Genomic DNA, 72,089 nt, shown 5'->3' on the forward strand with positions numbered 1-72,089 from the left:
CATTTCTTTGTTTTCTACCGTGTTCTCTATCCTCAAAATTACAGAATAAGTAATATATATATATATATATATATATATATATATATATATATATATATATATATATATATTGGTGGAAGTATTATTTCTCAATAACAAGATAAAATATTCGTAGTTTTCAGTTCTTGTTGAAGTTAAAGAAATACAGGTACACCAACCCACAAAAGACAGAGTCCAGCATCCTCAAGCTTTAATAACCTGCTGGACAATTTATTGGCACTGCACTATTGATAAGTATACCAACCCCACCAAAGTCTTAAAATTTAATTTTACAAAATGTGATCTAAAAGTTATCCCTTATTTATAGGCTTAATATAAAGATATTTTTATGTGAAATTTTCAAACTAAAACAACCTGCCTAAACACGTCAACATAGTTAAAAAAAAAAAAGGAACGATTTTCAACCTTCATTATTTTCCTATTCAATTTCATTGTTCAAATTAAACAAACCATTAACCTTTCTTTCTTATAATTATGTTGTCTAGAATTTATTTATTTAATCTATTATTCTATCTGCTATAATCTAAATTTAAAGTAGAGCTCGTCATAAATTTTACAATTTTGGTATGTACTTAAGAACAACAGGGACACATAAAGCAGATGAGAAAAGATTGGTCTAAAGGTGTGGGAGCATGGCCGCAGCCCCAGCATACGAAGAAGACCTCCCTGCAGCACCGAGCTGGCTGAACAAAGGTGACAACGCGTGGCAGCTAACAGCAGCAACTCTGGTGGGTCTTCAAAGCATGCCAGGCCTAGTCATTCTCTACGCAAGCATGCCAGCTCCACCAAACAATGTGCTGCTGATGCTAACGGGTGGTGGGTTGCTGTGGATGGGATGGTCAGGGTTCAATGGTGGAGCACCTTATGCAGCCAACGTTGACGCCTCCATTGCTGTGCTCAACACTAACATTTGTGCAGCCACTAGCCTCCTTGTTTGGACCTCTCTCGATGTCATCTTTTTCTCCAAACCATCTGTCATTGGAGCTGTTCAGGGCATGATTACTGGACTCGTTTGCATCACCCCAGGAGCAGGTATATTTCTATTCATTTCTTAACATGCTTATTTTCATCCTTATAACTCATTCTCCTCCTGTTTTACCCAACAGTTAAGAAACACTTCAATATTTTCATCCATGAGATATTTGGAGTTTAACCCTTTTGAAAAAAATACCTATTTAATTTTTTCACTATATATAGAAAAACAGTCCAATAATATTATCTATAAAATTTTCTTAAGCTTCTAATAATTCTTTTACCAAAACCCTAGTAATATAGTTAAAATGAACTCATTGAAATTATTACTTCACTAGTTCTTTATAAATTATTTATTTTTGAAAAAAATTATGTTTATTTCACTTGTCAACATTTATTCTTTTCTTAAAAAAAACATTAAGAACGAATGGAAATATATTCTCTATTAAATATTATACTGTTATTTTATATTCAATTTCTTAAGAAATTAATAATTGAATATAATAATAAAATATGTATTATTAATGTAGAAGACCCAAACAAATTATAAAAGTTTATACGTGATAGTCATTCTATAAATGAAATTGGATTTTTTTTCTTACACCGAAGACATTTTTTGACATGATGACAATTTAATTTGTGCATGGAGTATATACACCAGTGCAGAAAAGACTTTAGATGTCTCTTCTTTTGGTTTTTTGATGTTCGACCTCTCTCCGACGTCTTTGTGGATGACGTCAGTCAGACGTCGGGGGTACACATCGGACGTCTATATAGACGTCCGTCGTGTCATCCTCGACGTCTATGTAGACGTCCGAGGGGGTACCCACTGACGTCTACATAGACGTCCTTTGTGGCAGCCCGACGTCTACATAGACGTCCGCTGCATCAGCCTCGACGTCACACAGACGTCCGAGGTGTATCCCCTCGACGTCCATATGCATGAACGGTTTTGTACTAGGGATTAGGGATTGGACGCCGGTTTGTGCACTGCCAGACGTTTATAGACGTCCGTTAGTGAACTAACCGACGTCTACTGGATATTTTTTTAAAAAAATTAATTTATTTTTGCAATAAAACCACACCTGAAAAAAGCAGAAAATTATCCCAGAACAATATAGTATAATATATATATATATATATATATATCCATTTCAATGTAAAAAAAGTTCTACTTAATATAAAAAATAATCCACTACCAAAACTATCAAGATATAAACTTAAACTAAAATTAAGCAATGTTTAACAACAAATAAAACTATTCCTAACTTCATCTTTGCAGAAGATAAGCTGTCAACTCCTGCCTTATCTGCCTAATTGTGTCCTCTGGTATAGGAGATGCACTCTTGAAGCGCTGCAAAATTGAAGAAAGATTCATTATGGTTTCATATATGTTTGAAGATGAATTTGATTTGTAATGTATTCAAGGTATACATCATTACCTCATTCCAGTCATCTGTAATGACAGCTCGAATGATGGTCTTAATCCAACACATGACATAGAAGCCACATTCCCATGAATCTAGCTGCTGGTTACACTAAAATGACAAACTAAATAGTTAAGAATTTAGATAATTCAATAACATAGGAAATGAATTAGAACAATAAATGACTTACAACCTTTGGATACAAAATTTGAACGAGTTGACCTCGAGATTTACCAATAACTCTGTACAGATTGAAAACACAAAGTAAAATTAATATAACTATATTTATCATAAAAGTTTAAGGTGAACATCAAATTCAAAGTCATTTTTGGAGAAACACTTACCCTTGAAGCATTGTTCTCAAGTCATTTTTCATCTTCCTATGCAACGAACGAAACCATATAATTTTACATTGTTTGGGAATGATGACCATCAGCTGCTAGTGCGACCTATCACGAAGGACAAATAATTATTTAACTAATTAAGGAAACTTTAATAATGAACTTTTACATATAACAACACCTACCCATCAATGTATGGCACAAGGTATACGTCTCCTTTTGACTCATCCATCCATGTTTGCAAATAATGTTGTATGTTTTCAAGTGTGTTACCAGAATGTTGAATGGTCTGAGGTTCAACAAATCCGTACATGGAAGACCGACCTTGGTCAATTCTGCTCTAATGATAGTTTTAATTTATTTCATTTTTTAATCTTTATTTTTGACATGTTCTTTTAATCTTTTAAAAATTACTAATGTTCACTTCGTTATTGATTTTTGTTTTTTAAAATAACCTCTATTTAATAATAATATGAATTACAAACAATAATATTTCCCGACACATGTTACTTCAAAATCGTCATGATATAATATTTCCAAATACACGTCACACCCGTTGAGAAACAAATTACGAAGTCTAAACAGTGACATAATCTTCAGGCAAAAAAGGTGACACAATCAAAGTAAACAAAAAAAAAAGTATGAATAGCTAAATATTTAATTATACATTGACTAAATCATATTAAAGTGCTTAATATTACATCACCAATGTGCATGTATCATCGTTGGCATTTGTTCGACATTAATTAATATCCAAGTGAGAATGAAAATTTGCAGGGCTTGTGCAATCTTGGGCAGCTATAGTGATGGGAATACTTTCAGGAAGCATTCCATGGATGACTATGATGATCCTCCACAAAAAGTCAAGCTTTCTGCAGAAGGTTCTGTTTCTTTTATATGTCAAAATATCACAAACACTTAGCAATAGTATTTTTTTCACCATAGAAAATAATAAACATCCCTAAAATAAAATAATGATTATAAGAAAAATGAGAAAATTGATATGTAATCAATATAGTGTTAATTAATAAACAATTTTTATTATAATATAAGCTAAAATGTATTAAAAACTAAAAAACACATAAGAGTGAAATTGAATAATAACTGAGAATCGAAACTAACAACTTATTTTTTAATATATTTCAGTCAACAGTGAAGAATATGATATTTTACTTTCTTATTTAATTTTTTCATTTGATAAATTGTGGAATAAAAAGAAGGGTTAAATATGTTTCTAGTCCCTAAACTATTGGCCGTTTCTGGTTTTCGTCCCTCTTTCAAAGTAAGGTACGATTTGGTCCTCAATCTTTAAAAAACGTTCGTTTTAGTCGAAAAAACGAACGTTTTGAGGACTAAAACGAGGACTAAAAACAAAATTTTGAGGACTAAAACGAACGTTTTTTAAAGATTGAGGACCAAATCGTACCTTACTTTGAAAGAGGGACGAAAACCAGAAACGGCCAATAGTTTAGGGACTAAAAACATATTTAACCCTAAAAAGAAAGAAAAGAAGAAGAGAAAGACAATGATAGTTTTAACGAGCATGTTAGAAGAGAAGATGAAATGATATTTGAAATAATATTTAAAAGTGTTATAAGTTGCAATATGATTTGATAAGTTCCTATGCTTTGTTTAGTTAATTCTTATCCAATAATTTTTTGTCTGGTTGGCTTTTGCTTAGGTTTTCATTAGTACTCATTCAATAAGGTTACAAAGTTTGCAAGGATAGGGAGAAATTCACATGTAATCTTTTGATTAATTATTTTCCCCTAAAAAGAAAAGGTTTAGGTTGGTTTTGAGAGAAAAACACAAATAAGATTGATGAATTAATTCTCATATCTTATGATTTCTCTTTCACACTAGTGCAGTCAGAGGTTATGACACTGATTATTTTAGCGTATAGACACCGATTCTTGACCCGAAGCATATTCAGACGAGGTAAAAGGTCTGCACTTTTATGTCTCGACTGTGAACCGAGGCAAAATAATATACGATTAGAACTCGGTTCAAAGGGAACCGAGGCAGTATGCTCTTTCTGGTTTCCCCATCAGGACGCCGCCATCGTCGTCTTTCTCACGCTGCCAAACACCACACGTCGCCAAACACTGCCATCTTTCTCACATCGGACCACCCAAAACACCACCGTAGACCACCTTCGTCCGTCATCATCTTCGTCCATTAGAGACAACGCGATGATGCAGTAAGAACCTAGGAAGACCACGCGACGATGGCGGCAATGCGGCGGCAACACTGTCTTCACCACGCGACGGCAAGGCAGCAGCGGGGAGGCAGCGGCGGTGACATTGTGGAGCGGATCTGGAGCGGCTTGGTGATGAAGATGAACAGTGGTGCGTAGATGGAGGCTGCAGGGCCAACGTCGGAGCTTCGTGAAGATCGCCATGGAAGATAGCACCAGCGCGATTCTGCTGAGGATGCGATTTTGGTGGCTCCGTTGCTCCGCAATGGACGAAGCTGGTGACGACAGGGAGCTCGACGACGAGGCAGTGGTTGACCACGCGACGGCGAGACAGCAACAGGGAGGCTGCGACGGTGAGGGAGCAGTAGCGGGGAGGCGTGACGGTGAGGCAGTGGTTGGATGGCAGCAGAGAGAAGAGAAGCACAAAGAAGAGAAGCAGAGAGAAGAGCAGGTAGACGACAGGGAGCTCGACGACGAGGCCGTGGTTGACCACGCGACGACGAGGCAACAACGGGGAGGCCGCGGTGGTGAGGGAGCAGCAACGGGGAGGCGCTGGTTGGATGGCAGCGGGAGAGAAGAATTTCTTGGATGGCAGTAGAGAGAAGAGAAGCATAGAGAAGAGAAGCCGAGAGAAGAGCAGGTAGGTAGGGTAAATTGCCTCGGTTGTTTCTTTAACCGAAGTAATTTACCTTTACTGTCTCGATTCTTTCTCCAACCGGTACCTATACGCAGATTATACGCTTCGGGCAATTTTTAACCGAATTAATATGTTTATTATGCCTCGGTTCCTGTTGAACCAATGTCTATAAATTCATTCAAATTACAATACTACCACCGCACTGATATTTGCTTCGGGTTTATTCAAACCGAGACCTATTAGCCGCGTTAGAAACCCTTTTTTTTTACTAGTGTCAGAAAGAAGAAATCTAAAACAAATGGAACTCAAGGTTCAAGTTTTGGTTGTATATAAATTTATCTTGAACAAAGAAAATCTTCAAACATCATGTCAAATCAATAGTTTTCATATTATTTGTCCGATGACATTTAGGTCTCAAAAGATATTATTAATCTAATTCAAGTTTCATAATAATCCTTGGATGTCCTTGTCATGAAATAAATTTCCTCAGCACTGTTTTAATCATAGCAACAGCATCTCTTTTCAAACGACTCAAACCAGTTGTGATATTTTGTATTATATACTTTTCTGTTTTTAATAGTATCTTATATTGTTTTCTATTTAAAAGAAAAACGAAACCAATATTTTCCTCAAAACCCATCAATATGGAAAACTGATCCACAATGATATCTTCCATATTATATTATTAAATTTATTTTAATTAATATATTTCTTTGTCACTGTTTATATAATTAATTAACATATACTAATTTCAGTTGCGTAAATTTTTCATTTTTTAGAATGGAAAGAAAAATCTTGAAAGTTTTTGAATAATACAATTATTTCTAATTAAATATCTTTATAGTATGTGAAGAAATACCATGTACATAAAATTTCTTTTTGGTCCGTTAACATTTTTTAAAATTCAGCACTAGCTCATTTGGAAAATAATTATATTTTTTCTATCTAATTTCGAATGTACCCCTTATAGTCTTCTTATAACTATCTAAATCATTGTTGTCTATACATTAATATCTAAACCATTTCGAGCATAAAGATGTATTTCAAAATTAGAAAGACAAAAAATTAGAATAAATTAAAATCAAAGTTTAAAAATGGTGTAAACGTATATCTATCTCATTTCTCATTAAATTAGTATAGGTTCTGATTTTTATGCTATATTGTAAAACAACCATGATTTTTGTGACCCAATATTTTTCCATACCATTTAATAAATATAAATATTATTATATTATTTTAATTTTTTTATATATTTATTTTATTAGTTAAATATTTCATTTTCTTATTAAAGAGTAATAATACACGTATACTTTCTACACTTATTACATTTTATTTCTTCTTTTTATCTATGTTCTTATTATATCATATATGCTATAAGCTTATCACTTTTATTCTCTCTAAGTACAATTGTGTATCAAGTGTTAGTATACATAAATACTTTTGGGTTAAAAATGTGCCTTATTTTTAAACTAAATTATAAAGTATTGAATTTCATTTCTAATAAATATATGCAGTGTGTTTTCATTATGATAATTGAAGTTTCACAAAAAAAAACTAATATAATCCAAATGTCCCGGAAAATTATTTTACACTCGCTTTCATAAAAAACTAATATAATCCAAAAAAACACAATTTTTCATATCAATTAAAAAAACATATTTAATATTTTTTTGGCTATTAAAATAGGTGGTAAAGTGAAGTTAAGAGAAAAAGATGGATGTAAAATGATAATTTTTCATTGCAAAACAAAGATCAAATTAATTTATAATGTCTCTGCATGCCCTTTGCCACTTGTGGGTTTACAACACTCAGGTAGATGATGCCCTAGGAGTATTTCACACACATGCAGTTGCGGGCTTATTGGGTGGCCTGCTCACAGGTCTCTTAGCAGAACCTGAGCTTTGTAGGCTCATATTGCCAGTGAGCAACTCAAGGGGTGCCTTCTATGGTGGCAGTGGTGGTGTCCAGTTTTTGAAGCAATTGGTGGCAGCATGTTTCATCACAGCATGGAACTTGGTCTCCACCACACTCATTCTTCTAGCCATACAGTTTTTCATACCCTTGAGGATGCCGGACGATCAGCTCGAGATCGGCGACGACGCCATCCACGGCGAAGAAGCCTATGCCCTATGGGGTGATGGTGAAAAATATGATCCAACCAGGCATGACTCCTCTAGAGTTGATAAAACTTCACCATCTCCCTATGTTAATGGAGCAAGGGGTTTGACCATAGACTTATGAGTCATGTATAGTAAAGTGTAAAATTATCTCCGTAGTTTCAGAATTACCAGCATTAGCGCACTACGATTGGTGTACTACGTCTAAGTATGTAGGATTTTATCCTTTACATTCTTTTTTTATCTTTATCTCTTTCACATAATGTGGAGATGGTTGTAATAATCAATATATTACAAATGAATATAATTTATGTGGCTATAACATAGTATAAAAATTGCTTAAATATATATATTTTTTTAATAAGAAAATTGTTACAACTATTTTTTTTTAACATTACACATTTTGTTCCCAAAACCATAATGGTGGTTGCGAATTTTTTTTCTCCTTGGCAAAAGTCGGAAGATATATATTTTCCGCTCATATATACCCTTCTTACACTTGTAAATATGTGTTCTTTTTCATATTTAGAAAGACAACACATCTCTTCTATCACTCTCACTCTATTCTATTCAATTTAATTTCGGTCTTAAGTTTATATTTACTCCTTAAAAGAATTATTTTTGCTATCAATTCTTTAATACATATTTTAGGAAATTTGTACATACACTTTGATAAATTCTTAAGGATAATAATCTCATTTTTTAGAAAATTCGAGTAAGTTGTGTTTTTATTAAATTCTCCACCACATTAGTGTATTATGTTTAAGTATCTAAGACTGTAATTTCATTTTAAGTGTGAAAGAAATAGTAATCAAACCCTAAACATAACCATTAACCTCAATCTTTGATTATCATCACGTTTCATGTGACACCCGGGCACGGAGACGAGGGCGGGGAGTGATGCCGGTGCAAGAAGCATGGTGCAGGGGGCACAGAGCGGCTCCTGGTAGCTTCGGGTGGAAGGGGTACATGGACGAATCGAGCATACACCGGAATGAGAGGGATTTGGAGACTGTATAGGTATGGGACTATACGGTTGAAGGATAGCTTAAAGGAATTGATTTGACTACTCATATCACCAAAATGCATTTGCTTTTCGGTAGCCTAGCCCATAAGAACTCCATGGTTAAGCGTGCTTAGCTTGGAGCAATTCTGGGATGGGTGACCTTCTGGGAAGTTTTCCCGGAAAGTGACAAAGCACACTGGAAAGCCTGGTGGTGATCTGTGGGGGCAGTCGATGGTTCCTGTGAGTTGCCGGGGCGTTACAGATGGTATCAGAGCCTAGAGCAAAAGCTGGTGGGCATGTGACACCCGGGCACGGAGACGAGGGCGGGGAGTGACGCCTGGACATGATTCAAACATTAAACATACATACATTAACCTTAGATCACGTGGAAGCTCATGCATACACAAACTAGGACTTTATTTATACTCCAAAAACACCACAAATCCTTCCTTGTACTAAGGTTTTATGCAACTCTTCCTCTTTTCTCCTAGAAAATGTCTTTCCTCTCCCTTATCTCTCTCAATTTCGTTTTCTATAATTAGGGAAGCAATATGCAAACCCCTTCCACTCTTATCTTTTTTATCTTCTTCTATTCTGTCTTTATCTTTTTAGTTAAAATAATATCTCTCACTTAATCTAAAAAACCACTAAGATTTCCTCTCTTAACTACTTTTAAAATATCAACAACCAATAAATCTTTTTAAATCCACAAAATCTCTCTCTTATTATTCAGGCTTTGTTCTTTTGTAGGGATTTGGGAGAGATGATTTGAATGGATTTGAGGATAATTTTTTTGTTGTTTTTTTGAGTGGATTTGTGGGTAATTGAGAGTGGATTTAAAAATAAAATTTGTGAGAATTAGTGTAGAATTTGATTGATGTGACAGATTTAAAAAATTAGTTTAATTAATAAAAATTGAAGATTATCAAAATGCCCCTAGTTATTAAAGTAATATAAAATGTTATTTATTAATGTTATATTTAATTGTAAAAATGTTTATAAAAAGACCAAAATCATAAATATTTTTTAAAATTAATTTTTTAAAATTATAAAAATTATAATGTAGTAAAATAAATTTATTTTTAAATGTAATATTTGTTTGTAATATAATTTACTAGAAAATTAATATTAATATTATTATTATTAATTTATTATTATTATTAATATTAATATTATTATTATTATTAATTATTATAATAATAATTATTATTTATTATTATTATTATTAGTTATTATTATTTATTATCATTTATTCCAATAACATACTTTTTATTCTTATTTTAAATTAAGTTACAAAAAATTTCTAAAGAAATAATAAATATATGAACACGATTTAAAATATTTCCTCCAAACTCTTTAAAACACTGGTTTATTATTAATTTATTTAAAACATAATTTACCCATTTGAATATTTTCCTATTTTCAGCTACAACAAAACTTTTCTTTCTAAATTTAACTGAAAATTTTATACGTTAAACAAAAAAAATGTTAAATGCAATGTCACAAAAGTACTCTTTATTGTTGATTTAAGAACAAATACAACCATGTACACTTGCATTCATCAAGCAATACAAAAAGAAGCCATTGTTGCAAATAAGCAGTTTCAATAACATAAATTTCTCTGTTTCAATTCAAACACTGCTCTGTTTGTAATCATGGACTTCATTTCTCTGTTCTTCCCTTTCTTCCTCGTCAAGCATGTCCTCAAATTAAGGTATGTCAATTCCCCCATCATGACGCGTCTCTTCCAAGCAACCTTCCACCATTACCACGCCTAATCTATTTCCCCTTTTCTCTCTATTTATCACTTCCTAATTTTCATAACAACCCTAACAAATTTTCTTTCTCTTTTCCAAATCTAAACACAAATCATGAAGCTTCCCTCCTTTCATCTCCACCCACAATCCCAAACCCATAAATACAACACTGCCCATTCAAATTCCCCACAAAAGTTTCAATATTGATTTCTGGGCAATCCTCCATTCAATCTTTCCCCATGCCACCTCAAATGCAGCCTTTCACGGATTACCTCCGCACCATGCCACAGGCAGACGGCGGTGAGAGGCGGACCCCACCGCTGAACCGAACCGTGAAGAAGACGTTGGTAGTAGAAGAGTCCTCCTTGGACAATCCGGATCTAGGCCCGTTTTTTCTGAAGATGGCCCGAGAAACAATAGCGTCCAACCATAACTCTAAGGTGTAATCGATTATCTTCACGTGTAACCGAATACGCCCCACTGTGCAACTCTTCTTCATCATCGAACCGGTTACGCCATTCTTTGTAACCGAATACACATCTCCTCTTCAACTCTGTCGTCATCGTCAACCACGTTCTTCCTCGTCCATTAACCACTGTCTTCTTCTTCATCACCGTGAACACCTTCAACCTGCAACAACCACACCAAAATTCAAAAATAAATATTACCTCTACCCCGTCCTCACTGCGAACACAAAACTCCAGCACGCAGACACACTTCTCAGTCGCCCTAAGCTGCATAAACGAGTATGATTTTTTATGTTAAGCATGACTGAATGGTTTGTTTGGAATTTTTAAAATAGGACGGGGCAAAACAGTCTTTTCCACCCAAATCATCGCAAATCTTCTCATATTAGCGGGATGCTCCTTGTATCCGAATCTCGCAAATCCTCGCTTTTCCCTCCGTGCAAATTAATTGTGGCAACCGAACATGACTTTCTTCGCAAATCAATCTTCGTAAATCAGCGTGAACAGGGGTATCCACGCAAAGGAACACAGTGTCAGATTTTTTTTTATTCTTTTATTCTACACCTCCTTATATTAATTTCTACACCAATTAATAAAGGCAAAAAGACCCTTACCCTAGAGCCTAAAATTCAATTAAAACAAAATTTTTCCTTGACTCTTTTTTCTTCTAGAATTTAACTCACACCTTCAATCCTAAATCATCCCTCCATCAACCAATCAACACATCACATTGGTAGTAACACCCACACACATTGAAATAACCACATATCAATAATGTATTTCACTTAATCAATAATAACATTAATTAATAAACATAGCAATTAAAATCATAAAAACCAATTACCACAATAATTCTCAAGTCTCATAACTACTTTCTTTGTTGACTACTACAATTTCCTCATATCTTACAGGGAACATGTTTATGAAAGTTTTACATTTTGAACAATTTCAGAATACAACTTAGAATAAGAACAAGTGACAAAAGGAAATGGAAAATGGATTAAGGAAAGGAATGAAATTAAAACATGTCACTACTATCAAAGGATAAGTTCAAGAAGGATTCGTCACTTTAAAAAGTCTTTTAAGATAAGAATAAAAGTAAGAAAAGAAAACTCTAAAAAATGTGTCTGAAAAAAAGAATTTTATTCAATTTTTAAAAATATTTCTACAAGAGATTTTAACTTTATTTATAGCTAACAATGTCACTCTAACAAAAAAATATTATAAGTTGGTTACAAACCATGTAAACACACGGAAAGAAATTAATGATGACACCTAGCTAATGTGACCACAAACCTATTTAAGTTAATGATTACCTTTATATTTTATTAATCTTGTGTTTAACATTTAATTAATTTCTAATTTTTTTAGCACATAAACGTTTCTTGATTTTAAGAGAGATACATGGTAATTCTTTTATTCAAAGATAAACAGATAAAAGTGGTTACATAAACGTATGAAGTAGTTATAACATTTATATGTACGTGAAATTGACATATGAAAATTAGAAAGTTTTCATTTATGTTCTAATTGTTTGAAATAAGGAAGAAGAGACGTTATGTGAAATAGTTACAACTATCACGTACATTTGAAGTAAAATGTGAAATAGTTATAATGTGATTAAAAATAATAAATAAAGTTAATTATTCTCTATACATACATTTTTATGTTAACTTTTAAATTGACATTTATCAACTGCTCTGCTCTAGATGCTGAAGCTAGAGGTATAGTTAGAATGTTAAACTTGTATTGGTCACACTTTATAACAGAAACTTGAAATAACTTTTTTGCGATTTTCATTTATTTACTCAAAATAAATAGAAGGTTTAAACGCTTACTTCGTCCCCATGTTAAGGAGTAAATTTCTGTTTAGTACCTGATTTAAAAAATGCTTCTATTTTATCTCGAAGTAGTATAAATTGTATCAATTAGATCCTTTCTGTTAAATTCATATAAACGGAGTTAACTCCAACTTACAATCCACACTTTTTCTTCTCTCTCCTCTACATCCTATTGTTCCAGCTTTTTCTATTCTTCTTCCTCACTTCCAGCTTTTTCTATTCTTCTTTCTCACTTTTTCTTCTCTCTGCATTTTTAAGAATGCATTAGAAACATATATGTACAAAATATCACATGAACAGACTACAACACAATGAAGCAAGCTGGCATCTTCAAAATCCTTCTCCAAACTCTCTCTGTTGCTTTTCTTTGCATCAGTTTCATTTTGCTATGCAACCTCTCGCTTCACTCGTCACCCTGCATTCCCACCACCATCATCCAAAGAAGAAAGACTCATAAGAAGCCTTAACCTATTCCCGAACAAACCCTTCAATAGTATTGAAGCTGACCACCTTCATAGTTTTGTCCCTAGTCAGATCGTCTAGAAGAACTTCTCATTCCTTGGTCATTCTGGCCCTTCTATTGAAGACCTTGGTCACCATGCAGGTTACTATTCACTTCCTCATTCCAAAGCTGCAAGGTAATTAATATATATAAATCTATCTCCATGCAACCTTCTGATAATAATATCATGATAACAAATCTTCCTTTTTGAGTGGCACGCAGGATGTTCTACTTTTTCTTTGAATCACGAAAGAACAAGAATGATCCTGTTGTGATATGGTTGACTGGAGGACCATGATGTGGAAGTGAATTAGCTTTGTTCTCGGCATTCAAAATCTCAGCTCGTAACATTTCTACTTCTCTTGCCATTGCTATTAGATTCTTCTCTTTTGCTTTCATGTAATCCACTAGCTCTATGTTTTTCTTCTTTTCATATTTAAAGGTGCCACTGTCACCCAACCGGATTAGAGGAATTAATAGATAAGTTACAAGATAAAGAGAAACAAACTGCAAAAATGATAATATGCAAATTTCAGAAAAATGTTTGTATTTTACATTTAATATCGATTGAACTTTAAATTAAACTGTTATTTTACGTTAATGGTTGGTTCATATTTATGTATTTTTTTCGTAAACATAAAGAAAAAGAAGCAAAGGCCATGGAAGAAGTTAGAGGAAACATATGAAGGTGAAAATTAGGAAAAAACAAATATATGAAACAACGGTGCCCATGCCACCATTTATAGATTATCAACGTGGACAATCAAATCACAACAAAACTCAGATTTATGATTCAATACTGAGAGAGATTAAAAGAAATAGAAGAAGAAAATATAAGGTTCATTCCAAAACGGGTTAAAAGGGCAACCCAATTCAATGTTGATAATAAGCACAAACATGTTGCGATTTAAGGGAGAAAAGTTTCACAGCTGAATAAAGAAGTCCTCCAATAATTTGCAAATGACATTACTACAAAATATTATTTTCACTGTATAGTTGCTACTCTTCCCCATTCAGAATGGGAGTTAAGATTAGGAGGATATTTCTTCTTTTGAAGAATTTATTTAATGCCTTTGATGGTTGTTGTGGAAAAGCGTAATAATATTGTGAAAAAAGGAAATTGTTCTGTATATACGGGGATGGAGTTCATAACCAGAGTATTTTTGAATTTCATGATAATGTTGTCTCAGTATGTTTATTTTTGTTATAATCAGAGATCATGACTTGGGAAGTCCATGGGACAGAAAATGCAGAGAGAGAAGAAAAAGTGAGGAAGAAGAACAGAAAAAGCTGGAATAGCAGAAAATGCAGAGGAGAGAGAAGAAAAAGTGTAGATTCGTAAGTTGGAGTTAACTCTGCTTATGTGAATTTAACGGAAGGGATCTAATTGATACAATTTATACTACTTTGGGATAAAATAGAAGCATTTTTAAAATCGGGTAATAAACAAAAATTCATCCCTTAACATGGGGATGAAGTAAGCATTTAAACCTAAATAGAAAAAATAAGGATAAAAAATATTATATTCTTTTTCATCAATTCATTATCTGCATACGTGATAAATGTTAAAGTAAACTTATTACAAGACCTTAATCACTTACGCAGTGTTCGTTTGAACAAATTATACTCTTCAGAGGTGAATGCAAGCGACGATTTGAAAATAAAGTTGTGTTCGGATGAGAGGAAACACAAGGAACGCTGAAGACGGATTTGCAGGATGCAATGGTATTTTATCACCCGCGAAAGTGAAGAGATTTGGAGGGATTGTTACTTAAATGTCACATGTACCCTCAACCTATTATAAAATTCCTTGTCTGTATATGAGCTTAACATACGAAATCGATTCGCAAAACTACACAACCGATTTCAATAAGTTAAAACTAAAAAGACGTGAAGAAGAACAATTGAATACACTTTTACTACTGCTATTGTAGATTCAAGAGCAAAGTTATTTGGCTTGGCGTGGTTGTAGAGATTTCCTGAGCTGAGCTTGCTCTAGACAGTCGTTACACAGGAAAGATTCCTGCACCCACAGTCACAATGTTTGAAAGCGCTTTTGACCATAAGCAACCATTAATAAGTGGTTGGTGTTGGGTACGTTGTTGTGTTTATTGCGCGATCAAAAGGAGTTAATATATTGGTGTCCTGAGTTCTCTGTGCAGGTGGTGTTGAAAGTGTAATTTGTTCGGTTTCTTCCATTGACGAGGAAGAGCAACACCGGTTTCTTCCATTGACGACGAAGAGCAACACCAGTTTCTTCCATTGACGACGAAGACCAACACATGAGGTTAGTATTGCAATATCTTGTTTGCCAATTTTCTTGTTCTTTTTTAGTTGCAGGGTTGTAGATGAGGACAAAGAAGGAGTTGATGGCATGAAGAAGAATGTGTTAAGTGGAATCTGCGTGTTTGAAGGTAAAGAAGACGATGAACAATGCTTCATCACGAAATTGAAGAAAGCGTATTCGGTTCCATAGCTGGAGTATTCAGTTCCAGAGCTTCGAACCATTCACACACGAGCTGTATCCGATTCCATAGTTGGAGTATTCGGTTCCAGATCTTCGAACCACTCACACACGAGTTGTATCCGGTTCCCGGCGTAGGAGTATTCGGTTCCCCATGATCGCAGATCTCGCACAGCCCCATATTCGGTTCCAATAGCGGCGTATTCGGTTCCCTCTTCTGGCAACACCTCCGTCTTTGGTTCCATGAAGCGTATCCGGTTCCATGTTTGTGTGCCCTCACTTGGACGCGCTGTATTCGGTTCGGTGATGTTCCTTCCAGCATGACAAGGAAGCTTGGCGTGGAGGTGGAGGCTGCCTGAGAGCTCCATTCCATGGTTGTTGAAGCAATCCAGGAACCTGGAGAAGAAGAAGCTCCATTCCACCATTGCAGGCATTGCAGGCATTGCAGAGAGCTCTATTCCATGGTTGTTGAAGGAGTCGAGGAACCTGGAGAAGGAGATAAACCTGGAAAATGCATAGAAGAGTAAATCATCTCCCATCCATGCATTGGAGTCGATGTGCGTGGGTGAAAGATGAGCACCCCTAACGTCTTTGTTTGTGATGCGGGTGTTCAGTGGTTGGAGGTATTGTTAGTGTGGTCGAGCTACGTGCGTGAAGGTGCATGAAGGTGGTGGAGATTTGGCAAGCAGATGGAGCATTTGTGTGTTGTGTAGGCTAGGCAAGGTGGTGGAGGTTCATCAATAACATTTTGTGTTATTGGTATTGTTTGTAAGTTTGTTTGTTGATAGTGAAACGAGTTTATGATGAGTTTGGCAATGTAAGAAATCCTTCTTTACAAGTTTTAATATAGTTGCATTGTTAGAAAAGAACATTTGGTCGCTGATTACTTGTGAAGGTAGAGGATTGTGGTGCAATATTGATTTAAGTGGCAAGGTGCTCCATTTTAACGTAAGATTGAAACTTTTTTTTATGCTTTATGTGCATTGTTAAATAATTTTATTACATAATAATTTCATATAATTATGTTTGCAGGTTTGGTTTAGGGTGATAGTTATGTATGAAAATTGACATTTGAAATTATCATCTACACAAGGAGAAAGTGTTTATGTAATTGGAGAACTTGTGAGTGGCATTACATTAGAATTTGGACTAAAATTTTTTGCTCATACCAGCTTCAAATCTTCATACGTCTTCAAGAGGTGAGTGTTATACATTCTTTGCTTTTAATAAATATATGAATGCGTGAATGAGTGATGGTTATTTGTATGTTCATGAGGTTGAATTCTTGAATGCAATGTATTATGTTTATTTAATATAGTTATCATGATATATGAATGTAGGTTTAATGTCTCTGTATGTCCTTATTTTGGCCCGAAATCTCAATTAAGTCCCCTTTTTTTTTACCGTCTCAATTGGGTCCTCATTTTTGTAAAATTGTAACAATTAAAGACCTACCGTCAAATTGGACAAACGGCCGTTTAATTGTTCGTTACGTGGCATGCACAGTGTTTTCAGTAATCACAAGTGGAATTAAAAAAGAGTTTTGTATTAAAAGGTATGAGGTTAAATCAGCTTTAGGGAAAGGGCATAGTGGAAAAAACTCATTATGATTCCCACTTCAATCATTCATTGTTGTTCCCCTTCTCCTTCTCATACACCAGAACAGAACACCAAAACAGAACACCAGAACATAAATGATACAGAATCTGAACCTCAAACCACTCCTTCAGCTCCACCAAGCGCTCAAAGACGGCGTCGAAAACCTCTGCTGCAAAGTCGCAATCGGGGTCAAAACGGGAATCGTTAGAGTTGGAGGAGGAGACGAATTTACAGAGGACCAGGGCAACGCCCTCGGCGGAGAGAGTCTGGAGGAAGGTTCTGGAAGGTTCCTAGGAGGAGAGGGAGTCCTTGACGCCGGTGAGTCGGAAGCCGAGGGGAATGGTTGAGGTGGTTATGTCTTTGCTGAGGAATTTGGCGATGTAGTCTTCGGAGTGACCGAGGTGCGAGGTTCGGGAGCCGAATTTGACGTCCATGACGAAGGGTTTAGTGTAGGAGGCGATGAGGTCTTGGAGGAGAAGGTGGGTGTGGGGGCCAGAGATATTATCCACCATTTTCCAATTTCCAATTTTCCACCGCTTCTCAAATCCCAATCAAGAAAAACACTAAATCACACAAAAATGGAGATATTATCACAAATGTGGTCTATGTTAGGGTTACTCACCGTGCTCCAAAACGTTCTCCCATCCCAGCTTCTCTCATTGCTCCATTCCTTATACGATTCTCTACAAGATTTGCTTTCTCCATATTCCTATTTCGAGATTCTAGAGTTCAACGGCTACTGAGGCGTCGACCTCAACGACCTCTACCGCCACATGCACCTCTACCTCAATGCCGCAAACCACGCCCCCGGCGCCGCGTGCCGCCGACTAATGCTCTCTCGCTCGCCTTCCTCGAACCGCATCTCCTTCGCCGTCACCCCGAACCACATCGTCCACGACGCCTTCCGCAGCCAACGCGTCACATGGACGCACCACGTTGAGACCACGCAAGACTCACTTGAGGAGAAGCGCAGCTTCACACTCCGCCTCCCGAAGCGCCACCGCCACTCTGGTTGTGTGTGAGAAGGAGAGGGGAAGACCAATTACTGAAGTGGGAATCATAATGAGTTTTCCCACTATGCCCTTTTCCTAAAGTTGATTTAACCTCATATTTTTTAATACAAAACTCTTTTTTAATTCCACGTGTGATTAGTGAACACACTGCCTATGCCACGTAACGCACAATTAAACGGTCGATTGTCCAATTTGACGGCAGGCCTTTAATTACTACAATTTTATAAAAATAAGGGCCCAATTAAGACGGAAAAAAGAAAGGGGACTTAATTGAGATTTTGGGTCAAAATAAGGACCTACAGAGACATTAAACCATGAATGTATGAATATATGAATGAACTATTTTAATGAATATATGAATGAATGATTTTAATTATAGGGTGTATATTTTGTTAAGTAAATATAGATGGAAGAAGAAATAGATTTATCATATTTGGATAATGAAGATATAGATGATGATGTGGTTGGTGTAAACTTCAATATAGTTGCAATGTTACGTCAACAATTACAAATAACCACTTCACTGGCTGCACTAACAATGTTATGCATTGTTGGACATGCATTGAGTATCTTGAATATGTACTCGAGTGATTCGAGTAGTGTAAGAAATTTCCTACTAGACAGAGATCGTCGTAGGCAACAATGTCATCCTTGTGCATACTAATTGGTGCCGCAACATTATTAGGATGTGTACAAAGACATTTATTAATCTTTGTGAGAGACTAAGAACAACTGGGTTAGTTAAGGATGCCATTCGATCGATAGTGGAGGAACAAGTAACTCAATTTCTTCATATAATTGGCCATAATGTTAAGAATCGAAGTGTCACATTTTTCTTTCATCGATTTGGGTCGATGGTTAGCAAACACTTTCACAATTTGTTGGATGCTATTTTAACTTTGGAATCAGAATTTTTAATTCAACCCTCAGGAAATGAGGTTCATCCATATGTCTTCAACAACAATCGATTTTACTCGTACTTTAAGGTACTCATTTGAACATTTTTCAAGATGTTATTTTATCAAAGGATGATACAAACTTTGAGTTTTATGATGACTTGTTAATTTTATGTTTAGGATTGTTTAGGGGCCATAAACGGTACTCATGTTCGTGTAAAGGTGCCAAGATTAGACGCTTCAAGATTTCGAGGAAGAAAAGATTGGCCAACTCAAAATGTTTTTGCGGCATGTGATTTTTTGATATGAAATTCACATACATTTGTTAAGATGTCGACAAGGGTACCGAATCGTATCAAGTAATAATAAATGGTAAGACTAAGTATTGTTTCCCAAAGGACTCACGACATTAAACAGTTATGTGATTACCCAACTAATTAAGACTTTTGAAGAACAATTTAGTGGTTTTGAATGCAAATGCTATAAAAATAATCATGAATGCAATTTTGACCAATTGAAAGAAAAACACAAAGGTGAATGGATGATGTTGAAAATATGAGATGAATATGTTGTTGGGGTTTAGATTTCACCAAGTTTCCTCTCATGCATGTATGAATTCATCTTCTTCATTAATGTTAATATCACTTTCTAAATTACTTAAAACCCGATGTCTCGACGAAGAAAGCCTATCCTTAATTACTAGTTTACAAGGCCTTGTCTCCCTAGCCATTAATTCTACATTACATACGCACAAAAGCTTAAGATAACCAAAACTCATATCCCTATGTCTAGGCAATACTACTTTTGGGAGCAATTCTCTAGATCTAGGTTTCTCCGTATGTGTCCCTATCACGAAAACCAATAATCATGTCATGAATGAGTTAAACATAACAAGCAGTAAGCGAAGAAGAATAACCCTAACAATTAATGAAAGAAGCATACATAAATAAGAATCAATTCAAATACATAAGAGTTCACAAGGTTACATCATTCCCCAACAACAAAGAATGTTTAGTTTCCCATCGTCATGGAGAAACTAGATGAACAATGGAATGAAAAAGATAGAAAAATCCTAAAATCTGAAGAGGAGAGCTTCCACATCCACTTCTACCTTCAGAGTTGGAGAAAATCTAAATTTGTGTCAATTCTGTCAAGAAATATCCTCTCTAGGTCGAGTTAATCCTTAAATAGGGCTGAATTGGGCCATGGGCCAATGTTTTCACCACTTAGCGCCCCTACTTAGGGTGCTCAGGCGTGCTTGCGAGAAGAATAACGCTCAGTGTCCAATGGAGGGTGCTTAAGCATCAAACGTTGCAAGAAATATGGCGCTCAGCACCCCAAAAAGGGCGCCTAAGCGTGATTGCGAGGCTCCAGCGCTGAGGGTCATGAAAAGGGCGCCCAAGCGTGAGTGCGACCTTTTGCAACCTTTTCCACTGGTGCTCTTTCTGTCCTTTATGAGTTCCAACTTCTTGACAACTTAACTCCTCTTTCAATTCATCACAATTTCCTACAAAACCAAGGGGATTTAGTGATAAAATCTTCAAGTGTAACCTCAACTCTATTATTTCCCAAAATAAACTAAAATCAAGAGAACAAACAAGTTTCTAATTCAAAAAGGGTTCATTTGATATCAAAATTTACTCTCAAATAACGGTGAAATCAACCGTTATCAACATTCTAGATGGGTGGGAAGGCCTTGCATATGATTCAAGAATTTTAAAAAATGCTCTTGATCAAGATTATCCGTTGGTTATCTCCCAAGGTGAGTGTATATATTGCAATCTTTAAGATTTTATTTAATACTCACTAAATACCTTTATGTGTACAACATTGTAGGAAAATACTACCTCAGTGGTGCTGGATTTATGTTGAAAAACACAGTTTTGACTCCATATAGAGGCGTTAGATATCACCTTAAAGAATATACACGTAGAGGACCACAAAATGCATGCGAGTTGTTTAATCATCGACATTCATCGTTGAGAAATGTTATTGAAAGAAATTTTGGTGTGTTGAAAAAATGATTCCCTATCGTTGCAAGTGGCACTGAACCACACTATGGATTGGAGACAATGACAAACATTATATTAGCTTGTTGTATCTTACACAACTTCCTTCGTGGCGTGGATAACGATGACTCATTGCTTGATGAAGTTGATAATGAGTTGAATGAAAGGGAAGACCATAATGTTTCATCATCTCAAGTTAGAGAAGAGGATCATAGGATTAGTAGTAGTATAAGGGATTCAATAGCAGATCAAATGTGGCAAGATTATCAAAACTCCTAGTTATTGTATTTTATTTAGTTGTATGACAATTTTATTTGAAAATGACAAGAACTTGCTTTTATGGTTGTTTAATCTTAACTTTTGACCATTTTGTTTATCAATTAGGTTTAAAATGAACAGAGGTAAGGGAGTGGCCATTAAGTCCTCTGGTCCTACTAAAGAGTTCATAAAGTGGATAGAAGACATGGACGCACGTCTTCTACACACCATGATTGAGGAATCACGGCTCGGTAATAAGGTTGACGGAAGTTGGACATCCCAAGCTTATAATAACATTGTTGATAATCTTCATAGCTTTGGGTATGTAGCAATTACGAAAAATAATGTCAAAAATCGACAGAAAATGTTGAAAGATAAATGGCGTGAGGTACATGACCTCTTTGCTGGCTTAAGTGGATTTGGTTGGAACGCCGTAACTATGAGATTTGAAGCTGAGGATGAAGTGTGGGATGACCTCATTCAGGTATTTGTTAAATACTAAGATTTGGTGGATTGTTAAAATACATAATATGAACCATAGGATGTGTAATGTATGTTGTTTCAATCGAGGCCAAGTGCGGCAAAGTGGAGAGTTAACAATATCAAACACTACGATTTAATGATGGAGTTATGGGTCGCGGATCGAGCTATTGGGAGTGGTGTTCGGACCGCTCGTCAAGCACGTCGACAGCGGGTTGGGCCTCGTGTACAGGTTGATCTGTATCAGAATATGAAGTACATTTCAAAGGAGCCCATCTATCTTGTGTTTACTGTCCCAATTCCACCATCACCTCCTCCATTTGTGGATGAGTATAGTCTAGGGCAGACTCAATTTGTGCCTTCTGTCCCATCCGGAGGAACTTCATCATCACACAGTTCCAAAAGGAAGGCACCTATGGTCGACGTAATTGATGCTCAATTTGATAAACTGACGACCAGCCTGGATGATTTCACAAATGTCATTGGATCTACAAATGTTCATTTTTCTATGATTTTAAATGCAGTCGTGCGTCAAGTCGATGCAATGGAAAATAGAAATGAAATACTACGTTCCCAAACCGAGATCCTACGTCGTACCCCAACATTCACATACACAGAGGGAGACATATATGAAATGTTGAGTGGTATGAATATTGTTGATGAAAACTTGCTAGAGCAATGTTATGATTTCTTATGTGGAAACCCCACATGTACAAAGAGGTTGATGGGACTTCCACCACACAAGACGTGGAATAAGCTATGTAAAATGATCTCGGGTGGTGACTGTTAAAATGCCTTAATTGATTAGTTGTATTACTATTATGACTTAATTGATTAGTTGTATTACTATTATGACTTAATTGATTAGTTGTATTACTATTATGACTTTAAGATGTCCTTGTTTTGTAATTATGACTTAATTGTTTTAGGTTGTTGTTATTATTAATATTGAATTATTTGTTATGACTTAACTTATTATTGATATTATTTATGCTTTTGTTGAAGTAATTGTGAAATGGCCTCATCATCAACCAAAAGACCTAGGAAAAGTCGTAAGGGAAAAGAAACTATACCTGAGGCAGAAGCTGTTACCTACTTCAGACCATCTATTGTAGAACAATTAGATCAACGTCGATTCTTCAGTCACAACCATCAGACGGAAAACTATGTAGCTGATTTCTACACAAGGAATATTGTTGTTCCAAAAATTATGAATTTCGAATCATTTGTCGGTTCAGGCTTATATTTTCAACACCATCTTCTACTTCAAGGAGTGGTTGAATTTCTGACATTGCAGGGACCCTTCTATCTATATTTGATTAAAGTATTTTATTCAATTCTGAAGATTTATAGAAATGGATATTTGCTTAGTGAGGTCAACAAGAGAAGAATTAGATTGAAACCTGCTGATTGGTTGAATGTTTCTAATATGAAGTATGAGAGTCAAAAATTGTGTTATTCAAAATCCCAGATGACTTCCCTTATGATCGGGAGATGGCATTAGCTACTATGGTTAGACCATAAATGCAGGGTCATCGTGTTAAAACGGTTGGTTGTTTGAATATTAATGATAAACTTCTACATTATGTTATTGTGCACATGTTGACTCCACGACCTGGAAATTTTGCAAAGTTATTGCAGGAGGATATGTTTATGTTATGGGTGCTTAAAAATAATATAGTTATTAATTGGCCTGATCACATCATGCGACATATGCTTAAATGCAAGGTCAGTGACACACCCCTACCATACGGTGTCCTTATCACCCAAATCATACAATATTGTGGAGTACATGTTGATGCCGATGTCAACACTCATATTGGGACCAAACATCATTTTTCAATTAATTCTTTGAAGAGGTTGAATATTATTAATGTCAGCGGTGTTTGGCAACACGACGTCGGTGATGATGACGACGAAGAGCAACCACACCATCATAACAACCCTGTGCAACCTCCTCCACATCTTTCAAATCCTAATATGATGACTCAAATGTGGGAGGGGGTACAAGACTTGCAACAAAGAATGCAGGGTATGGAACAAATGTAGGTGCAGGTTCAGCGTATTGAAGATAACTTGACAAACTTATCCCTCGACATGAACCGACAATTTGCTCACCTGAATCAAAATGTTAACTTAATTCTTCATCATTTAGATGATTAAGTTGCTTACTATTCCGTGAATGTATTACATGAATTTTTTGCTTAAATTGACTTATGTGTTTGATTTGTTACATTACCTATTTTTGAATGTCATTATGTTTGACATTAGTTTTCATACTTGTATTTATTGTGAACTTAATGAACTGCAGGTGGATTCTCGAATCATGGATGAATTAGAAAAAGGAAGAAATCAAAGAACAAGATTATGTGCAATTCTTGAACGACAAATTATGTTCGCATTTTTATTTTATGTCATGTAATATTATAACTTTGTTTCATTATTTGTTTCTTCAAAATTAATCAATCTCACTTCCATAACAAATTAATTCATACTACTCGGTAGAAAATTATATTACAAAAAAATACTACATTTAAAAATAAATTCATTTTACTAAATTTTAATTTTGTTACTTTTTAAAAATTAATTTTAATTAATATTTTAAATTTTTTACTCTTTATAAACATTTCTACAATTAAATATAACATTAACAAATAACATTTTATATTACTTTAATAACTAGGGGCATTTTGGTAATCTTTAATTTTTACCAATTAAAAAATTTGTCACATCAATCAAATCCTACACTAATTCTCACAAACTTTACTTCCAAATCCACTTAAACAAACAACAAAAAATTTATCCTCAAATCCCCTCAAATTCATTCAATCACTCTTCCCCAAATCATCTCCCCCAAATCCTCACATGTGAAAAAAGCATTAGAGAGAAAGGTACTCCAGGGAAAAATGTTAATTTACTTATTTTATTGTTTAAGATTTTAAAAATTGAGAGCTGAAAGGAGTAGAAAGCATCCTACTACCCATCCCTTGAACAGACCTCGATTGTAGAGAAACAAAAAAGAAAACTATACATTTTTTTCCAAATACGAGTGTTACTCCTTGTACTTCTCTATTTTTCGTCCTACACTCCCATATTCTAAAAATATTTTTCTTCAATAAATTTTAACATTCATTTAAGAAAAAAAAATTCTTCAATGAATGTCGAAATTCGTTGAAGAAAAATTTCTTTAATAAATTTCGAAATTCGTTGAAGAATTTTTTGAAAACTTCAACAAATTTCGAAATTCGTTGAAAACTTGAAAAATCTTTAAACGGATTTTGAAATTTGTTGAAAGAATTTTTCTTCAGCGAATTTCGAAATCCATTGAAAAAAAAAAAAGAAAGGTATAGGGTTTCTTTGAAATACAAGAACAATTTTGAAACTTTTAGAAAATGTAGGGATGCAAGAAAAAACGTGAGATGGTGTAGAGAGTAATACTGTCAAAATACTTACTAGCCATGACCATAATTATAGGACCGCAAATTAGAATTTTAGACTAAAATAAATAAAAATAAAAAATAAATATTTAAATAAGATTAGTTTTATAAATAAAAAAAGTTAGAGAGATGTAGGAAGCAAGACGTGGTGACGATGGAGTAATCTCCCCATAATTATAGGACCGCAAAACATGTCATTTTAGTCCAATCCGTTTTTGTTCGCCAAAAACAAAAGTGGACTGAATATGACAATCCGTCCCGTCACTAGGCGGACTAACGGAGTAACCTACCTGTATTTTAAAATTTTTCTTTTTGTAGTTTTATACATGGATCAGTTTCTGAAATTTATTTGAGCGTTTTTTTCAGTACCTCCAAGTTTCCTTTTTGCATCTTCAAGTAGATCATTATGTCATTTGATAAAAATGTAAAATAAATAATTAGGTAAATAATATGTCTTACCTAATCACCTTTACTTCCACCTGTAATTATTTTATATTATTTTACTGTACTGCCTTCAATTTCAAGTTCACTATTCTTCTTCTTTGGCTATCATTTGTGTTTCATCATTCTTCTTCATCATTCTTCTTCTTCTCTCGCTCTCGTGATCGTGCTTTTCATTGTTGTGGTGGTGAGTTTGCATTGCTTTTTAGCATGAGCCTTGCTCCGTGTTCACCTTCATCTTCTCATTTAGGTATAATCGTTTTTGTTTGAAATTTTTTGTTTGTTTCATTTTGATGTAGTTATTTTTGCCCTGCACCATATTTCGAATCATTTAGGAAACAAACCGGATTTTCTAAATACCCATAACTTCAAAATTCAATTAATAAATTTATCAAATTTCGAAACCAATTAAATTCAGAAATCAAACATATTTCAAAATCTGATTAAGATACTCGTCAAATTTTAAAGTCAAACATATTTCAAAATCCGATTAAGATACTCGTCGAATTTTGAAATACAGTAACTATCTTGATCGTTCCTTAAATATTTTTTTGCATTTCTTTTTTAATTTGTTTTAATTTTTTTAATAATTTGTTTAGATATTATTATCAATATTGTTGAAGAAGTGAAGTATTCAATAATAATAACTTTATGTTATAAGTGGTTATATTATAAAATAAAATATTATCTTTCAATTTGACAAATTTATAAGTAAATTAAATTTAAGTTTCGTATCATATTTATCTTCTTTCATTAATGAAGTGTGTGAGAGAAATTATATAAATAATTTTGTAACATATCAAAAAAAGTTTCATGACTTAATTAAATGAGTTCGATATATTGCATTTAATCTTAGGTTTGTTGTCACCATTAACAGCATAAACTATTAACAACTTCACAAACAGAAGACAAAAAACTTATCTAAGGATGCAATAATATTCAAGTATAAATACAGTTTCATATACATGTTTCGCCTAAAATCAAGTGCAAAGGATAGACTTAACACATGCCACTTTAGCTTTGAGAGAATATTTCTGCTATTAAAACTTCTGCGTACCATATCAGAAAGCAACGATCTTGCCGTTGCGCCAAGAGTTCAAGCAAACATAAAAAATGAATCTGGAACAAGGATGGGCAGGTTATACAAGAGTTATAACTTCAATGTTCCAAAACAATTTCTGAGCCTACTCAAATCGCTCCCAATCTTGAGATATTTTTGTTGAAGGTGAGTTATCTGATCGCGTACCCGAGCTTTCCATTCCAGAGTCAAAGGTTTCCCATTGGGTTGTTACCTTGACAGCGCTGCTACTGTTGATAAAAGGATTGGAGTTTCTTGCCTTTAGAGAATCTAATTTATCCACTAAGGTCTGCACACGACGCACCTATTCAATGGTGGGAAACATGTTTCAGTCCATCAATGGTAATAAGTGCAATAGTGGTGCAAAATATAGGTCTCTCGATATTGCATCTCCAAAATAAAAGTGCTTGTAATTTTAAAGCAATAAATGAAGAAATGATGCAATTTATGATTACCAAAATGGAAAGGGAAAAACATACAACACAGGAAATGAGAAAGTGGTTAGAAAGTAGTTGACTAGCAATTTAACACACAAATAACATATTTCCCAGTTCAATTTTCAAGGCATAACTCATTTACTAAAATGTTGCTATTCATTCTCCAATGTTGGATTTAAGTCAGATCGAACTTAGGAAGAGAAAGACTAGTAGAGACTAGTGTGACATCAATAAAAAGCAATCACAAACATACACTTGAAATGGACAGAAATAAATAAACTAAATTTTAAAATACAAAGGTGGGATTTGTTAGATGGACAAATCAATACCACAATATTCTACGTGAATCATATTTGAAGACAATACATTGACATCTAATTCCATAATGGTTTTGCCAGTAGTTTCTCTTACTGTCCTACTCTTTTTCCCGAGACTGTCAGAATTTCTGTTTTTCTGCCACTCATTGATCATCATACCGTCTATAAGTATTACAAACATTTTTACAGCCTTCAATAGCATTAATGGCATAATTATTAGTTCCTACTATAATTAGGTAATCCAATAAATACACCGATTTCTAATTTAAAATAGGAAGATCATAACCAACATTTCATAGGAAACATTAAACACATGATCCTGATCGACAAAGACTTCAGCTTTTCTCCTGAATCACCAAGGTAACCCCCACCATTCTTTCTAACGCATTCATTCCCAATCCTATATTTTCTACTGTGTCCATACATGAAGTAATTCGTATGTTAACATGTTACTGCTCATCACTTGGTTCCACACAACTTAACAAAGTAATATATTTGTGAAAACGTTTTGCCACACAACTTTGAGATATTCCACCATTTTACACACAAGGGATTTTGTAGAGCACTCAAATTTCCACGTAGTAATAAATAGTTAGACACGTGTGGTAATAGCTAGTTTGGAATCATTTCAATTAAAATCAAACTAATCCGAACCATAATAACAATAAAATTGAGTAGTTTCAACGGGTGTAGTTGTATCGGTAAGAGTATTACCCAATCTAACTAGGTTATGGTCTTGATTTGAATATTTGGTAACCAATTGACCTCAGCTCAACCCAATCTCCTTATTTTTTATTTTCATATTTCTTAAATTTTATTCTTATTTTTAAGATGATAGGTTTGGGGTGTTGTAGCCAGTTGGGGTCGTTGATAGGGCAGAAAGGTGCGCCCAACACCGGCGATCACAACGCCGAAAGTCGCTCCGTGAGAGGAGCTGCCACGCGCCGTCACAGTCGCCGGCGCGTGTAGCCCACGCGCCCACCTTCGGCGAGACCCACTCGCTGCCACTACCACAGACAGGGTCGCCGGAGCCTCCTGAGTATGTTCCTGGGTCAGTGACAACTTATTTGGCCTATATTTGAGCAGATATGAGTTTGAAGGTTTTGCTCCTCTTCTCGATGTGACCCACACGCCGTCGTCGTCTTGGAAAAGGTCACCGGAGACTCCTAGTTCCGTTCTACAGGATGTCTGAAGTAAAAAGGGTTCCTTTGGGAGTACCTAATGACCTACCAAATATAGGAGGTACCAATCGGTTGGATGGTCAAAATTACTTACAATGGAGCCAATTTATTCGAAGGGTTCTCAAGGGTTGTTCAAAACTTGATCACATAGATGGAGGAGGACCAGAACCAGATGACACTTATTTCTCAATTTGGGACAATGAAGATTCATTAATTATGACTTGGATGTGGCAATCCATGATTCCTGAGATAAGGAGAAATTATATGTTCCATTCTTCTGCAAAAGAAATATGGGATGACTTACAGAGCACTTTTTCTTTAAAAAAGGATCTTGCTGCTTACTATGACATTGTGAACAAGATATTTAATACAAAACAGGGCTCCCTTTCCGTATCAGAATATCACGGAATCCTGAGTGGTCTTTGGATGGAATTTGATCAGAACCAAACAATAAAGATGTGTAAAACAGATGTTGTCGCTCTTGCTGAATTCATTGAAAGGGGAAGAATCTTTAAATTTCTCTAGGGCTTGAATCATGAGTATGACCCAATCCGGGTTTAGATTTTTGGAAGAGAAAAATTATCATCCCTGTCAGAAGCTTTTTTATGGTAAGAGAAAAAACTCGGAGAACTGTCATGCTAAATGGAGGGATCTCCAACACAGGCTCTGCCATGACAACTGGAAAGGGAGTCCACAAGGGAACAAATGCTGGGGGAAAGACGTTTGAAAAAGGTACTCACGCGGACTATTGTTCATACTGTAAAAGATCTGGACATACCAAGGAAATATGCTTCAAACTCCATGGAAGAAAGAATGTTCTCGAACGCATGGGAAACAACAAAGGGTCTACTCAAAGATGGGTAAATCATACTACCTCAGAACAGGAAGCCACCAATCAATCTAGTTCTTCACAATCTAATCCACAACCACCAGATCTTGATATGAAAGCTTATAAGGAGAAACTAGAGCGCTTGGAAGCAATGGTTGAATCAATGAGTAAGCCCTCTGGATCATGTACTCTGTCCATAAAAAGTAAGATTTGTCTCAATAGTGTTGGTCAAGTGTCTCAAGGTATTTGGATCCTTGATTCAGGTGCAACTGATCATATGACACCATTTAGTGCGTCTTTCGACTCATATGGTAAAAGCAATAAAACACAACTTATTACAGTTGCAAATGGTCAACGTATACCTATATGCGGCTCTGGGAATATAATTTTGGACTCATCTATTATATTGAAGTTTGTTTTACATGTTCCTCAATTAGCTAATAGTCTTATCTCTGTGCAAAAGCTCACAAAGGATTTAAATTGTTCAATAACATTTTTTCCAACTTATTGTGTTTTTCAGGACCTTGCCATGGGGAAGACGATTTTAACTGCTAAGGAGCAAAGTGAGTTGTATTTTTTAGAGTTTGATGACCAAAGCAAAACACAAATTATGAGTCAACAAGCTACATCTGAGACGTGGGCAAATTCCCAGATATGGCTACATCATCAAAGGCTTGGACATCCTTCATTTAGTCTTATCAAGTCCTTGTTTCCCCATTTGTTTACCAAAGAGTCTGTTGAGTCTTTTAATTGTGATATTTGTCAATTGTCAAAACACCATCGTGCATCTTATTCTATTAGTAATAAAAAGAGTATTTCTCCATTTGATTTAATTCACTCTGATGTTTGGGGTCCTGTCATAGATTCTATTTCCGAAGCCAAATGGTTTGTTACGTTTATTGACGATTGTACCCGTGTCACGTGGACATACCTTATGAAAAATTAATCCGAAGTTTTTCAAATTTTTGTTAATTTTTTCCGTCTTGTCCAAAATCAATTTGGAAAAAATATCAAAAGAATTAGGTCTGATAATGGTACTGAATATGTGAATCATGAATTTCTCAATTTTTTGTCTCATAATGGTATTGTTCATGAACTAACCTGTGTTAACACCCCTCAACAAAATGGGGTTGCTGAAAGAAAGAATCGTCATCTTCTTGAAGTAACTAGAGCTATTCTTTTTCAAATGTCTGTTCCAAAAAATTACTGGGGAGAAGCTGTGTTAACTGCCACATATCTCATCAACAGGTTACCCACTCGTATCTTAAATGGCATTAGTCCTATAGAGTCTCTATTGTCTTTTGTTCCTTCTTCTTTCATAATAACGAGTCTACCTAGTCGAGTCTTTGGATGTGTTGTTTTTGTTCACTCTCATCATCCTAAGCGTGGTAAATTAGATCCCAGAGCTCTTAAATGTGTCTTTATTGGGTATCCTTCTAATAAAAAAGGGTACAAATGTTATCATCCTCAGAGTCGTCGCGTCTTTATCACCATGGATGTCACCTTTCATGAAACACAATCCTTTTTATGTCAGTCCACCACTTCAGGGGGAGAAAGCACTTGAAGTGGATGAACTCTCCTTCTTGTCATTACCACGTTTGTCTTTGCAGGATGCCCAAGACCTCCTAAGCAATGAAGCTACCATAGTCCACAGTGAGGAAGAAGAGGAAGAAGACAAATTTTTTGGCAACAAATATGAAAGAAGAAAACAACCCACTTCAACTCTCGAGCAAGAAAAATTGTCTAATCCGGAGGTGAGGATCCCTGAAGATATCAATGAGGAGGAGGTAAGTATTACTGAGGATTTACCCATTGCATTGAGAAATGGAAGAAGATCATGTGCTAAATATCCTATTTCTCAGTATGTTTGCACTAACAATCTCTCTGATAAGCACAAAAGTTTTATTGTTGCCATTGATGCCACAGAAATTCCTACCTCAATCTAGGAGGCCATGAAAATTGAACATTGGAATCAACTTGGGAGATTGTTGATAAGCCAAGAGACAAGAAGGCAGTAGGGTATAGATGGATATTCACAGTGAAACATAAGGCAATGGGACAATAGAAAGATATAAAGCTAGATTGGTGGCAAAAGGATATACCCAAACATATGGGATTGACTATGAGGAGACATTTGCCCCAATGGCAAAGATGAATACAGTTCGAGTTATTCTCTCTTTGGCTTCCCATTTTGGATGGGACTTACACCAGCTAGATGTGAAGGATGCCTTTCTTCATGGAAATCTAGATGAGGAAGTGTACATGGAGATTCCCCCACGTTTTGAAGTGAAAATGAAAGAAACAAGGTATGCCTCCTGAAGAAAGCATTGTATGGTCTTAAGCAATCCCCTAGAGCATGGTTTGGAAGATTTACAAAAGCAATGGTTTCCTTGGGATACAGACAAAGCCAATGAGATCATACTCTATTCATAAAACACTCTTCTACAGGTAAAATCACTCTATTACTTGTCTATGTGGATGATATGATTATTGCAGGAGATGATGAAACAGAAAAGTTGGCATTAAAAGATAAATTGGCAGCTAAGTTTGAAATGAAAGACCTAGGAAAACTCAAATATTTTCTTAGAATAGAGGTTGCCTACTCCAAGAACGGAATTTTCATCTCCCAAAGGAAATATGTACTTGATCTCCTCAAAGAAACAAGAAAGCTGGGATGTAGAACCTCATCAGTTCCTATAGAGCAGAATCACATAATTGGAATGAAGAAAGTGCTCCTATAGAGAAGGCCCAATATCAGAGATTGGTAGGAAAATTGATTTAACTATCACACACAAGACCAGACATTGCTTGTGCTGTGAGTGTAGTGAGCCAATTTATGCATGATCCAAGAGAGAGACACATGCAAGCAGTTGACAAAATTCTCCAATACTTGAAGTCAAGTCTAGGAAAGGGGTTATTATTCAAAAGGGAAGACACATTGACTATGAAGATATATACTGATGAGGACTATGCAGGTTCTATTACCGATTGAAAATCTACTTCTGGGTATTGTGTATTTCTTGGAGATAGTCTGGTAACATGGAGAAGAAAAAAACAAGATAGAGTATCCCGTTCTAGTGCAGAAGCTGAATTTCGAGCCCTTGCTCACGGAATGTGTGAAGGACTCTGGATGAAAATCATTTTGGATGATCTTAAAGTCAAAGTGGAGAACCCGGTGCAATTACACTGTGACAATAAGTCTGCTATGAGCATAGCCCATAATCCAGTACAACATGACAGAACCAAACACATTGAAATTGACAGACATTTCATTAAAAAATTGACAGACATATCATTAAAGATAATCTTGACAGAGGATTTGTGATTACAACTCATGTTCCTACAGAACTTCAAATAGCAGATATTTTTACAAAAGGGCTTCCTCCGGGTATATTTCAAGATCTTGTAGACAAGTTGGGAATGATTGATATTCATTTACCAACTTGAGGGAGAGTGTTGTAATTAGAGAAAATATCTTTAGAATCTTCCTAATTAGAAGATATAGATATTTAATCTTTTATTTTATTTTGTTTTCCTATTTCCCTTTTTAGGAGAATTAGATTATTACAAATAGAGGATATGAGAATGTATTTTTCATGATTGATAATAATAAATTAGTCTTATTTTCAACTATAATTTTGAAGGTTAAGGAGGTGGGGATTTGAAAAACTTGTGCAAAGATGAGAAGTGCAGTATAAACTTCTAATAGAAGTAGCAATGAAGACTTACTTTCTAAACTGGTCCACTCAATTTAAGTAATGTCTAGTTTTTCTTTAAAAGGTTTTTAAAGAGTTCCACTATAATCCAACTGATTACACAAGTATTCTCACAATCACTTCTGGTTTATAAATGTACACAATGTCACTTCAGAGTATTCCCTCTATCTCCTCCAATGATAACGAACATAAGTACAATGTCACTAAGTAATTCCTAACAATAATGAGTATTTATAGTTGTGCTACTCCCGGATACAACAAATTAAAGTGCTAATTGATTACGATGATTCTGTAAGAGGATATGAAAACTAGGCTTTCCCTAAAGTGAGATAACTTCACAATAGTGTAAAATTTACAAAGAAAATTCACCGATTTAACACTCAGATTTAACAACACTTGAGGTTTACACAACAACACTACATGCAAAGATTATGTGGTGATATTTTTGTTTACTTGTTAGTTGTTCTACAAGACAAGACACTTCTATTCATAGACCTTGGAAAAACATTATTGCTAGTTGGCATGCTGATCTTCTGTTTGAATGTCTCAAGCTTTATTAGAAGTTGGTAGCCTTCTATCTAGCACCTATTTCTGTTACCTTTTTTGCTCTGATTATCCTTTTCTTGCACGAACAACACCATATCTAGCATACTCTCCCATAAAAACTTTATTTGTTGTGTCAAAATCATCACGAAAAAGTGAGTCAACTTCTGGAGGTTGTATGGGGTGATGTTTGCAAGGTAAATTGTTGTATTTTGTGTAGAGCATCTTTGATTGTTGCAATTCTTTTGGTTGAGTGTCCTATTGTTTACACTTGTTTCATACGTTCTAAAGCTCTTACTTTGTCGACTAAACATTCTAATGCTTAATAGTCTGATGAGTAGAGGATAGATCATCTTCTGTTCTATTAAGACCACTTAGATGAAATCATCATTTCACCAAAATTGAATATTATTTGTATTGGAATTCCCACATTGACTAGAAAGGACACTTCATAGTAAATAATTAGGTCAATTTTGTGAGGATGAATTAGGCTTAAAGTCCACTCCGTAATATAACAAGATATTAGAGCCATGAGTTAGAATCAATCCTAACGAAATTTATTGTTTGTTGGGTATATTGTTTCAGCCATTATCGGATCGCTATGGGACCGCTATTAGATTGTTATCGAACTACCTATTAAAGTTCACTGCTTAACATAGTATTAGAGTCATGGGTTAAAATCTATCCTAATGAGATTTGTTTATTGTATCTATTGTGCCACCCACTGTTGAGCCATTAATGTGTAATCTCATGCTTGAGATATATGTCTCGACATGAGGGAGTATGTTGGAGAGAAATACGGTAAGTTAACAGTATATAAGTTGGTGCAAGTCCCACCTTAGAAGCCAATTTTGTAAGGTTGAGTTAAGCTTAAAATCCACTTCTTAACATGTTCACTTCTTAACAATTTGTTATAATCAAACATTTGAAATGAACATGCTAGACAATTAGGAGTAAGCTAACATGGATAGAGTGTTGAAAGAGGAATGTCCATGTCTATTGGACTCTCCAGGTTTAATGAGACAAAGATTGAAGAGAAGCACTAGTAAGTAGCATGGAGAGGCTAGATGAATCAAAGAATATTTAAGATTGATATGGCAAAATCACATCTAGGATTGTAACTAGAAAAACCTTGAATTATAACTAACCCTCATCTTTAAATTTCCATTTCTATGTACCTTATGTGACATCTATTATGATAAAATTCCACAAGTATTTATTGAATTTCTATTGAAATTAAAAACATTTTTCCTGAGCTATTAAAGAGCGAAACATTAGTACCACAACTCATTTAATTATGGACCTCTTATTTTCATTTAATCAATCAGAATAAGTGTTACGTATGATCATATTAATGAGGAATCATTTTTTTATCAATTAGTACATTTGTTAAAGATATCTTTGTAACATTTTTAAAGGGTAGACTATATTGAAAAATTATGAATGAGAAGTAATTTTCAAGAAAAACTGGTGTCACTCTACAAGGAGACTGTCAAGAACAAATCTGCCTCTTGCTTTCACCATCGCAAGAAGGATTATTCATTGTCTAGGCCAGTCACATGACTCAGCTGACGAATCAAGACACTCACATTCTCAAGACTTCTTTCATTAACAAGATTTTTTCACAAGGGATTCATTGAAAAGCAATGCATCTTGTTGAAGAAACACTTAACATAAATTCATGCACTCCTTTATAATTTTTATACAGTAAAATAGAGGTGTATTGTCATGCATGAGTGACCAATATGTGAGATTGCAAGGAATAGAGGGAAAAAAGGAAAATAAGAAACAAAAAATTAACATTTCAGCTTTGCAACCTAATATAATTAAAACTACCTCAGCTTTTCTCTGCAACTTTGCTTCACCTTCAGCATCAATACTGTCCAGTTTTAGCAATTGACTCATAAGCAACTCTGCCAACACAAGAAACTCTTTCTCAGCAGCTTTATTCCCACCATTTATAGCTACTTCTATGGCAGTGACCTGAAAAGTTAAAATAATTCAACAATTCACTCTCCAATTCAGATGTTTCTATAATAAGTAGTAATTATACTTCAAAGATATGCTCACCCTATTTGAGAGCTTGTCCACCTCAGCTCTAACACTAGCAATAGCCTCAAAAGCTTTAGACATCTCATTTTGTTTTCTGGTTTCCTCAAGTTTCCTCTCTTTGCTAGCATTTCCCTCCAAAAGTAAAATCTTTGACTTGTCCTTTACACCTTCGAGGTGCAAATGCTGATTATCACCTTTTTCTATCCCTCTGAAGAAAAGTCGTTGCTCTTCAGGCTCTAAACCAGTTTTATTGACAAGTAGTTTCTTAACATCCCCTGTTATTAAAAACCCAAAATAAGAGAAATACATATATATCAATGGAAACAAAATACATTTTATTTATATTAAGAAGTAAACTTTAAACCTAAATTAACTTCACAAAATCGGCTTGTAAAGTGAGGTTTGAACCCACATATATACTTTAAATTAGTCTTATCTCTAGTTGATGTAAGACTTTCAACACACCCCCCTCAAACCGAGATATATACATCTCGTGCGTGGGACTAGACATTATTGGGTAGTGCAATAATGACCTGATAGCAGATGAAATGATATGTCCAACGAACATAAATCTCTCTAGGATAAACTCTAACAATGACTCTTACCATGTTAAGAAGTGGATAGTAAGCCTGACTCAACCCAACAAAATCAACTTGTAAGGTGAGGTTTGCACCTACATGTATACTCTAAATTGGCCTCATCTTTAGTCGATGTGGGACTTCCAACATGTTCAATATAGTAAAGACTACGTATGAGATTAATCTCCCTTGTTTTGAATATACACTGTATTTATAATAGAAGAAATATGGACTAAGCAAAAAATTCAAATAAGAAATAATAACAAACTAACTAAAGATAAAAGATAAAGATAAGATATCTATCTAAGATATCTAATAATTTAACATATGTAACACTCCCACTCAAATTGGTGTATACAAATCGTATATATCAAGCTTGTTATACATATAATCAATTCTCGGTCCCCGAAAAGACTAAGTGAAAATATTTGTTTATGCACTCAAGCGATACCAAATTGTTAAAAAATTGCGAAGACAACATACTAACCTAGAAGACTCCCCCTGAGCAACAAATCCGGGAGGTTGTTCCATATAAATCTCTTGCAAATCGTCGTTGAGGAACACATTGTTCACATCCATTTGATAAAGAGGTCATTGTTGAAGAGCCTTCGTGGTATAAATAAACTAACAAAAGTCATCTTTGCCACTATTGACGAGTCAAACGCACGGGTAACAAAAGAGACAACAGCGAAAGAAGCCATGGACGAACAGGAGGGAGAAACTCTAAAAATCCAATATTCTCTAAGCACAGATCTTGAAAGAGGAGAAAGAGGCAAGCTGGTCTCTCTCAATTGCTGCCAAAGAGAAGACAGGACGCGCGTGAGAGTAAGTTGGAGCTTTGATGAAAGCGTCGTTGACAGCACGGTGGTCGCTTGGCCGAGACAATCAAAACGGTGTGGTCGTCGGTCAAAACTGTAACTTCGGCTACAGTGACAACTGAAGACGACAGTGACAACAACTTCGACAGTGGTGAGTGTAATGGCAGAGGCAACGAAAAGTTTTTCCTAAAAGAACGTGGCTCTTGATACCATGTTCAATATAGTAAAAACTATGTATGAGATTAATCTTCTTTATGTTGAATATATATATATATATATATATATATATATATATATATATATATATATATATAGGATACTGTATTTATAATAGAAGAAATATGAGCTAAGCCCAAAATACAAATAAAGAATAAGAACAAACTAACTAAAGATTAAAGATAAAGATAAGATATCTATCTAAGATATCTAATAATTTAATGTATTTAACAATTCCTACAGTACTCACTATAGCATACTATAAACACAGGCAGCCATTTCCTCAAGCATTTTCTAGACAAAGAAATTATTTTCATTATAATGTTGCACAGCACTAATTTGATATTAAGAATGAAAACAGTAGGAACGGCCCCATTAACAACCACATATACCATTGATAGAATATGTTTCATCATAGGGTAAAGGATTTTGATAAGAATGATGTTGGTCCACACTGCCTACAACGCAGGGGGAACAAGGAAGCAGACTCAATTACTTTGGAGTGCAACAAAGGAAAGGGTGGATTAAGAGATAAACATGCAAGAACCGGACATGGTATCGGATTGGACTTATAGGTCTCTTGAATGATTTTAGCTATCTTTTTCATCGTCAGTTTTCCTCTACTTGGACAAGGATTCTCCAAAGTGAGTTTCTCTAAAATATCCTGGGTGTGTCCATCCTTGACTTAATATGAAGCGTGTTGCAATCTTAATCCACTAGAACTGAAGGATGAATACATCTTGATTTGCACACATTCGAGAAAGGTTTACTTTAGACTAGTCAGTTGGAAATCATTCACCTTTCTACATTAAAACTAAAAATACCTAAGTCGACCACCAACATCCTGTAACATATATTATAGAAGAAGAAACAATAAATATAATAATGAAACGATAAAGCTCTAAATGGAATGCTCAACGTGCAGAAGGAAGTCAGACTAGACTACTAATTGAGTCAAAGTAGTATGCTTCAGGTTCCTAAACTTCCATTCAATAAGTCTACTCCCCAAGAACTAACAAGTACAATCAGCAAATTTGCTGGGAATTCTTGTTTTCCTCCGAATATAAACAAAAGTCTTATCCTACAAGATAATGCCAACTACATGGATCCCACAATGCCATTGGACCTAATGAAAGACCAAATTATCAAGTGACCATAAACACATATACGTTTAGTTAATTTTGGGCAGGTATCAATTTGCAGTCAATAAGTAAATTACTTAGCATCAAGTTCATGGAAGAAAAATAACAAAAATGTCAATGCTAAAAGTGCTTGGAGATGAACTTGAAACCAACTAAAAACTATAAAATTTTAAAATATTATACCCATAATTAAATCTTTTAATAGGCTGGTAAACTTTCCCAATACTTATGTTTTTAATTTTAACCAAAACTTTTCGATAACGTCAAAATCAGAGCACTAAATAAATGGAAGCAAATAATTTCTCTGATAGTCAATTTTTACTCTTTTTTAAGAAGCTATTAGCAGTATTCCTTGGTTCAAATATTCATTTCAATATCATAATGTCACCAGTTACTCACTTTGCAGTAACAAAGTTCAATCATTTCCGTACAAAACATAATAGTTTATGAAGTAGGATATTGAACAAATATCCCTCATATCTTAAATTAACCCAAACTCCACAACATCTCTTCAAGCCGTGCCATTCAAAGATCAAACCCTATTCCCGTAATTTCCATTTTTCCCCCTTCACTAACAATTCCTTTCACCGAACCCAAATATCCCCAAGAACACTGAACTCAACAGATTCAAGTCCAATAAAGCCAAGTCTATAAATTATTAAATTTGAGATTAAAGAATAATATGAATATGGTACCATTGATTGAAAAAGAGAAACCTAACCGAAAGTTGATTGGGCCGGGAGGTGAACTTCATGGTGGGAGGTACCGTACGAAACGTTAAGCTTGATCGTGGGCCTGGGCCCACCACTGTCACTCTCGGCGGCCCTCATCTCTGGTGAGATCTCGCTGGCGGAGTCTGCGGCGTTATTCATCGAAAGGGAGCAAAGAAATTTGAGTTACAGTGTGGACTGAACTTGACCCTAAGCGCAGGTTGTTGATTGAGGTAGTTGGGAAGAGACGATGTCTTTCTAAGCTTCTACGAAGATTATATATCTACGTACCGCAAGCATACATTTGTTTTTTTGTTAAATTATTCATTTATTTTTGCGGTTAATTTTTATTTATTTAACTTATTTATTTATTTATTTATTTATTTATATATATATATATATATATATATATATATATATATATATATATATATATATATATATATATATATATATATACATGTATACATACATATATATATATATATATATATATATATATATATATATATATATATATATATATATATCATCTCAAATTTTCAAGGTATCCTAAATTATTAAAAAACTGGTAAAATTTAAATTTTAACTTTGTGTGAAAATGTAATTTTTAAAATTCTCAACAATAACATCATAATTTATTTCAAAATATAATAGTTCTAAAAACATTTGTTTAATAGAAATAATCAAGGAAATAAAACAACTTCAATTACTTTGTCTAAAATTCAAATGCAATAATGTTAAATAAAACTCTAAGTCTGTTCAAGTCATCTTTTGAATTTATTACGTCTCAGCACCACCATGTGCAACATTATCTTCTTACGTATAACACATTATACGATCATCGTTGATAATTTCATTCATAAACACACAACACAAACATGTATGGGTAACCTACCAATAAAACAATCATAATAACATAATATAAACATATTGATTAAATCAACAATAATTAAACATCCCATACATATTAGTAATAATAATAGGATCCTTAATCCTCTAACCCAACAATTCAATAAAAAAGAATTACTTGATCCTCGATTCTCTATCTTTGATGTCCTCACTAATATCTCACACATATATTCTTAGTTTATCCACTCATTAGCATCTATGATAACTACTTAAAATAACTATTATAGTAATACTACTATCACATAGCATCACTTAGAGCATCTCAACTACTATGATCATCATCATAGATACACCATCATCATGACTATCTCAATCATGAAAACACCATGAGCATCACCATACCATAAACACCACAGTGGAAAGAATCAGTCGTACTCTTGTACCCTACTTCACCGACTGTAGTCACTCTTACAATCCTATCTATAGATTCCCCATATAGATACATTTGAGTAGTCCCGCAATTCAACTAAGGAACATGTAATCCTGCCACATAAGGACAAGGAAGACACCTTCACCCCCACACAAGGAAGACTCGATACTCGAATAACCCTTCTATTGATAGGGGGAGCTATGTAAAACTGAACCCATATCTCACATATGAGTTTTTGATGATGACAACAGAAATGTTTTATAGTTTCTTGCACACGACAAAACTGCTGCTTGTTTATATCTGCATATGTGCTTGAACAATCTGTGTTATGCATTCATTGTTTACAAATGAATTTTTGATGAAAACACTTTGCACATTGCATATCTATATGAATTAATTGATTACACAGTTTGCATAATCTGTTAGATTCATTAGATATCAGTGCATGCTTAATAGTGGCAAAACATCAGGTTTTAACTTATTACATTATGGGTATAATCGATTTACTAGGTACAACAAGTAGACTTATCCACAACTCTCATTCTCATCAATCACATACTCCAATACATCCCAACACTCATTCATACTCTAATTCACAATCAAAAGTCAAAACTGACCTTAAACATGCAACATACAACCATAATCATAATCACAAGTAGACGTATCCTCCACTCATGCATACATAAACCCTTGCCCAGAAAGAGCAACATACAACCATAATCATAATCATATAACATATATCACTAGGGATTATTAATCAAAATAACCAAGAACACATACAATAATTAACAAACAAAGGTAAGCTTTCTCATACATTGGCCAATCCTAGGGCTTTGTTTAACTTCAAAAATACAAGTCCTTCCTTGCACTAAGGTTTTTTGTAGCTCTTCCTCTTCTCTCTTAGAAAACGTCTATTTTCTCCTTTAACTCTCTAATTTTCGTTTTTGATTTTAAGGTAACAATATGTAGAACACTTTTTCTTTTCTACTTTTTATCTTCTTCTATTCTATCTCTATCTTTTAAAATAATATCTCACACTTAATCTATAAAACCACCAAGATTTCCTCCCTTATTTTATCTTATGTATTATTTAAAATATCAACAACCACAAAATATTTCAAAGATTCGCGTAATCTTTCTATTTTGTTTTAGATTTTTTATTTTTATTATTTTCCTTACTATACCCCCATAATTTAATTTTTGCACCATTTAATGAGAATAAAATGACTCTTTTGCCTTTGGGCCTAAAATATAATTAAAACCAAAAGTTTACCTTAACTCTCTTTCTTTATAGAATTTGGCCCTCACACCTATTCAAATCCTAAATCACCCACTTATCATTTATCCAACACATCATATTGGTAACAACACACCACACAAATTATTCAAATAACAATATATCAATCATATGTTCCATTTAATCAATAATAACATTAAATAAGAAACATAATAATTATAATTTTAGAAAACAATTAATCATCAAACATCAATTACCAAACAATAATGTCCAAGTCTCATAACCACATTATTTCCTAATTACCACAATTTCTAAGGTCTTACATTCACCCCTCTTCAAAAGAATTTTTGTCCCAAAAATTGCTCTAGTTATTAAAAAGATGAGGATACTCCTTGTTCATAATTTCCTTTAACTCCCAAGTGATTTTCTAAGTAAATTCATCCCATAGCACCTTCACGGTACGAATGTCCTTCCCTTTCAATGTCTTAATTTGTACATCTAACACTCGTATTGGTCCAACTTCAATGGTTAAGTCTTCTTTAACTAGAATGTCATCCACTTCTAACACTTGACTTGGATCTAGCACATACTTCCTCAATTGAGACACATGAAAAACGTTGTGCAAGTTTCCCAACCGAGGTGGTAGTGCTATCTCATAAGATACTGGACCAATCCTCTTAAGCACTTGATATAGCCAAATAAACACATGACTTAATAACCCTCCCAACTCCCACTGTTGGTGTCACTCACACATAAACACATGATCTCCAACTTCAAACTCCAACGATCTTCTTCTTTGGCCAGTATAAGACTTTTGCCTACTACGAGTTGCCTTCATTCGTTCTTGAATCATTCTCACCTTTCAATAGTCTGTTGTAACAACTCTGGACCTACAATCATTGATTCTCCATCCTGAAACCAACATAATGGTGTGTGACATCTCCTTCCATACAAAGCTTCAAAAGGTGTCATCTTGATGCTAAAATGGTAACTATTGTTGTAGGTAAACCCAACCAAACGTGAAATCTCACTCCAACTTCCAAGATGATCCAAAACACATGCCCTCAATAAATCCTCCAAAGATTGAATGGTTCTTTTAGACTGTCCATCAGTCTGAGGATGATAAGCCGAGCTCAACCTCAACTGCGTACTAGAGCTTTCTACAAGGTATGCCAAAATCTTGATGTAAACCTTGGATCTTGATCCAAAACAATACTTGCAGGCACTCGATGCAACCATACTATCTCACATATACACAACTCCGCCAACTTCTCCGTCAACACTTAGTCAACCTGTCCACAATTATCTAAATGGACTCATGTCCTTTCGATGATCTAGGCAAATGAGTTACAAAATCCATAAATATACTATCCCATTTCCACTGTGGTATTTCTAATTATTGTAACATTCCTCCCGATCTCTAATGTTTCACTTTTACCTTCTGACAAACAAGACAAGATGATACAAACTTAGCCACATCTTTCTTCATTCCACTCCACCAGAAGGAATCCTTCAAATCCTTGTATATCTTAGTCATACCAGGGTGTATACTAAGACGACTCTTATGATCTTCTTCAAGAGTCATTTTTCTCAACTCTACCTTCGCTGGAACACATACTCTACTTCTGAAATGAAGAATACCCTCATCACTTAGGACAAACTCTTTGGCCTGATCAATTCCCAATAGTCCAACTATGTGTTGCAAATCCTGGTCTACCATTTGTTCTGTATTTATCTGTTTCAAGAAGTCACTCATCATGGACAAGTAACTGCACCAGATATGACCTTCTTTCACCTGCACTCCCAGATTCATATCTCGCAACTTCTCGATCAACTCCATCTTCTTTACCATTAAGGCTGCCATTTGAACTTTCTTCCTACTTAAAGCATCGACAACAACATTTGCCTTACCTGGATGGTACTGCAATTCAAAATCGTAGTCTTTCAAATAATCCATCCATTTCCTCTGATGCATATTCAACTCCTTGTGATCGAGCAAGTATTTCAAACACTAGTGCAAAATTGATCTTTAACGTCACCCCATAGACGTCCGTCCACCAAAACCCCAACGTAAATAATTGATCGGTGGCATAAATGTAAATAATTGAGTATGGAGACGTCCGTCCTGGAGGGGGCCGGACGTTCAAAAGGCTGACGGGAGAGTTGAAGATTCAGCCTTCTGAACGTCCATCCTGGAGGGGGCCGGACGTCTAAAATATGTAGACGTCTGGCCCCAACCAGGACGGACGTTCAAAAGGCTGAAGCAATCAACTCTTCAACTCCACCCGTCAGCCTTTTGAACGTCCGTCCTGGAGGGGGACAGACGTCTATATATAATAGACGTCTGTCACCCTCCAGGACGGACGTTTAAGAGGCTGACAGGGTAGTTGAAGTGTTGATTGCTTCAGCCTTTAGAACGTCCATCCTGGAGGGGGACGAACGTCTACTATATATAGACGTCCGTCCCCCTCCAAAATGGACGTTCTAAAGGCTGAAGCAATCAACTCTTCAACTCTCCCGTCAGCCTTTCGAACGTCCGTGAGAGGGGGTCGGACGTTTATAATATTGTAGACGTCCGGCCCCCTCTAGGACGGACGTTCAAAAGGCTGACGGGTTCAACTACCCTGTCAGCCTCTTGAACGTCCGTTCTGGAGGGGGCCGGACGTCTACAATATTATAGACGTCCGGCCCCCTCCACAACGGACGTTCAAAAGACTTTTAAAATAAGGACATACACACCAAAACGTGAACCCGCGAGGAGTTATGCGAACCCGTGAGAGTTCCCTCTGCGCCTTGCATTTCTAGGTTGGTTTTTATTTCTTTTGGACCATTTAATCTTACTTTTATTCCGATTAAAATTTTCAGTGATGAAATATCTTTCATTTGGACCGATTAAAAATCGTTTTCGGTGCATTTTGGTGCAGTTTGTTGCGTGTTCTTGGGCGGCGTTTTTTGGCCTACTGATGACCCAAAACTTGTTGGGCACGATTTCGGCAAGCGTACCGAATCGTTCAAGTAATAAACCGGTAAGACCGGATATCGTTTTCCCAAGAGACTCGTAATACTAGAGAATTGTGCGATTAACAACTCATATAGACTCAAGAACATAACATCAATTTACAGAACAAGTGCAGAAACATAAATTCATACATAATTACAAAGTTGGACTTTGGTATTGAAGGCACTTGAAAATGGAAAAGACTAGAAATGATATGAAATGACATTGTTAAGGCTAGTTTTCACCAATGTACTCTTGTGTATGACTAATTTCATCTCCTCTCTATCAATTTACTAAAGTCAATCCACTAAAACACTCTAGCCCTAATCCCTTAGGTGAAAGAGCCTAGGTTTTCTTTATCAAACCCCAATCCCTTGGCAATCTAACAAGCAAAACCCGCATTAAAGAGCTAGGATCTAAGACAACATGTGAATCATCTTCCATCCCTAGAATCAATGAACCACAAGGACTCCTATTTCAGTTCTAGGTTTCATCTTACGTCCCCATAATCCATAAAACCCCAAAATCAAGTCATGAACGTCCCCATTACATGCAAGCTTTAAGATTGGAAACAAGAATACTAACAATTGATAGAAAAGGCATATATATAATCAAATCATTCAACAATTACACAAGATTCAAAGGCTACAACTAATCCCAACAAAGATGGGTTTGGTTCTCCATTTCCATGGAGAACCCTAAAGCTTACAAACATGGAAGATGGAAGAAGAAGGAGACCCAAAGGAAGAGGAGGAGATGTTCCCACAAGCTCCTCACGCCCTCCATGAGCTCCAATCGTGAAATCGCACCTCCAAAGAACCAAAGACCATTTCCCCTTCGCATTTTAGGGTTAAATAGACACCTCTGCCACATCAGAAAAATCGCGCCCGGCGCCCTCTGTCAGTCGCGCCCGGGCGCGAGACTCTCTGGAAAGTCACGCCCGGGCGCCCCAATTTCGCGCCTGGGCGCGAGACTCTCTGGAAAAATTGAAAGTGGACGAGCGTCCCTTCTCGCTGCCGAGCGTCCACTGAGACCTCCATGGACGAGCGTCCACTGAAATCTGGACGAGCGTCCCTTCTCGCTGCCGAGCGTCCACTGACGCCTCCATGGACGAGCGTCGTCTTAACTCTCTCTGGACGAGTGTCCTCTTAACTCCTAGACGAGCGTCCACCCTCTTGCAGGACGAGCGTCCTCTCTGCTAGCTAGACGAACGTCCACTTCTGCTAGCTGGACGAACGTTCTGCCTGGTTGGACGACCGTCCTCTTCTGCCTGGCTTGGACGAGCGTCCTCTGCCTGGCTGGACGAGCGTCCACTTCTGCCTGGCTGGACGAGCGTCCTCTGCGTGTCTCGCTGGACGTCTTCTCTGGACGAGCGTCCTATTCTCGCTGGCGAGCGTTCTTGCACTACTGATGGCATTTCTGCATGTGCTTGCTTCTTGGTCCAGTTCTATACATGGTTGGAGACTCTTCCAAGCTCATTTTTAGCTACAAAATAAGGGATTATTGATGAAAGTACATCAAAGTAGCCAAAAACACAATTATTTAGAAAACAAGACAAAACAAGAGGATTAAGCAAGTTATAAGTTAGAAAGGAGTTGATTTTGCTACTAAAATTATGCTTAAATAATGGTAAAATTTAGCATTATCAAATATCCCCAAACTTACAACTTTGCTTGTCCTCAAGCAAAAGTACTTCACCTAGCAAATAATTCAATCACAATGGTCTAGCAACTTTAAGCACACTTTCAATCAAATAAACAAAATAAATCATGCTTGCTCAACTTAGAAATTACATTCAAGAGAGAATATGACCTTAGCAAGCTAAACTTCAATCATGGTGCTCACAAATTAAAAGTCACAAGATAGATGCAAATGATATATCAACAAACATGGCAAGTTGTTTTCAATGAGTGCATGGAACCAATCCTCACCATGGAAAGTGTTTCACTCAAGCACAATGGTGTATAAGGATGTGTGTCATACTCTCAACTATTACAATGTTACACAAATCAACTTTGCCTTTTGTTTCAACAATATCAAACATATTCACAAGCAAGTTACATCACAAGGACTTTTTGAAGCTTGTATTGTGGCTGGGCTAAGAAGAAAAATTGGTTTTTCTGGACAACAAAGCACCTTGAGATAAGAGACCAAACAATTTAATTCATGCTATAGCATAGTATCTCTTTTTCTCCAAAATTGAATAAACCACTCTCAACTTATTTCCCAACTCTTTTTCATTGAATTCATGTTTTTGTTTTTCTTCTTCTTTCTTCTTTTTCTTTCTTTTTAACTCAACTTATTGTTTTCTCAATGCTCCCCTTTTGACAAGAACTCCCCCAAACTTAGACCATTCTCCTCATTCTAACAAATATATTCATCTCAACTCAAGGTAAGGAGGTTAAGGATTTTTCAATAGGCTTAAGGTTTTGGGAATGAGAAAGTTTTCTTTTTAAGGTTCAAAGGTTTAGCATTGGCTTTTAGGCTCAAAATGTAGAAGAGGTGGAAGAACAAGATGGCCTTGATCATTTGTAACATGCAAGTAACTAGTTCAAATAGAGAAACTTAGGCAAAATCAACTGTGATTCCAAAGTAATAACATTCAACAATAAACTCTGAGGCACAACATCTCACAGGTTTACACAGGGTTCCAGAGTTTGATAAACATCATGCCAAGAATATTGATCAGATTAAAACCAAGCATCTATCTAAACAGATACAAGCAACCACAATCTCTGTTCAACAAGCTCAACCACATAATCTCAATCAGATTTTCAAAACAATTCTCATGGATAAAGAGCAAGCACAAGAGATTTGTATTCAATTCAAGCATAGCAAATGATTCACTCAAATCACCAAACCAATTGCACAAGAACTATCCACAAGGCAAGTCAAAAAGAAATCCAAATTCAAAAACTGAAAGCAAATAAGAACTGGAAATTAAAACTGAAAAACCGAATTAGATGGACTCTTTGCAACTCCAGCAGTGTAGGACACTAGCTTCACTTTCATCTGAAACATCTTCCTCCAACAGTAGCTTATACTCCGCAACTGCTCCACCTCCCCCATCAGTAGGGGCCTGGCCCCCAGGCCATGCTACATGAGCATCAAAATCTTCAAGTCACAGGGTGTTCAACTCACGCATGCCTCAAAGGATGACCACTGGTGATTTTAAACTCTTTAATTCCTAAGGAAGATCTTATCCTGTAACAAGAAAGCTCAAAGCAAACTTAGTATCCCATAGTCAATTGAAGAGAAAGAATCCATAAAACAAACTAAAAGAAATATGCAAAAGAAATCAAAGAAACAAGACAATGAAAGCCAAAACAAACAAAGACAAAAGTACAAGAACAAAGAGGGAAGTCTTAGAATTAAGCTTCCTAAAGGTACCACAACACAAAAAGGGTTAAAAACACTTCAAAAGGAGTGTGTGAAAGAGTGCAAAAGAATGGGAAACTCATCATAAATCAAGAAAAAACAAAAAGTGCAGAACCAGAATTTTTGGTCCTGGGCGCCCTTGGTGCAGCTCGCGCTGGGCGCCATTCAACCAGGGGGCGCTGGGCGCCACTCGGTCAATAGGTGCAGGATGGCCACTGGTGCAGCTCGCGCTGGGCGCCCCTCAGCCAGGGGGCGCTGGGCGCCACTTCAGTTTTCTGCATAATGCAGATTTCTGCGAAATTGGCCACTCACCATGTGATTTTCGGTTCTAGACCTTCATTCAATGCACTTACACACAAACCAAGCTACAAATAACATAATAAACTTATACAAACCACAAAAACAACATCACAACTCTAAAATCACAACAATTCAAAACTACACAAACATGCAAAACATAAGTTACTAATGCACATAACACAAAATCATACAAACACTAGTAAAGTAGGAGTGATGTCCTGGTGCGCCATAGCTGAGCGGCACAGGTTTTGTGCAGCTGAGCCCCATTCGTGCAGGCTTGTTGGCGCTGAGTGGCACACATGGTGTGCAGCTGAGCGCCATATCAGTAAAATGTAGAAAAATCCCTCTACTGGTGTGGCGCGCAGGTGTCGCGCAGGTGCAGTTGAGCGGTGGTCTGGCAGATGCAATTTTTCAGCAGTTTGGACATTCAATCTTGGACTTTTGACATTTTTCATGCATTCACACTCAATCAAAACTAGATTTTCATGTTCCTACTCAATAAAAAAACACATGGAAATCACAGTGAAACAAATTAAATGCATGAATCTAAAAACATGAATGCCATATTCAATACACATAAACCTTACACCTTAAAACCAAAATTTTACACATAAACACACCTAAACATATCATAACATAACAAAGCAAACTTAATCACACCAAAACAAATGAAAACAGATTGAAACACTCTTAAAGCACATTAACTCACCAAAACACCTATGTAACTATTAACATCACATAAGTTAAATTGCAAACTAACATGCTCCAAAATAACTAAATAAAGCTAAAACACTCTAAAGCACATTCAAGCAATCACATCACACTCAAACAACAAAATCACACATAAGAAAAGGTAAGAAAGTTGGGTTGCCTCCCAAAAGCGCTTGTTTAACGTCATTAGCTTGACGGATTACTCAATGAAGTGCAAATGTTGATGTTGGTGTGCTCCTTCCACCAACTCTTCTTGAACCACATTCTAGTCACCAAATCAACTCTCATAGCTTGAATTCTTCATTTTTGCCCTTCCACTACCTTGACATCTTTAAATACTCAATCCTCTTGATCAACTTTGGCTTGCTAGGCTTGAGTTCATTGTCTCTCATCAAAGGGTGGTGGTGACTAGTCTTTCTCTTTTCCTTCTCCCTTTCTTCTTCATCTTTCACTTAACACTTGGAGCATCTTCAAGGGAGGAAGAATTTGGGGCAGCTTGTGATGCTCAACATAGTTGTCTCCTTGTGTCCTATAATTTCCTTCAAACTCAGGGTCTTCATGATGCTTTTGAGGCTGCAGTCCTCCTTGTATGAACATCCCCTGCATACACTTAGACACAACTAGGCTAAAGCCACAAATTAGCCCAAGTAAAAGTGAAAATCTATTTACAACAAAAGAGTTAGTTCTATATACAAAATCAAGTCTACATAAGTTAGAAACCTCACAAAAGTCTAGTATTGACACGAGTCCCCGGCAGCGGCGCCAAAAACTTGGTGACCCAAAACTTGTTAGCCGTTGCTAGGACTCGGGTTTAATCCCCAAATCCCCGGCAACGGCGCCAAAAACTTGATGACCCAAAACTTGTTGGGCTCGATTTCGGCAAGCGTACCGAATCGTTCAAGTAATAAACCGGTAAGACCGGGTATCGTTTTCCCAAGAGACTCGTAATACTAGAGAATTGTGCGATTAACAACTCATATAGACTCAAGAACATAACATCAATTTACAGAACAAGTGCAGAAACATAAATTCATACATAATTACAAAGTTGGACTTTGGTATTGAAGGCACTTGAAAATGGAAAAGACTAGAAATGGTATGAAATGACATTGTTAAGGCTAGTTTTCACCAATGTACTCTTGTGTATGACTAATTTCATCTCCTCTCTATCAATTTACTAAAGTCAATCCACTAAAACACTCTAGCCCTAATCCCTTAGGTGAAAGAGCCTAGGTTTTCCTTATCAAACCCCAATCCCTTGGCAATCTAACAAGCAAAACCCGCATTAAAGAGCTAGGATCTAAGACAACATGTGAATCATCTTCCATCCCTAGAATCAATGAACCACAAGGACTCTTATTTCAGTTCTGGGTTTCATCTTACGTCCCCATAATCCATAAAACCCCAAAATCAAGTCATGAACGTCCCCATTACATGCAATCTTTAAGATTGGAAACAAGAATACTAGCAATTGATAGAAAAGGCATATATATAATCAAATCATTCAACAATTACACAAGATTCAAAGGCTACAACTATTCCCAACAAAGATGGGTTTGGTTCTCCATTTCCATGGAGAACCCTAAAGCTTACAAACATGGAAGATGGAAGAAGAAGGAGACCCAAAGGAAGAGGAGGAGATGTTCCCACAAGCTCCTCACGCCCTCCATGAGCTCCAGCCGTGAAATCGCACCTCCAAAGAACCAAAGACCATTTCCCCTTTGCATTTTAGGGTTAAATAGACACCTCTGCCACATCAGAAAAATCGCGCCCGGCGCCCTCTGTCAGTCGCGCCCGGGCGCGAGACTCTCTGGAAAGTCACGCCCGGGCGCCCCAATTTCGCGCCTGGGCGCGAGACTCTCTGGAAAAATTGAAAGTGGACGAGCGTCCCTTCTCGCTGCCGAGCGTCCACTGAGACCTCCATGGACGAGCGTCCACTGAAATCTGGACGAGCGTCCCTTCTCGCTGCCGAGCGTCCACTAACGCCTCCATGGACGAGCGTCTTCTTAACTCCTGGACGAGTGTCCACTCTCTTGCAGGACGAGCGTCCTCTTTGCTAGCTGGACGAACGTCCACTTCTGCTAGCTGGACGAACGTTCTGCCTGGCTGGACGACCGTCCTCTTCTGCCTGGCTTGGACGAGTGTCCTCTGCCTGGCTGGACGAGCGTCCACTTCTGCCTGGCTGGACGAGCGTCCTCTGCGTGTCTCGCTGGACGTCTTCTCTGGACGAGCGTCCTATTCTCGCTGGCGAGCGTTCTTGCACTGCTGATGGCATTTCTGCATGTGCTTGCTTCTTGGTCCAGTTCTATACATGGTTGGAGACTCTTCCAAGCTCATTTTTAGCTACAAAATAAGGGATTATTGATGAAAGTACATCAAAGTAGCCAAAAACACAATTATTTAGAAAACAAGACAAAACAAGAGGATTAAGCAAGTTATAAGTTAGAAAGGAGTTGATTTTGCTACTAAAATGATGCTTAAATAATGGTAAAATTTAGCATTATCACCTACGTTTTAGGTCGTTTACTCCTCCATCTCCTTCCATTTTCATTTCGAATCTGCTCTTCAGACGTGTTGCAGTGCACAAACAAACGTCCAAACCCCGTAATCCTAAATAACCTGTCTAATAAAGCCCTTTCTGCCGTAGTGTATATACGTCCGAGAGGTTCATAGCGGACGTCTATATAGACGTCTGGCCTGACACAGCGGACGTCTATATAGACGTCTGGCCTGACACAACGGACGTCTATATAGACGTCCGACCTGACACAACGGACGTCTACATAGACGTCACCCACAAAGACGTAGGTGGAACGTCGGACGTCAAAAAGCCCAAAGAACGGACGTCTAAAGCCCTTTCTGCACTAGTGAAACTTTTGTGATCACTAAAGACTTAAAAACAAGCCCCATATAGATAATGCCTTTAAAGTAAACACCACTACAACTAACTTCATGTCATCTATTGGATAATTCTTCTCATGTACCTTGAACTAACGAGATGCTTACGCCACTAGTTTCTTTCCTTGCATTAGTACGCATTCGAGTCCTTGATATGACGCATCACAGTACACCCAAAAAACTTTTCCAGTATCCGAAATCACCAACACTGGAACAGAGGTAACATTTTTCTTCATTTCCTCAAAACTTGACTCAAATTTGTATGTCCATACAAATGGTTGATCCTTGTGAGTTAACTGCGTCAACGACCCCACAATTTTGGAAAATCCTTCCATAAACCTCATATAAAAGAGGGGGGGGGGTGAATTGATTATATACTTTTATTTTGCCTTTTATTATTTTTCTCTTTATTTTTCTTACTGAGCAGATAATTAAATATAAATGACAGAGTAAGGGAAAGAGAAAAATTGCACAAGTGATTTTATCCTGGTTCAGATCACTCGGATCCTACGTCTAGTCGCTTATCTCAAACAAGATAAACCTTTTTCACTAACACAAAACAGTTACAAATATTAATCACAAAGAAAAACAATTTGTAAGAGTTTAGAAATACCACCTCTCTTGAAACCACAAGAGACGAACTTACACTTCCTTTGAATCTTCACAAAGGATGACCACCTCCTTCGAATACTTCACGAAGGATGATTCTCTTCCAGGCACTTCCTCGGATACACCAAGGATGAACAAGCTATTCCTCTGTCACCGTAGTAGCACTTCAGGACTTTGCAGACAAGAGTTTCCTTAGCTTCAACAATCTCACAGAGTTCTCAAAGAGTTTAGAGATCTTTAGCACAAGGGAAGAGTTGTTTTTGAGATAAAGAGTGAGCCATTTTATAGACTTAGCCTAATACTCTTCCATTCTTCGAAAACGGGCCATCTAACGCATATAATCGATTAACACAAGTATTAATCGATTAAAATGAGTACAACGGCTAGTTTTTCAAATCTGAAACCCCCAACGGCTAGTGTTAATCGATTATTCTCAGGAATAATCGATTATTATTAGCTTTAATCGATTATTACAGGGGCAATTGGGTTTTCAGTGTCAGCCTCATTTTTATCGATTAAAACTGGGTTTAATCGATTAAAACAGCTTGTGGATGATTCTCAACAGTCAATAAATCAAATATAAATTACAAGAATCAACCCTAATACATATTTGAGCACTATTACATCAACTTTGATTATTATAAAAGCTTTATAAAATACAGAGATCTTCAATTTGTCTTTATGGATCTTGAGTTGTGCAAATATGTTCATCATCAAAACTTCATCTTTGATTTTTGCTAACAATAATAACCTTCCAACTTGTCATATACAATTTGTCTTTAATTTCATATCTTTGTCTTTACGTGATTCATTCAAATAGTCATTAGGAATCATACTTAAGTTTGGTGATCTTCGGCTCTAGGTGCTAGGAATGCACCTTAATTTACAATCGTGTAATGGAAGACAAAGATATGAAATCCAGTCATTGTCTCTAGTTTACTCAATCTATATAATATATACTACTATACATATTTTCCAAATACGTACTATTGGTATCGGAGGGGGTATTTTTCGAAGAGTATAATGCAGCGGAATTAAAACTTAGAGAGGAGAAAGGGTGTTCGATCACAATTAAAATTAATTTGGTCCTTTTAGTAAAAATAATTTTTCTTTCAGAAAATTAATCAAACAGTTGATATACGTAAAATAATAAAGAGTGTAAGGAATAGAAAAGTTGACACACTGGATTTTTATCCTGGTTCGATTCAACAGAATCTATGTCCAGTCGTTAATCACTATTAGTGATTAACAGTTCCACTAAAAATGGTTTAACAGATTACAATCAAATGAACAGGAATAAAACGAAAAGAACCACTCTACCAACTTGAAGAGAACCGCTCCGGTAATCGACCAACGATTCACAAGCTTCTCCTTTCACAAGACCAGGCAGAGTACCTTGCTAACTTGAAGAGAGTCTGCTCCGACTATCGACACACGATACGCGAGCCTCTCCTTTCACAAGACCAAGCAAGGGAACAATGAACAAAAAGCTCTCTAAGAACGTTCCTCTGACACACAGTGTTCTAAGCTTTCTCAGTTCACAAAAAAACATTTTCTTCTGATTTCTCCAAATCAAATTATATAGCCAAGTACACTGAATGCCAAAGGTCAGCTCCCAACTGCCATGAATAATCGATTATTGTAAGTGATAATCGATTATTCAAGTCCATTACAGAGTTTTCAAAGAAGTGATAATCGATTATATGAAGTGATAATCAATTATTCAAGTATGACTTGTGATAATCGATTATTGCTTAACCATAATCGATTATACTAGTAAAAATTACAATGTTAACATTTTCCTACTACATTCAAAATATACAAGTTGCTTTTTTTAAAAATTTTCCTACTACATCCAAAATCTATAAGTTGCAGCATCATCAAAACACATCTTCAGGTTTTACCAATATTCCTTATTGGTAACACATACTTTCTATTAAAATACAAAAATCCAAAAACAAACTACCAATATGCTTGGTAAATCCTTGTGCATATTGTCAAAGCGGTGCAACAAAATTATTAGTGTGAATAATAAACCAAGAGTGGGGTGAATTGGTTTCTTATACAAATGTGTGCCTTTAATAATTTGTCTTTATTTTAAATTCTTTAGTGAATAATTAAATCAATAATAAGAGTAACGAAGAGAGAAAATTGAACATATAATTTTATAATGGTTCAGATCACAAGGATCTTATGTCCAGTTGCTAATCCCAAATGGAGATGAACGTTCCATTATCACAAAACCAATATACTATTACAATCACACAAAAAGACAAGTTTAAGGGTTTAAAAAACGCCTCTCATGTTACCACAAAAGAATAAACTCAAATCCCCTAAAGGCCACAAAGAATGAAAACATCCTCTGAATGTTTCACGAAGGATGAACACTTCCTTTGAATCTTCACAAAGGAAGACAGGCTTCACTCAGCAACAAAAAAAAACACTAAATCAAACTCCCAATGAAAGTTCGCTCTATGCCAACATCAAGTTCTAAAAGCGACAACACAATGGTTACACAAACCCTAGATCCCACTTATCACAACTTTAAAGCAATCAGATAAGTTTTGTGTGTTAAAAGAGAGCCTAAAACTAATATATAAAGATCTCACACAAGGATACCTCCGAAAATTCGTTGTTAGCTTTTTTCCACGTAATAATTGATTATCCACTTATGGTAATCGATTATGCATTTATTGAATGCACAACGACCAAAAACTTGTCAAAAATCTCTAATGGCTAGCCGTGATAACTGATTATGGATAATCGATTATCGTACGCTAGTAATCGATTATTCTAGAGACAAAATGAATTTTTAACAACCTTTAAAATCCTCTTTGGGATAGTTGATTATCTTAAGTGTTAATCGATCATATCAGAGTGTTGTGACTCCAAAACAAATTTTAAAGCATGCAATACTTGAAATCAATAACAAATAAAGCCCTATACATAAATGTATTTATTATAGAAGCTTTAACACATAAAACAAGTCTTCATGAAGGTCTTCTTGCAACTTGAGCACTTGAGACGTGATTTAGGCATCATCAAAACTTTTGTCTTCATGATTTTGTAATAATCTCCCCCTTTTTGATGATGATCAAAACTTCTTTGATTGAAAGCTTTTTATAACCTTTACTTATAACCTATAACTCATACATAGTTTAAACATATTTCTTCCCCTTATTATCATTATTAAAAACAATTGTGTATGATTAAGTTATTTCTCCCCCTTAATATAATACTCCTCCTGAATATAAACCTTGAATAAATAATACAAATAAAATAATAAAGTATTTTTTTATCAAATAAACTAAACAACACAGGAGGCAAAGATGCAATAATACATAAAAGATGTAAGAAAATCTAGAATTCATCACTATCATTATCATCTAAAGGGTTAACTAGGTCTTCTACAACCTGAACCCTAACATCTAGATTCCTAAAGAGCGAACAAACTTCTTCATGCCCATGATGTCAGCTTCTGAGCACTAAGCATGGTTGGAAACTCAAGGACATAACAACTAGACTATTAGGAAGTTTATAAGCTTTTCATCCTTTGAAGCCCTCTAATAAGAAAATTCTTGTTGTTGATAAGCGTCCCAGGATCCTTTAGAAAAGAGCGAAAGACCATAATCTTGTTGAAGAATTTTAGGCCCTAAGATAGCATAACTATGTGCTCATGTAATTGGATCTTGGCCACTATCGTCGAGATATCGTCATCCAAAACAATATTTATTCCCTTAACTCTTGTGGAGTAGACCCTGTCACGTAACTTCAGATTGAAATAAAACACCCTAATCAGATCAGGATAGAATTTACCTTGCATTTCCAAAAAAGACTAGATACCCTGGTAGAAGATCTGCGTCAGAAACTAAAACCAATAAATGCGATACCATGTACCATGGGTTGGGTGAAGGATGAAGGACATGAACTTCTTCTTGTTTAAAGCTTTCTTCTAGAAGAATTAGCCATTGCAGAATGTAGGATAAAGGAAAAAGGTAGGGATAGAGTGGAAAGATGCACACAAAAAGAACACAACAGAGAAAAAATGCACATAAAGCACAAAAGATGGTATATTATTCGATTATGGACCCCTATTTACCCTAAATGCTTCATAAATGCATAATTTAGTCGTTTATGACTATTGCAACAGCCATATTTTGAGTTTCCAGCATTCAGAACTCATGATTATTGCTTCAGATAATCGATTATTGTTTCGAAAACCAAAGCATAGAACTTATGATAATCGATTATGGCTTCTTATAATCGATTATTCTAGAACCTAGACATTTTTTAAAGGGGAGGATAATCGATTATCAGTAGGGAATAATCGATTATTGCACGAGGATTTTCGAAAACATGAAAATGCAATAATCAGTACCTTTAAGAGGATAATCCCCAAATCCCTCTAAGCTCATAAAATTTATCCTTAGGCAATGATTTCGTGAATATGTTTGCTAGCTAGTGCTTGATATCTACATATTCTATATCATAGTCTCCCTTTTTGACATCGTCTCTAAGAAAGTGGCGTGTAATCTCTATATGTTTAGTTCTAGAGTGCACTATGGAATTTCTTGTAAGATATATGGCACTAGTATTATCACACTTAAGAGGAATATGGTAAGGTATATATCAAAATCCTTTAATTCACTAGTGCAGAATTGGCCTTTAACGTTATCCAGTAGACGTCCAACCACAAAATAACCAACGTAAATTATTGACCGGTGGCATGCTCGTAAATAAGTTGGACACATAGAAGTCTGTTAGGAGGGGCACCGACATCTATTATAGACGTTGGTGCCCCTCCTAAAAGACGTCTATGTCTCTGACAGGTAGATGAAAAGTTCTTTTTTTCAACCATATAGACGTCTGGTCCCGCCACCCCAACTTCTATATACGATTATAGACATCGGTGCCCCTCCTAACAGACGTGTATATGTCTGACAGGTAGATGAAAAGTTCTTTTTTTCCGCCATATAGACGTCTGATCCCTCCACCCCGACGTCTATATACGATTATAGACATCGTTGCCCCTCCTAACAAACGTGTATATGTCTGACAGGTAGATGAAAAGTTCTTTTTTATCGCCATATAGACATCTGATCCCGTCATCCGACGTCTAAATGGCCTGACAGGATAGGTGAAAAGTTGTTTTAGACGTCATATTAGTGAGGTCGAGAGATTGGATGCGTCATATTGTTTTGGACGCACACTTCATCGTCTTCCTTCTCGCCTTTTCTCTCCACGACGTTGCATTTCCAGTTGCGTTTTTATCTCTTTTGAACCGTTTAAACTTAAATTTACTCCAATTAAATTAGTCTTTGATGGATTATCTTCCATTTGAATCGATTAAAATGAGTTTTCGTTGTGTTTTGATGCAGTTTTTCTCTTGTCTTTGGGTAGCGTAGTAACACATTCTCCCTTTGCTAGTTTCCTCGTAAGAAAAGCTTGCGTCTTTTGGATGTCTTATAGCGTTTCAACCCAAAACCGAACCTGGGTTCTTGTCTAGTTCTCATGTCATTGTATTCATTTTCATTGTCGGTTGGAATGGAACTAGGCAAGGACCCAGATTCAGTTTTTGGTTGAAATGCCATAAGAGTTCCAAAAGACGCAACCTTTTCTATGACGAAACTAGCAAATGAAGAAGTTGCTACTACACTATCCAAAGACACGAGCTGCAGTAGATGTTGGTTAATGCCATGTCTGATGCCTATAATACCCTTAGAGGTCGGTTAATGCATGTCCGACGTCTATAAAGACATCGAACCTGTAGAGTCCGACGTCCCATTAACGTCAACCATAAAGACGTCGGATCGGGATCCGACAACAAAAGCCCAAAATAACATAATTCTAAAGCCTTTTCTGCACTAGTGATTGTTGTTTCATCCATAAAATATATGCACAAAAATTACCTACAACAATATACTCAGCCTCAGTGGTGGAAAAGGCTACACAAGCTTATTTCTTAGAATACCACGAAACTAAGGAACTACCTAAGAAGTGACATGTACCATTATTGCTCTTTCTATCTATCTTACAACCTCTATAATCAGCATCAGAAAAACCTACAAGACTAGGTTTAGCTCCTGAAGGATACCAAAAAGCAAAGGACACAATTCCCTTAAGGTATTTAAGGATACACAAACACAAACATGCGATAAGATGAGATTCCCTAGGACTAGACTAGTACCTAGCACATACACAAACACTTTACATGATATCTGGCCTACTAGTAGTAAGATATAATAAAGACCTTATCATGTCTCTATATAGAGTTTGGTTTACGAGCGTACCAATTCAATGTTGTCAAGATACCATGATGTTGCCATAGGAGTTTATGCCTCCTTAGCTTTGTCCATTTCAAACTTCTTAAGGATTTCCTTACAATATTTAGTTTGGGAAAGAAACGTACCTTCTTTCATTTGTTTGATCTGTAAACCAAGGAAAAATGTCAATTCTCTCATCATTGACCTCTCAAATTCACCCTGCATAGTCTTAGCAAAATCCTCACAACGAGATTTATTAGTTGATCCAAATATAATATCATCAACATATACCTGGGTAAGTAGAATATGTTTTCCTACTCTCAACTTACCGAAAAATGGTGCCATAGACATTGTGTTGGGACTTTGTGACTCATTTATTGCAGTCACCTTGGGTTTTCAAGTCTTGTCCAATGATTTTAGAATTTTCATATTTAACTCGTCAAATGAAAAGACGTACCTAACAAAATGTGATGATTCACAATGTGAGTGAAGCGCTTTTGAACATCAATGATTATTTCTCCCTACTTCATGCTAAACATCTCGTATTCTTGAATCAAAGTATTCCTTTTTCTTCTTCTTATTTCATCTATGCTTTCGAGAGAGATCCTTAGTATCTCCCACATCTCTTGAGCAGTCTTACATATAGAGATCCTATAAAATTCATCAACAGTTAAGGCAGATGATACAATATTTTGAGCCCTTACATCTTGTTGAGTTATCCTTCTATCGTCAACGTTCCATTGGTCACGAGGTTTTGGTTACTACAAATTGTTAATTAAAATAGTAGGAACCAAAGGACCATTTGTGATAGTTTCCCAAATCTCACTATCAACATATTCTAGAAAATTTACATTCTAACTTTCTAGAAAGCATAGTTTTCACTAGTAAACAAAGGAGGTCTATTGCTAAAGGCACCCTCAACAAAGGTTTGATGTTGTCCCGTCATTTGGATTACTATCAAAGCAAGCTCTAATTCCAATTGTTATAGTGGTACAACACAATGATTAGCATGAACAATAACCTAAGAGAGGGGTGAATTGGTTTTTTATCACAAATATGTGCCTTTAATAATTTTCTATTTATTTTAAACTCCTTAGAGAATAATTAAAAACAATAATAAGAGTAAGGAAGAGAGAAAATTGCACAAATAATTTTATATTGGTTCAGATAAGAAGGATCATACGTCCAATTACTAATCCCAAACGGGGACTAACATTCCACTATCACAAATCCAATAAAATATTACAATAACACAGAAAGGAAAGTTTAAGGGTTTAGAAAATACCTTTTTTGTTACCACAAGAAATGAAACTCACATTTCTTGAAGGCCATAAAGGACGAACAACTCTTCCGAATGTTTCACAAAGGATGAACACTTCCTTTGAATCTTCATAAAGGATCATAGACTTCACTCACCATCAACAACAACACTCAATCACACTTTCAGTGAAAGTTCTCGCTCTAGGTCAACACCAAGTTGTCAAAGCCACAACATAAGGGTTACACAAATCCTAGATCACACTTATCACAACTCTAAAGTAATTAGTTAGGTTTTCATGTGTTAAAATGAGAGTCTAAAACTAATATATAAAGATTTCACTTAAGGACACCTCCAAAAATTTGTTGGAAGCTTTTTCTAGCGTGATAATCGATCATCCACTTATGGAAATCGATTATGCATTTAATCAATTCACAACGACCAAAATCATGCCTAAAAACTCCAACAGCTAGTCCTTATAATTGATTATGGTAAGTCATAATCGATTATGGATAATCGATTATCATGGGCTGATAATCGATTACTATAGAGACAAAATAAGTTTTTTGCAACCTTTAAAAACTTCTCTGTGATAGTCGATTATCTTAAGTACTAATTGATTACTGCAAAGCTTTTATGAATCCAAAACAAATTTTAAAGCATGCAATACGTGGAATCAACAACAAATAAAGCCCTATACATAAATCTACTTATTACAAAAACTTTAACACATAAAACAAGTCTTCATATAGGTCTTCTTGCAACTTGAGCACTTGAGATTTGATTTGGGCATCATCAAAACTTTTGTCTTCATGATTTTGCTAACCGATATGATGATCCTCATTCAACTGTACTATAAATGACTTCATGCACTTGCCAATAAGTCACACAATTGGATAAATATTTTAAAACTTGATATTGTGTGATGTTGGAGATTTTGGGGCTTAATCATAATGAACACAAAAATCACAACCTAAGTCCAACCCCATCAAGCTTTTGGCACTGTATTTAGAGATTTAATTCAAGTATTTGTTAGTTTTAACTATTCTTTTTGTAAATATGCGGATATCTTGTAAATATTGGGTTTGTTTCGTTGTAAAGTTTTTTATTTCTGCACATATTTGTAGGTTCAATTTTCATTTGATGTTACACAAATATTTTCATTTTTTGTTTTAAAAGGAATAATCTGTAGAAAATCTGCTTTTTAATCAAAATCTGACAACTCTGATGTTTGTTTATTATTTGATGAATAAATTTCTCCATAGTTATTTAATTGAGCTAATTCTTTTTTTATTTTGTTCTTGATTCAATTATATTCAATTTGAACGCAAGAATATATTTTTTGACATTCTATAGAAGATTGGTTTAATCTCGAAAATACAAAATAGACTATAAAGGACAACTTTGACCTTCGTTCATGGATTGATGCATAATATTCACCACAATTATCCAATTTGGATAATTCTTTTTGCATTACATTCATTATTCAATGATCTTTAATTTGAATGTAATAATAGATTTTTTTAAATTCTATGGAAGGTGCAATTTTGAAAAAACAAGACATATTGCAAAAATGTTAATTCTTTATGTGAAGTACATTTTCGATTTTTAGATTGTGAAAGTTGGGAAAAACCTTATTGACTTGTTGCAATCAACATACGCAATAGCATATCAAATACCAATTTTTTATATTGAGCAAAAAACTTACAAGGAACTTTGAATTTAGTTTTTCTCTCTATTATGTTATATTCAGCAAATGATTTGATCTTTTTGAACAAGCTTGAACGGAAAAGCAAGAACAAGGCTAAGAAAGACTAAAAGAAAGTTCTTCTTCAACAAGTGAAATGGTTGATCACACAAATAGAGTGTTACCAATGAGGAACATTGGTGACTTGAAGATAATAATTTTGATGATGTTACAAAGTGAAGAATATGAACACCCTTGCTGTACTAAGTTTAAAAGCATTCTTGTATGTTGGTCCGCGAGGAAAATCGAACGGCGTGCAACAACTAAAAGGACGAACGCTCTCTAACGGATGAAGGTGGAACACAGTTAAATACCGAACGAAGTCAAACACAAGTCGAACGATATTGTGTCCAACTAACATTGTAGAAGAAAAAGATAAGAGTTGGAAGGTATACGAGAATTGAGCCGGACATTGGAAAGCTGTGAGAGAGATGAAGGACCGAGCGGTGGAGAGCATGACCGAGACTGAGCAATGGAGGGCATGACCGAGACCAAGCAAGGTATGATCGAGACCAAGTCAGGTATGACCGAGTCCGAGTAGTAAGCATCGAACGCTAGAAAGATGTGAGGAACCAAGCCGAACGGTAGAAGGTGATAAGGGGTCGAGCCGAACGATGGAAAGCAGTGAGGAATAGAGCCAAACGATAGAAAGCTGTGAGGGCTCAAAACTGAACAATGGAAGGAGGTGAAGAACTGGAGCCGACCAGTTGAAGAGTTAATATTCTAACTGTTCCAAGTCTCGCAGATAATCGATTATCACTTACAATAATGGATTATCACTAGCAGTTGTGATATGTCTTTTCAGTTTCTGACCTTGCACGAACCTGGGCTTATAAATAGAGGTCTTCACGGCTCTTAAAAAAGAACTTTTCATTTTGAGAGTATTGAGTTGTGTTCTTAAGGGAAGCTCTCTGTGAGTGAAAAAGAATCTATGCCATTTGAGAATACAGTGTGTCTGAGGAAGTTCTTAAGTGATAGTTCTTGCTCTTGTCAAGCCTTATGAATAGGAGAAACTCGCGCACTGTGTGTCAAAGGTCTGAGCGATTCTCTTCGGGTGGGCAGAGTTGTTGCTTCCGGTTCATTGGTCGAAGGAAGATTGTTCCATTCGTTTGTCAAATGAAAGATGTTCTCGTTTCTTAATCTCGATTCACTATCTTGTAATCTGTACAAACTGTGAAACTATTTTTAGCGAAAAAGGTTAATCACTATTCATAGTGATTAACGACTAGACGTTGAATATTTTGATTCGAACCAAGATAAAAATCATTTGTTTGTTTTTTCTACTCTCTGTACTCTTTAAATTTTCTGCACATCAATTGTTTGATAAAAACGTTTATAAGAAAATTAAAGGAATCATTTTTTAAATTGACCACTACACGCTTTCCGTAATTTTTTTCCGCTGCGCGACTCGATGATATCGATTGTTGGTACCAACATAGAGGAGATGGAAAAATCATCATTTGAGGCTTTTGGTGGTCGGGTCTTGCGCTTTAGGGAGATTGTGCCATGCACCTAAGACCCATAAGTTTTTTTAGATTTGAAATTCCAATTGTTGCAAGAAGAGTATAAACATTTGTTAACCTTATTCTTCACATTTATTTTCAAGAAAAGATCATGAATATCATTGAGTTCACCTATCGATGTTGCGCAACAAAGGGAATTGGAATAAAGGGGCTTTGAATGCTTGACCCTCAATTAAAAGACATAACTAGTCAAAACTACAACTGGCCAAATATGTCAAGGATTTGAACCAAAAACACAATTTGCTAGTACTGAACCTGACCATTAAATTGCTAATACTGAAGTTGGTCATCAAACTATAAGTATTAAAGCTAGACAAAGAATCAAAGAACTAAAATCATAAGAAAGAGGATGATGAAGCCTCTAAAATAACAATGAAGAGTTTTATGATAATGTGGTTCGATCTAGGAGCTACAAAAAGTATCTTGGTGCAGAGGAGGATTGAAACCACTAAAAATAGGGTTTCTTTTAAAATTTCTGCACATTTTAATCTATGTCCTTATATTTAGTTTTTAATTTCTGGTTTTTTGTTTGAATTGTTTTATAAGTATAGGCATAAATATTTCAAACATGAGATATCTTTTGGAAATTGTAAAGAAAATGTTTTTGGACCTTGGGTTGGAACAATAACTATAGAAAAACTAGACAAATATCTTTTGAACTTTAAAAGTCTTAGGGAATTAAAAATCAGGAAAAGTGGTAAGTCTTAGTGCTTAAAGATTCAAGATGTACTGCAAATAGATTTCACAATTTAACATAATGAGCGAATCCAACTACTAAGAGGAAAGAGCCAAACACTAAAGGTGCGATGAGTAAGGCTTTTGTGTTGAGTAATTTCACTAGTTTTGTGTTTAGTATTTGTTTCTATTCAGCATAAGAATCATGGAAAGGACTAATGCAAGTTCTTTGTTGAATGATTTTAGCCTACAACCAAACAACTAGCCTAACAAAAATTGAATTGTCCTTTTTAGAACCTTAACTTAACATACACACATCCTAAGCCTAGAAATGTGAAAATCCTACCTTCTTTAGTAATGAGAGTGATAAAACCATATATGTGTGTAGTGTAAAAAATAAAGAAAAAGGGAGGTTGTAACGAAAAAGAAAAGGAAAAGGCTAAGGTGATATCACCCAATTATAGAAAAAGAATAAAAATAGATTTATGTAATCCAAAGGGCTGAATGAAAAAGTGGATAACCTATAAGGGAGAAATGAAAAATGCAAAACAAGGTTAGAAAAGAAAAAAAGAAACTCATGTCATGTGCATAATGATGTTAAAATTCCTTTATTAGTGGGTTTTGTTTATCTTGAAAAAACAATATTTTATTGACATCCCATCTATATTACAAAGCTTTTAGTGATATATGCTAATTATGTGTGCATAATGATTGGAAACAAAAATACAAAACTAAGTCGAAGCTTGCAAGGTTGCCTAGAGTGAAACACTCAGTTGGGGAGGAAAATATCTTGCACTTAAATGAGAATTTTGATGAGAGATATTACATTAATTAAAAAATGTGTAATGATTTTGCATTTGTACCATGATATTTTTAATGGACACCATTTAGTACTATGAGGAATGCCTTGATCTTTGATGAGTTATTGGGTTAACAAATGCAAAAATTATTTTGTATCATTTTGAGTTTTTGTTTGAGGACAAACAAAGTTCTAAAGTGGGGTGTAGTGATAAGTGTTTAGTTTAAATGAATTTTAAAATATTTTTGGCACTTATCTTATTTTTTATTTTATTTATATTATACTTAATTCACCCGTATTTAGTTTGTTTTGTAGTTTTTTATATCAAACAAAGAGTCAAATTAAAAAAATGAAGAAAATAAAGGAATTTTAAGCAAAATACAACAAATTGAATTCAGACTATAGCATGAAATTTAGGGCTTGAGCCATTCGAAGAAAACCCACCTTGGAAAAAATCCTAACAGTTTGAGTCATGGAAGCGCATGGCTTGAGCCATAGAGAAAACCCACCTTGGAGGGAAACTTCAAGTAACCACCTTTGGAAGGTTCTGGAATATAACTTGATGAGTGCATATTTATGCCCGTATTTATGATTTAAAATTCAAAATTTTGAAAAGGTTCATGTGCTTAACTGATTGATTTAAAGTGAATTTTTGACGATTGGATTTATTGGGTATGGGAATTAAAGGGGCGTAAAAAAGTGTGTTTTAGCGCATAAATTATTCTTGGATATTCTTACGTTTATTTGTGCAGCTTAAATATAAGCTTTATTGGTCCAAATTGCAATTGAAGGCCCAAAATCAGAATTACGAAAAATGAAATGAGTTTATTCAAGAAAAGGGTTGAATGCACCTCTGTTTTTACAATGATTCACCCCTCTCTTCTAAACCAGGCCCAATACTAAGCCCATCAATAAATCTTTACTTCTACACCCCTAAATTTCCCTACCTACACCACTCCTAAATCAAACCCACCAAATGTTGCCATGTTAGTAATCCTTGCATTCACCATTCACCTAATGAGAGAGTGCCACATCAGTGGCCTTGCCACATCACATGCTACGTCATCACCATCTTCTCTAACAAAGAAACCGTAATCTAGCCAAACCCTAACCGTCATGCCGCCACCACCTTGTCGGCTCCACGCCACTCGCACCTCAACTCCAATGGCACCACCACAACCACTTCATCTCGCCGGACAACCATCCTCCATCATGCGCCGCTACAACCACGCCGCAATGGCGCCACCACCAAAGCGTCTTCTCCCTTCTGTTACGCCAGAGAACCTAGTTCGCCATCATCATCACCATGTTATCATTGCCTTTTCTCTCTTAGGCCACCACGCTTCTCGCGGACCACCTGCAACCAAAATTAGAAACAAAATGTGCCGCTACCATTGCGAAATCCCAATCATGATTCTACCATGCCTCCGCCATTAAGCACACACATGTAGAAGCCCAAACAGAGACCGAATCCGAAAAATCCTTCGAACCCTAAAATGCTCAAATCGAACTCCAAGCCAGAATCCCAATTGATTTCGCATCTTCGAGTTTGCATCCTGCAAGAGTCGAGTTTGCATGCTGCGAGAGTCGAGTTCGCACCTTCGAACCTCCATCCATCATCGCTGGAGCACCGCAAGCCTTCTCCTGCATGGAATCATCACCGCCTTCATGCTACCGTTACGACAACATCCACATCACCATCATCAGACCACTACTTCCGCCACTAACATGCCACCAGGTTCTCATAAGATCCTCCATTCTTGACCACCAAAGATCCCTTCATGGCGCAGAAGCACAAGTCTTTCTCCTCTCTGCATCATACAACCCTAATTGGGTGAGAAAGAGGGCTGCCACGTGGTAGACCCTCATTGGTTGGTCTACTCAGTCAAAGTTGGTCAATCCTGGTCAAGTTTGGTCAACCAAGGGGTTTTGGTGCAATTTTGGGAAATTCATTTGGAGTTAAAGTGTAGTTAAAGGAACTCTGAGGGGCTTTTCTATAATTTTGGAAATTTAAGAAGGACATTAATGAAATAAATAATTCAGTTGATATTTTTAAAGATAATTGATTTAATCTAAAAATATATTAACAGAATATATCTTATCAACAAACTATTCAGGATCCAAGCCCAATCAAGTCCTATATAAAGAGACCCAGGGAAGGCAGAAAAGAGACTTTATTCGTTCTCAGACTCCTCCAGTGGAAGCATTCATCCACCACTCCTCTCACTTTTATTTCATCATGTGTTTCACTCCATTCATGGAGGGCTAAGCTTCTAGGGCTATTCCACTATAATTCATTATGTATTCTAAGGTTAAGTTGAATTAATGCAATTGTTTCTTTTGATTATTGATTTGAGTTATTCTCTTTCTATGTCTTTCATCTCTCAATCATATTAAAAGCAATGGTTTTTGCATCATAAGGTGTTTGAATCTACATGCATATTGATCATATGAGTTCAAGGGTTTCTAGGTTTGGTTGAGAATCTACTTTGATTAAATTTAGGAACTTTCATATGATTAAACTTGTTTTTGCTATCAATTGAAAATGTACTTTGATTGGTGGTAATAATTTCAACTATAATTAATTGAGAATTTACTTTGATTAATTAGCTTTTAATTTGGTTAGGAGATTTAAGAATAGACATGATTAAACACAATAGAATTTGATTGAGAATGTACTTTAGTTGAATTTATTATGAATAATCTAGAAAGGTCTTGCATTTGATTGAGAATCTACTTTGGTTAACTGCATGATCGCCCTAAAATTAATTAAGAATGTACTTTAATTAATTTGAAAGTTAAACAATAATCAATTGAACAATGATATGTGGATAACCAATAATGAATCTATCTTGGAAAAGCAGTGGAATTAGCTTATTTTCATCGTAATTGTTTTTATGTTTCTTATTTGTTCTTTAAACATTCTCCAAACATCACTTTCATTCTTGAGCATTACATTGCATTCATAAGATTCAAATATTGAAAGACAATTCTGTATTCATTGGGACACGACTAAGGGTTACCTTAACCCTATCTACTTTCTTGAATACTACTTGTCAATACTGAAGTTGCCTTGAAAAGTAGTATTAATTTGATAGCTTCAACGACAACTTATCATAACTTTTATGACTTAAGCCTAAAAATGTGCAGCTTAAGTTGTAAAGAGGCAGATTGGAAAGATATTGAATAAATTATCTACGAGTCAAGCGCCAAAAGTTGTGCGCTATAAACCGTTAGAAATATATACCTCATGTCTTTAGGCATTATTGGAGGACAAAATATGTAGTAATAAAGTAGGAATGGGTCTGTGAGGCTTGAAAGATATACTTTCATTGTAAATCTTATGTTTAGATGTTTTTGAGATTTAAATGCAAGATTTTTTGAGTGGCTGAACTTTCTCATGTCGAGGTTGGATGTAATGAATTATAACTCTTCGTACTTCTACTTCTTGGATATTTATTTATGCTTTCATTCATTATGTTTGTGAATTGATTTATTCTTGTTATTGGATGAACTGATCACTGATCTTATTTCATGGCGTGGGATTAAGTGGAAACTAGTTTCAAGTTATGGTCCAATTAGTTTAGGGATCTGAGTGAAGACGAAAATAATCTCACTTGCATAATGAAGGAAGACAACATAGTGGTATCTCTAAACAATGAAGTAGCAATTCCACACAACACTCATGAGAATGACACCTCTAGAAGCATCTCTAATTCAAACGTTCGTTTCACCAGTGAGAGTTAAGTAGTTGCAAAGAGCAAAATATAGTGGCGAAGAATAAAGAAGAAGCGAAAGTGAATCTGGGTTAGGGTGTTGTAGCTTGAACCCTAGGTGAGGTGAATGTGGCTGCTATTAGGGAGGACGATGATGAACCACAAACAAAATATTGGGGAATAGGAAAGATGAAACTTATCATGAAGTTTGGAAAATTTAAGACAAAGTGGGAAATGTTTTAGTGTGGGAAGGAAGGTTTAGGGGGAATTTTGGCATAGAAGGTAAGTTAGAATGGTGAAAAAATGTTTCTTAATTTATGGAGGTCATAAACCTCTTCAAAAAATAATTAAAACTCCCTCTATTATCAGCTTTCAGACAACTCATTATAATCCTTTTAAATAATGTTAATTTGTGGAAGGTTTTTATAGCCCCACAAAATAACCTCCGCAAAATAACAATTTTTTATAGTGAAAGTTGTTTCTTACACAAACTTCTTGAGATAGAAAAGAAACAAAGTGGAAAATAAAAATATATTCAAACCAAACTTGTTCTCCAGTTGATGGATCCAATGTAAGATACACAACTCTGACAACCCCTTGACAACAATTATATGGACATTAGCTCAAGACAGAACATTGTTCAACTAGAATAACTAATTTGTTGATTACAATGATGTAGGTCAACAAATCTTAAATAACACAAGATTGAATTGTTTGTAGTATAGTATTGCTCAAACAACTTCAAAAAATATAAGTTACATTATAATATAGAATTTATCAACTCATCTTCAATCATCCATATTAATAAAACTTGAAGGTCTCACTTCATCTTGAGAAGTTATCTTTACAAAATAAAATAAAATATTTCATCATTTTTGGAAACTTAAAATATAAACTAAAATATATATAAATCTGTCATATAAACTCACATGGCTTAAATTGACCAAGTTCTTTAGGATCCTCATCAAAAAATATAGAGAAAGGTGTTGCTTTAAACCAATCTTGTGTGCAAAAAAGTAGTTCCACTATTTTTTTTAGGCGTTAAGCAACTATAATAAGGACTAACCACTCTTCCTCTTGTATTGAATGCACATTAGGATGCTACAATAGAGATGAATGAATAACACCTCTTGAGCCATGTTCACAAGGATAAGAAATCTAGTTGAGTTGAATTTTCACCAATGTAAAATATTAAGCTTAGTTGACTTTGTATAAGGTTGATCAGGATCCTCTCTCAAATATTTATCAAGCTCTAATATATAATAAAATTTATGCCATATAGATCTTAGCTAGAAACTCATGCCATGAGAATCATCATCTTTCTCATCTAGTTGAGATTCTTGTTGGCTACTTTCCTCAACACTTGATTTTGTTCATTAAATGTTTTTAAAGATGACAATAATTTTGATTTCAATTCACTGGCAATACTAGATCCAAATATATAGTTAAAGAAAAATCCAACTTACTCCTAGGGTCAAGCACAATAGCATTCAATAATAAGATATTAATTCCATTAGGATTTTCTCAATATTTTTCATACTTACCCTTCATCCTCATTATCATCAATCTTATGCTCAAATAACTACTCTCAGAATATTGTTGAACCTTTTTACCAATTCAAAACACCTTCTTCATATACATATGCCTAGTGACATAAGAAGAAACATAAATGTGTATGGTAAAGTCATAAAACATCTTTAAAAAGGTATAACAGACCTCGCATATTCTCAATCCTCTTCTAATGGCACACCACCCTTACTTTTGGTCATTTCAACATCAAATTTCTTATCTTGCATATCTAACAAGAGAAAGACATCTTTGTACTTCAATTTTGCCTCTAATAAGAAGGATATGCACAATAAAACTGTAGTGATTATAGGGTTCACTATCCGTATCACCAACGTCAAACACACCAACTTTGTTTTCTCTGCCCTTATATACTTATTTTCATTCCTATAAATTCTTCTCTACCCACAAACCAAACCCTTTTCACCAATTTCATCATTTTGTCTATGTAACTAGACCACACCACTCAAGTTATAACTTAATTTTCTCATACGCATGAAACAGACACACTTCACTCTATGACATATGGCAGACATCACATGCATGGAACATTTCTACAGAAATCAAATTCCAATAGTTTTCTGAAAAGAGGACTAATCCTAGTAGATTAAACATTTTAATCATTATGTAGTTTGTCTGAATTCAATCAAACTATTTTTTACTATATACCATTACGTAGTATTTTAGTTAAATTTAATTTTGTCTATATTAAAGGGAAAGTAGAAACAACAAAAACTTTTCAATTTCTCGTATTAACTAAGGACATTAACTGGTGTTTTTTCCTAAACCCTACAAAGTAAAACAACAGCATAAAGAGGCAAAAGCAAAGAGATACAAGCTTGAACACAATAATCAAATCACGGCTTACCACGATGGGTCAGTGTGGTAGTGAACACGACAAGACCCCTCGACGATCGATGCATCAACAACCACGATAGGATCCCTCGACAATTCGAGCAATAGCAAATGTGGCAGAGACCCTCAACGACTAGCTTTCCTCAACCCATGAATAATAAGATGCCTTACTCAGGCCACAAATGTCATGATAGGGTCACAATGGGCAGCGACTGCGTCACGATAGGACCAAGGCAAGGTCATTGTAGGTTGGGTTTCGTTGAAGCTATCATTTGCTCTTATTCATGTTTTAGGACAAATTGGAAATGAAATAGTGATGGAAAAGCGATTGAACAAAAGTAAAGACATGGTTTTCAAACAATTAATTACACTAAAAATCTAATAGGTTCGGTTTTTCTAAACTGAACTAAGAAATAATATAATTAGGTTTTGGTAAAAGTAAATTAGTTTTTATAAGTATGATATAGTACAATTAACAATAATAGTTAATTTATTTTTGTCCAATTCTAGATGGTATATGTCAAAACCAAAGTTACATTTTTGTTGAAAGAATAGTATTTAAATGATACTATTAGTTTTGTTCTATAAGAAGGCAGAGAAATAAAACTTGTTTGCTTTCACATATTCAGGTTATTCAATAGATAGGAAAGACTCTAAAAATTCTCGTTATGTAGTATTGTTTAGTTTAAAAGCTATATCATCACGGATGTCCAAGAAAGACCTAATTGTTACTATATCGAGACAAAATCATGCTATG

The 72,089-nt window shown here is 35.5% G+C and overlaps 2 protein-coding genes and 1 pseudogene across 3 annotated transcripts; 1 reads left to right on the forward strand and 2 right to left on the reverse strand.

Annotated features, from left to right (window-relative positions):
* Window positions 1–599: 599 nt before the first annotated feature.
* On the forward strand, window positions 600–8,037 carry LOC108347307 (ammonium transporter 2 member 1-like). Its single transcript, XM_017586474.2, has 3 exons — window positions 600–1,071; window positions 3,557–3,660; window positions 7,426–8,037. Exons 1-3 carry the CDS (start codon window positions 672–674, stop codon window positions 7,852–7,854), a joined length of 933 nt encoding a protein of 310 aa, XP_017441963.2. The 5' UTR covers window positions 600–671; the 3' UTR covers window positions 7,855–8,037.
* A 2,836-nt stretch (window positions 8,038–10,873) lies between these two features.
* Window positions 10,874–17,878, reverse strand: LOC108346628 (inositol polyphosphate multikinase alpha-like; annotated as a pseudogene).
* An 8,926-nt stretch (window positions 17,879–26,804) lies between these two features.
* LOC108347528 (BAG family molecular chaperone regulator 4) lies at window positions 26,805–39,776 on the reverse strand. 2 transcript variants are annotated; one of them, XM_017586823.2, is made up of 4 exons: window positions 39,529–39,776; window positions 36,072–36,328; window positions 35,838–35,984; window positions 26,805–27,282 (listed from the first exon to the last, which is right to left on the reverse strand). In XM_017586823.2, the coding sequence occupies exons 1-4, from the start codon at window positions 39,677–39,679 to the stop codon at window positions 27,085–27,087; spliced, it is 753 nt and encodes a 250-aa protein (XP_017442312.1). In that variant the 5' UTR covers window positions 39,680–39,776; the 3' UTR covers window positions 26,805–27,084. The 2 variants fall into 2 exon arrangements, with proteins under 2 accessions (XP_017442312.1, XP_017442313.1); XM_017586824.2 differs by lacking the exon at window positions 39,529–39,776 and adding an exon at window positions 37,119–37,624.
* Between the last annotated feature and the right edge of the window lie 32,313 nt (window positions 39,777–72,089).

Source organism: Vigna angularis, chromosome 9 (assembly GCF_016808095.1).
Source record: "Vigna angularis cultivar LongXiaoDou No.4 chromosome 9, ASM1680809v1, whole genome shotgun sequence".
In the NCBI taxonomy this organism is placed as follows: domain Eukaryota; kingdom Viridiplantae; phylum Streptophyta; class Magnoliopsida; order Fabales; family Fabaceae; genus Vigna; species Vigna angularis.

Bases quoted from the DNA above. Each gene is read 5' to 3' on its own strand.
- LOC108347528 (XM_017586823.2), bottom strand. From the start codon at position 39,679: ATGAATAACGCCGCAGACTCCGCCAGCGAGATCTCACCAGAGATGAGG. The intron at 36,329-39,528 runs GTTAGGTTTCTC...TTTTAATAACAG, and splicing joins CCCGGCCCAATCAACTTTCG to GGGATGTTAAGAAACTACTT. The intron at 35,985-36,071 runs GTGAGCATATCT...TTAACTTTTCAG, and splicing joins TGGACAAGCTCTCAAATAGG to GTCACTGCCATAGAAGTAGC.
- LOC108347307 (XM_017586474.2), top strand. From the start codon at position 672: ATGGCCGCAGCCCCAGCATACGAAGAAGACCTCCCTGCAGCACCGAGC. The intron at 1,072-3,556 runs GTATATTTCTAT...GAAAATTTGCAG, and splicing joins TTGCATCACCCCAGGAGCAG to GGCTTGTGCAATCTTGGGCA. The intron at 3,661-7,425 runs GTTCTGTTTCTT...TACAACACTCAG, and splicing joins AGTCAAGCTTTCTGCAGAAG to GTAGATGATGCCCTAGGAGT.